Source organism: Helianthus annuus, chromosome 9 (assembly GCF_002127325.2).
Source record: "Helianthus annuus cultivar XRQ/B chromosome 9, HanXRQr2.0-SUNRISE, whole genome shotgun sequence".
NCBI classification, from domain to species: Eukaryota; Viridiplantae; Streptophyta; class Magnoliopsida; order Asterales; family Asteraceae; genus Helianthus; species Helianthus annuus.
Genome location: NC_035441.2, coordinates 33,819,739 through 33,891,827, shown reverse-complemented (window position 1 = coordinate 33,891,827; position 72,089 = coordinate 33,819,739). Strand labels below are relative to the sequence as shown.

General features: G+C 37.9%; 2 protein-coding genes across 2 annotated transcripts; both read left to right on the top strand.

The window, feature by feature from the left end:
* The first annotated feature begins 29,446 nt into the window (after nt 1-29,446).
* On the top strand, nt 29,447-37,398 carry LOC110875478 (toll/interleukin-1 receptor-like protein). Its single transcript, XM_022123676.2, has 2 exons — nt 29,447-30,002; nt 37,363-37,398. Exons 1-2 carry the CDS (start codon nt 29,509-29,511, stop codon nt 37,367-37,369), a joined length of 501 nt encoding a protein of 166 aa, XP_021979368.2. The 5' UTR covers nt 29,447-29,508; the 3' UTR covers nt 37,370-37,398.
* Nucleotides 37,399-37,752: 354 nt separating this feature from the next.
* On the top strand, nt 37,753-48,545 carry LOC110877396 (probable serine/threonine-protein kinase PBL18). Its single transcript, XM_022125532.2, has 9 exons — nt 37,753-38,499; nt 38,761-38,985; nt 39,070-39,658; nt 39,750-40,322; nt 40,423-40,523; nt 40,631-40,738; nt 40,823-40,884; nt 46,955-48,003; nt 48,147-48,545. Exons 4-9 carry the CDS (start codon nt 39,803-39,805, stop codon nt 48,206-48,208), a joined length of 1,902 nt encoding a protein of 633 aa, XP_021981224.1. The 5' UTR covers nt 37,753-38,499; nt 38,761-38,985; nt 39,070-39,658; nt 39,750-39,802; the 3' UTR covers nt 48,209-48,545.
* Nucleotides 48,546-72,089: the final 23,544 nt, after the last annotated feature.

Here is a 72,089-nt window from a genome sequence, read left to right as displayed (position 1 = left end):
TAAGTCGCCGGTCATGTGCCTAGATGCTCCACTATCAACAATCCAATGACTATTAATAGTTCCTCCTGGAACATCCTGCACATATCATCCCATGATCAGTTGAGGATGGGGACCCAAGCCTTAGTGGTCTTGGGTCGTCCCTGAGCATCACGAAAAGTGATCTCGATTTCTTGACGATTTTCGAAAACTGCTGCTCCCCCTGAACTTTCACCCATCCTAGGTTTCCAAGTTTGTTTTTGTTTACCAGATTGAGTTTTGTAAACATATTTTGAAACTTCTGGTTTTAATGGTTGTGAAGAACTTGGTTCCCTTTTGACCGTTTTGACTTCAGATTTTAAAGCCTTTTCAACAGCTTTGATGTTTTGACGTCGTTGTTTCGTTTCTTGTTCCTTAACAGTTCTTTTATCATGTTTTGGTGAAACATGACGACGTTGTGGGTGAACCTTTTTAGGTGGTGCTTTCTCAACAAATTTATCTTTTGGAGTGTTTGAGCAGTTCTTAATGATATGCCCAAACTCCCCACATTTAAAACACGTTCTCCTTTCCACAAACTTAGGAGAATCTGATCGACCAACAGATGTCGAACCCGTAGAACCTGGGATACTTGCTTTCTCATCACACCCGTTTGAATGTTGAGTGTAATTGTTTTAACTGTTACGTTTTAAAATCTTGACTTGTTGTACAAAAATCGGTGTTTGATTTGTTTTCAAAAGTCTCATTTTTATCCGTACCTTTTGATTCTACAAATCTGACATTACTGTTTTTCTTCTGATAACGAGCTCCTTTTGTTTCAAATTTTGATTGAGAAACGTTAGACTTTTGAGCTCGCCTTTCTGGTTGTTTACCCTTAGAAGCAATAGGTTGTTGCTTTGTTGGTGATTTTTGATTTCCAAATTGTTTCCTGATTTCAGCTTTTGGAATTGGGTCACATTGAGTTACAATGACTCCTGGTATTGTCTTTCCCAAAAACTTGTTTGTATTATCTTCAAAAACTTTATCAAATAGATTTCTTGTCATTTTTAATTGGAAAATCGTGATCTAAATAGATTTTAGAATCACCAACCAAAGTGTACAACACATTATTACTCTTAATGGTAGACACAGATTTCTTGTCATTCTTGATAGGATCTATCACTTGTTTGACAATTGGCAGAACAACAGGAGTAGGAGGATCACAAAGAATATGATTCTCAATTGGAATTTCTACTCCTTTCATCTTGTCAAGTGATTTATCCTGATCATTTATATCTGATTCTGATTCATCATCAGACGACTCATAGTCCTCAATGATTGGAGGACTTTGTTTAGTAGATGTTGAAGTTTCTGGTTGCTCAGATGATGTTCTTGAAGAACTGTCCGGTTTGAACCCTAGGCCAGTAGTAACTTCCTCATAATCAAGAGGCACACTGGGTTCATACCGAGGCATATCCTCTTCATCAGGCATATGAGTATAATTATGTCTTAAAGGAGGCATACACTTCTTATACCCTACGCCTGTCTTGTTTCCTTTCAGTTGTTGAACGTCAATGATGTGATCAAGCACAAATCGGGAGTTAGAATAACTCTCCAACTTGAGCTTAATTGCATCATGCTCACATTTGGCAATGGCTAGTTCCTTTTTGGTTTCCTCAACGATGTTAATGTAATCGTTAATACTAACTTGTTTATGATAAACAACTTTGTTCACTTCGGAAACACTTTTCTTTAAGGTTTCAATTACAGATTTAAATTCCTTTTCGTTTCTGACCAGAGCCATATTTGCCTTTTTGCACTTAGACATTTCAATAACCAAACTTTGATTATGACTATGAAGCTTTTCAGATTCAAGCTTCAACTCTGCACAAGAATTACAAAAACTAGGAGCAGGAGTTTCAGAATTTACCTGACTCGTAGAGGCTGAGACATTTGCCATAAAGGCAGTTTGAAAAGAAAAAGATCCGTCTTCAGAGAAGAACTTCTCCATTTCTTTAGATGCTACAGCAGCCTTCTTGATCATAACTGATTTATGACATTTCAACTCCTCTGCTTCATTTAATAAGTCATCAACATCAGAACTTGTTTCTTCCTTCACATCAGATTCAGAATGATAATCGCCCGAAATAGAACTTTCTTCATCAGAACTCCCGGTATAACCCGAACTGTCGTCACTTTCAGAAAATTCTTCCTTGTGAACGTGCTTGATGTGATTGATGATCTTTGCATAACACGTTGTTCCTCCTCCTTCTTGATCACCTTCCCCAAATTGTACAGACCAATTACACCCTTCGTCAGCTTGAACGGTCAATGCTCGATTGGTGTTTGATGGTCCAGACTGGTTCTGATTGTTGTTCACTGCTACCATCCTCCTTTCACGATTGTCTTGATTGACATTGACATTGGAAGTACTCGTCTGATTTCTGAATTGGTTCTGATTGCCTTGTTTGCTTGGTCGGGTGCACTCACGTTTGAAGTGACCCTTTTCGCCACAATTGAAACATGTAACCGCATCTTCATCAAACCCGTACTTCGTATCCTTCTTACTTTCCAACGAAGTTCTTCCAGTTCGACTCATGAAATCCCTTGCCCTTCTAACTACACTTGCAAACGCCCACTTTATATCCATCAACTCCATTTCATCACGGTCGATCTGTTGATAATCTTCATTAGTCATATTGATGTTTCCAATTTGACCCACGACCAAACCGCAGTAAGCACTGACCATTGTATTAGTGAGTTCCATATGCTCCTTTGCTACTATAATGCTAACTTGTGAGAGGTTTGAAGTATCGACTCTGACCGTGTTAGGGTTTAGGGGTGGAGGATTATTGGTATAATGAGCTTGCTGTTGTTGTGGTTGGGCTTGTTGTTGTGGTTGGACTTGTGGTTGTGATGGAACAGGAATATAAGCCCTCGGATCGAACTGAGGTTGAGTAGTGGTAGCTTGAGGTGGAGGTTGGGGTGTTTGAAAAGGAACATAAGCACTACCAAATTGAGGTCTAGAATAAGCCTTAGCTTGAGCACTCATATGCGCTGGCGGATGAAAGACACTCGGATCGAAAACCAGAGGTGGAGCTGATTGTGAAAACGGAAAAGAGCTTGTATTTGATATAAACGCCGTTTGTAACTTCAGTTGCTGAGCTGAACTGGAACTAGCTAACTGGTTAAAACCTGCAAGATACATTTCGGTATTTTGAGGAGCATGAATTCGTTTAGCTTTCCGAATTTCTTCATCATTTTTGTGTTCCAGCTTCTGAATGAATTCATAAATATTGACATTTGGAGCATCTAGAATGCCCGTATGCTTTAAAAGCTCAATGAATGGGCTCCACTTTGGAGGTAGAGCATCAGCAAAACGTGCAACCATTTCCGGTTGAGTTGAAGTAACACCATAAGCAAACATTTCACTAATCAAATGATAAAAAACGTGTAGTCATATCATTTAGGGTTTCATTCTACAAGAACTGAAATGATTCAAACTCTTTCTACAATAGATCATGGCGTGTCTTTCTAGTAGCTGCATTTCCTTCTCCTCTCGCTACCAAGGCATCCCATAATGTTTTCGTGTCGACACAGTAAGAGAATTGATGATAGATTTCTTTGTGAAGTGCTTGTGTAAGAATCGCAAACGCCTTTTTCTCTAAGTCATAGGCTTTCTTGTCATTGATGTGTATAAAATGCAACATATAAATTACATCAAATGAGGCATAAAACTAACCCTTTTTAAGTACCAATGTTGGAAAAAGAGTGTTTTTGTCTTCCTTTTGTATTTTCAGGATGAAATGAGCTCAAATACACAAAAGAAGCAAAAAGACAGCTAATTCTAGCATAAATACAAGAAAAGGAACAAAAGTAGATTGCCCGAACCCTCAACGGCATACTCCCAAGCAAAGAAGAGAAAACAGAAGACTGAACACGCCCCGTGCTAAGCCAGCACGGGGTCGTGCCCAAGAAGCAGCAGAAAAGACAAACCTGTAGAAGCTTCTATTGCCCACCACGGGGCCGTGTCCAGTGAGCACGGGGGCGTGGTTAAAGTACAGCAGGCGCATTAATTGTAATTGCGAATTACAATTAATGAAGAGAGAGAGTGTCAGACGGGCACGGGGGCGTGTCCAGCGGACACGGGGCCGTGCCCAGCCTTCTGTTCAGCCTATAAATAGGAGTGCTTGGTTTCATTCCAACTCATCCCTTGGCACACCACCTCTCTCACACTTCATCCACCACCCACCACCACCATAACACCATCATCCACCACCATCATCCATTGTCCATCGTAGAGTGTGTGAGTCGTCTCGGGATCCAAGATTGATAGTAAGAGTTCTTGACAATCAAGGCTTTGTTTGCCTAAGTCTCTTACATCACTTGGTGAAGACAAGTGTTTAGTATAATACTTTTTATTTTTAATCTTTTGCACTTTTTATTTGGTTTTGTATTAATGACTTTAATAACTAGTTACTTATGTTGAAGGTGATCTTTCCTTATCGTTTGTCCGTGGTGTCTTGGCATTATTTTACTGTCTATATAAAATAAAGGATTTTCACCATTCATATCTCCACGGTCTATATGGAGGTATGTTGGCTACCTGGTCGGGGGTTAAGGGGACGGTTTGGTAAAGGTCTTGCCTTTGTTCAGCGTTTAGAGGTCCTGCAAGGGACCTGGGTCAAATTTAGTAGGATCTCCTTCAATGACCATAGGTATTGGATGGCGGGGATCCAAACTCTTTGACCCCCTCATAAGTTAACTACTATTAATACTATAACCCGGCTATTTAGGACTGTATCCCTGCTGACTCAGACTACTTAGCCGAGGGTAACGTCACCGCCAAAAGCGGGGCCTACCATAATTTGCATTAATAACTTAATTCATTATCTTCCAATAATCCAACCCTTTAGGATTGTATCCTTGCTGACTCAAACTACTGGGTTGAGGGTAACCTCGCCTTCAAAAGAGGGGCCTACTACAATAACTAAGATAATCTCTTAAACAAGTGCAAAAGTGCGAAAATAATCAAAGGTTATACTAATACACGAGTCGGATCCAAGTGATTCATCTTGTCTATCTGTTTTTATTTTATTTTATTTTTCAGCATTTAGTTAGTTTTTATTTTCTTAGTTTAAAAATCTTTTTCTAACTTTTTGATTTGATTAGACGTTGAGGATAAACCGGTACTAAAAGCTCTTGTGTCCTTGGACGACCTCGGTATCTTACCAACACTATACTACGTCCACGATGGGTGCACTTGCCCATATGTGTGTTTAGTGTTAGTGAATATCGTGTTTTATAAATTTAAAACTTGGCTAAAAGTGTAAAAAGGGCTTAAATATACATTAAAAATATATTACACTACACGCACATCAAGTTTTTGGCGCCGTTGCAGGGGACACAAGGATTTTAAGAAAGCTTAAAATCGACGGCCTAATCAGTTTTTCAAAACCTATTTAAAACGCGCGCACATTTTTCTGCATTTTAGTTTAGTTTGCATTTACAGTAGCCTGAACATGGGGCCGTGCTCACTGAACACGCCCCCGTGTTGCATATTTTTTAGTTAGATACCCAGATACAGAGTCTGAACACAGGGCCGTGCTCACTGAACACGCCCCCGCGCTCAACGTGACCAGTAACTTTAATTAAAACGCCCAGATACAGACCCTGAACACTGGGCCGTGTTCACCAGAAACGGGGCCGTGTCCAGCCTCTGTTTCCGTCTTTGTTTTTGTTTTCTGGTCCCGAGACTCAGTTGTGGTCTGCTGAGTGATTCTTATGGATCAATACTCAGGAGATTACAACTACACCTATGATGAGGATGATTATAGGGGTAATTATTGCACTAATTGTCGTAACACACGCTCGGTTCAATATAATAACTCATATCAACCATCCAATTCATACAACTACTATGAGGAGCCCAAGTACGAGCCATCAACTTCATACACATCCTATGAAGACCAAAGGTATGAACTTCCTTCCTCATACTCATATTTTGATGAACCAAGGCATGAACCTTCATATTCATACTTTGAAGATTCAAGATATGAGCCACCACCTTCATACACTTATTATGAGGAACCATGGCGTGAACAACCCACCTCATATGAGTACTATGAAGAACAAATTTTCGACCCTTATCCATCATATACTTACAATGAAGAACAATGGTGTGAACCATCTACTTCATATGAGTACTATGAGGAGCCAAGGATCGAACTACCGGATTCAAGCTTTGAGGATCCAAATTCTTTTTCTCTCACCGAAGTGACCAATAGGATATTAGAACACATTATAACTATCGAACGTTACATGAAAGAATCTCGCGCAAGGGAAGAGGAGTCCCGCGCAAGAGAAGAATTAAATTGTAATAATAACGTAGAGATAGTTGAAAATGTAAAAATGGAAGAACAAGAAAGTGAAAAACCGACACATGAGTTAAACAACGAAAAAAGTGAGTCCGATAACGTTAAATTACAAGAAGAGTCTAATTTTGAAGAAATTAATCTCTTGTCACCTACTTTCGAAAATCATTGTTTAGTAACCCCTCATGCCAAGTTTTTAAAAGAGTTTAACACTAGTGCTAAAATCAAAGAAATAGTAAGTGTTAAGTTAACTAATGATCAAACCTCGCTAATAAAAGAAGATCCTTTTGAAATTAACATTACACCGGTTCCATGTTTCTTTCAAAATTCATTTATTAGTAATATCACCATTGATAAAGATCTTTGTGTTAACATAATGCCTAACTACATTTTTGTAAAATTAAGTATTAGTGACTTTACTCCACTTCAAATACCCATTTTTCTATCCGATCGAAAAGTGATAAAATCAATCGGTGTAGTTGAAGATTTTTTGGTTCAAACAAATCAAATGGTAATCCCAACCGACTTTGTCATCCTCAATGACGCTCCTTTAGTCTTGGGAAAACCTTTTGCACAAACTCATAAAGCTTTGAAAAACCGGAAATTCAACAATCTACCTCTTCAGTTAGGGGCATTCAAAAGGAGCATAGATCTTGAACGTTCAATGAAATATCCTTTTGGTAATAATGACCCCCTAATTGAAGATGAGCCAGAACCACCCGATAAGGAGGGTCTAGCCAAGGACCCTTATAAACGTGGCGCACCCCGGAGGCATTCCGCGGAACTATCCTTAGTTTAGTTTAATCTTTTAGTTTTAATTTGCAGGAATAAAACACACTCGCAGTGGTAAAGGATGAAAAAGGGAACGAGAAAAATGGCCCCATGCACAAGAACGAGGCAACCCGACACAAATCTCCATTACAGAAGGCTCAACACGGGCTGTGCCCAACCAACACGGCCCCGTGCTGAACCACCTGCAGAAAAATGCCCAGTTCAGGTAACTGGACACGGGCCGTGTTCACCAGACACGCCCCCGTGTCCAGGCTTCTGTCTCATTTCTTTAATTTCTGTTACTGGCACCTGAACACGGGGCCGTGCCCGGTCCCCACGGGGCTGTGTCCAGACTGCCAGTAACATAAATCTTTGCTTTTTAACACTACATTACACATCCAATCAACCTAAAAATTTATTTTTGGGACACATTGAGGACAATGTGTAATTTAAGTGTGGGGGGGAAGCTAACACCTTGAAATTTTGCAAGTCCTAACAACAAGCCTTACACAAAACTCTATTGGAACCGCTAAACACCCCAATTTTTTTTCAAAATTTTTCATTTTTTTTACTTGTCTAAAGTTTAAGTTAGGAATCCTAAGATTAATAAGGTTATATTTTTACAAATTTTACAACCGAGAGCGTCGTGATAACAAGAACCAACATAAGAAAATTATGAAATGGCATAACAAGTCTAGTTAAAATTTGATTATATATACTTGATCACATTAAAAAAAAAAACCCCATTCCCACAAAAGTGAGTTTTGAGCCTTTATTAAGCATACAAATTTACATCCTTAGACTAAATGCTCATTTTTCGTTTCTTGTGTGAATAGCCGCTTGGTTCCTACAACTCTAGAACTTGCCACGACGATTCATTCCCGGTCCTTACCAACTTAAACACAAGTAAGTAAATGATGGAGGCATTAGGACTAACCATTTTTCTTTCCACACTATTATTTTTCATTTTTTTACCACCTACCCAAAATCCCCCTAGTTAACCCCTTTGAGCCTAAACCTTTCATTTCTTTACCCTTTTTCACCCACCAAAAACCCTTTTTATTTTTCACCCTTTATTTTAGTAACAAGCTCGGTTTTTCGTAAACTCGTTCTTTTTCGTGTGACAAAAAAAAAATTGATGAAGTTGAAAAAAACCAAACAAAGCTATGCAAACAAAAGCTTGTTTGGAGAAATACTTCAAGGAAAAAAATCACCAAAAACAAAGTGTTTTACGAAAACCGACGCTTTTTACGCTTTTCGCCCTTTTACTAACCACTAACCTAACCACCCACCTTTAGCCCAAGCCTAACCCTTCACCCAAAAACTCCTCTTGATATCTACAAAGGTATAAAGTTAAAAAGGAGGAGGATTGATTGCTTGGCAAGCTTATTGTAGAAATAAGTTCCATGCCGCTCTCGAGTGATTCACTAAAAATACACCTTCGGCCGAGTGTTGAGTGATCCCCCGTGAGGTATGTGAACTTGTATATAAATGAAATTTAAAAACAAAAAAGACATGCTATGCCCTAATAAGTAATTTATCTTATGAAACGTTCTAAATAAATCATAACGAATAGGATTTTAAATAAATAAAAATAAAACCCAAAAAAAATCTTGGATTCCCGACACTCTATGACAAGCCAAAAACCTTCTCTTCTACCCATTCCATTTGGGAGTGTAAGCCACATATTTAAAGAGTTTTGCTTGAGGACAAGCAAAAGTTCAAGTGTGGGGGTATTTGATGTGTATAAAATGCAACATATAAATTACATCAAATGAGGCATAAAACTAACCATTTTTAAGTACTAATGTTGGAAAAAGAGTGTTTTTGTCTTCCTTTTGTATTTTCAGGATGAAATGAGCTCAAATACACAAAAGAAGCAAAAAGATAGCTAATTCTAGCATAAATACAAGAAAAGGAACAAAAGTAGATTGCCCGAACCCTCAACGGCATCCTCCCAAGCAAAGAAGAGAAAACAGAAGACTGACAGCACGGGGCCGTGCCCAAGAAGCAGCAGAAAAGACAAACCTGTAGAAGCTTCTATTGCCCACCACGGGGCTGTGTCCAGTGAGCACGGGGGCGTGGCGAAAGTACAGCAGGCGCATTAATTGTAATTGCGAATTACAATTAATGAAGAGAGAGAGTATGAGACGGGCACGGGGGCGTGTCCAGCGGACACGGGGCCGTGCCCAGCCTTCTGTTCAGCCTATAAATAGGAGTGCTTGGTTTCATTCCAACTCATCCCTTGGCACACCACCTCTCTCACACTTCATCCACCACCCACCACCACCATAACACCATCATCCACCACCATCATCCATTGTCCATCGTAGAGTGTGTGAGTCGTCTCGGGATCCAAGATTGATAGTAAGAGTTCTTGACAATCAAGGCCATGTTTGCCTAAGTCTCTTACATCACTTGGTGAAGACAGGTGTTTAGTATCATACTTTTTATTTTTAATCTTTTGCACTTTTTATTTGGTTTTGTATTAATGACTTTAATAACTAGTTACTTATGTTGAAGGTGATCTTTCCTTATCATTTGTCCGTGGTGTCTTGGCATTATTTTACTGTCTATATAAAATAAAAGATTTTTCACCATTCATATCTCCACGGTCTATATGGAGGTATGTTGGCTACCTGGTCGGGGGTTAAGGGAACGGTTTGGTAAAGGTCTTGCCCTTGTTCAGCGTTTAGAGGTCCTGCAAGGGACCTGGGTCAAATTTAGAAGGATCTCCTTCAATGCCCATAGGTATTGGATGGCGGAGATCCAAACTCTTTGACCCCCTCATAAGTTAACTACTATTAATACTATAACCCGGCTATTTAGGACTGTATCCCTGCTGACTCAGACTACTTAGCCGAGGGTAACGTCACCGCCAAAAGCGGGGCCTACCATAATTTGCATTAATAACTTAATTCATTATCTTCCAATAATCCAACCCTTTAGGATTGTATCCTTGCTGACTCAAACTACTGGGTTGAGGGTAACGTCGCCTTCAAAAGAGGGGCCTACTACAATAACTAAGATAATCTCTTAAACAAGTGCAAAAGTGCGAAAATAATCAAAGGTTATACTAATACACGAGTCGGATCCAAGTGATTCATCTTGTCTATCTGTTTTTATTTTATTTTATTTTATTTTTCAGCATTTAGTTAGTTTTTATTTTCTTAGTTTAAAAATCTTTTTCTAACTTTTTGATTTGATTAGACGTTGAGGATAAACCGGTACTAAAAGCTCTTGTGTCCTTGGACGACCTCGGTATCTTACCAACACTATACTACGTCCACGATGGGTGCACTTGCCCATATGTGTGTTTATTGTTAGTGAATATCGTGTTTTATAAATTTAAAACTTGGCTAAAAGTGTAAAAAGGGCTTAAATATACATTAAAAATATATTACACTACACGCACATCATCATCTTCAAGCATATTAGTAAAACCCGCTGCAGTTGATACTGCTACTTCGAGGGCAGGGTTGCATGCAGTAGTGAAACACGTCCAAATTTCGGTGCTTTGCCCTTGAACGTATGTGTGGAAACGACCCTTCCATGATGGAAAGTTTTTCATGTGATTCAGCTTTGGTGGGCGATTGTTGCTACCCGTTTCACTCTCGCTAAGCAAAAGATTCTGAATGCTTTGATTTTGATTTGATACCAAGACCTATTGACTTGCACTTATGGATGGTTGAGGAAATATATTTCTTGCCCACGCGGCTGCTGAAGTTTGATCTTGACCTGGTTGTGGGTCCATACTCCAATCCCACGGATTTGTGCAGCTCATATTTGATGTATGAAGTAGAATACCTGATCAAATACTTGAAAACACAATGTTATCACACTTTTACAAACCTTCTGTTTAAAATTGACAACAATCTCGACGAAACACTTTCCACGAAACACACTCTGTTTCGTCGAAATGGCTTATGACGAAACGCTTTGTGTTTCGTCGAAGATGCTTTTGGCGAAACGCTTGTGTTTCGTCGCTTGTTCGTTTCGTTGTCGATAAGGTTTCAGACAGTCGGTGAAATAGTTGGTGAGATTTTACAAACACAAATCTTATCTTTTACTAACACAGTACAACTCACAACATGTCCGACTTACCAACCCAGGCATGGTCACATATATTTTAATCACTTTTTATTCTTTTCAATTTTTCCTTTTAATTCTAAATTCAAAGAAAACTCAAGAACTTTTTGAAGGCTCCTATGAACTCCTTGAATATATGAAGAATACACCCAGAAAATATGATTTTTCCGGTCACCAAATAATTTTCCGAAACATGAAATTGCACAAGACTTTCACTAAAAACCCGGTTTATCACTTGAACAATCAATCTAACAAGGTTTTTGATGAAACTCTTTAGCAAAGAACAATATTCAAGCAGATTTTTAAGAAGATTTTTCCAAAAAAAAAAGAGTTTTTCAAGAACAATTTTCAGAAAATTAAGAACAACCAGTTTTAACACTTGATAAAAACCGAACTATGTTTGATTTTAAACAAGGATAAGAGCCAATGCTCTGATACCACTTGTAGGTCCCGAAATCTGAGGATCGATAACGAAAACCAAATCCTTGTTTATAACAAACAATGTCACGGGTGCGGAATCCCCGTAACTATGCCAAATCAAACACAGTATATAACACACACGGTATAACCAATAAAACGCAATCTATTGATTAAAAGGGATGAGAACCAAGATTAACTGATACACACACAGTTTGACAGAATAACTTCTCAGGGTATGCTCTCATCTGATTTCAAAGTGAAACCAGAAAGGTGTTTATATAGCAGCCTGGGCCATACATCGACGAAACCAAGAGTGGGCTCGACGAAACAACATTGGGCCAGTCATTGGGCCTGAAGAAGCCCAACAGTCGACGAAGCAAGTCAGTTTCGTCGCAGATCACGACGAAACGAGATGAAATGGTCATAGTTTGTTTCGTCGTTATGTGTTCGACGAAACACAAGGTGTTTCGTCGAAGGCTGCAAATGCTGAACTGTTTGCTGCAAACAGACAGTTGCAGCAAACCTCATATAAACACAAACATAATGATAGTTTTACCCTTATATGCAACATGCATTGTTCGTATACATTACATACCAAATAGAGACAAATAAGTCAGACACAAGCGGATAGGAGGATATCCGACTTGGTCGACGGCAAATACAGACTCGATAAACCTCAAAAGACCGTACAAAATACAACGATACTAAAGACGAGTTACAGACACAAAAAGGTGCACTAACAAACTTAACACTTATTGTGTTCTGTTACCACGTCGTTAACTAATCACTAACTTTTGATCTTGCTACTATACTTTTAGGGTGTCCTAAGATCCCTAAAACTTCCTAAGATCCCTATGACACCCCCAAAGGTATAGTAACAAGATCAAAAGTTAGTGATCAGATAACGACGTGGTGACAGAACACAGTAAGTGTTAAGTTAGGGGGTGACGGGCATCAAAGTGATAGTTGGGGGTGGCGGCGACAAATAGCCAATAGCTAGGGGTGATAAAATCTAATAACCCTATATACAAACACACAAACATGTACACACGTAGATGAGCCTGAGCTGGACAAAGCTTGAGCTCAATTAACTTGTGAGAGCTACAGCTCGGCTCGTTGGTAGTTTATCAAGCTCAATTAAATATTTATAAAGAACAAATATTACACTAAGGCTCAAGAACGGGCCTGGCGAGCTTCACCTGCCAGGCTCGATAAATAAATGAGCTTTACTTTAGGCTCAGGCTCGACAAGACTCGACTCGTTTCGAGCTTTATCTCGAGCTGATCCCGTGCAGCTCGCGAGTCGCACGACTCGTTTGTACCCCTAGCACAAACACACACACACAAACATACATACATACATACACACACGTACGTATATACATACACATACATGTACGTACCTACATACACACGTACACACATATATACACACATACTTCACATACACACCCACAACATCATACACACACTTACATACAAACACATACACACACATACATACACTAACACACACATACAAATATACACGAACAATTAACATATACACATATTAATAGAAAGACAAGCATTCACCGAATTCAGATTGCTCGTTTGATGAAATTAAATATCTTATTATGTTTGATATTACGTGTTTTTTATGTTTTAGTATGTAGGTCTTTTTATTTATTTAAAATTATATTTATGTAGTATTCATATATATATATATAGGCTAAAGCTAGGTAGAAAACCCTCCATTTTGAGAAAACCGTAGAAAACCCAACCTTCCGACTTTTTTTTTTTTGAAAAAAATAACACATGTAATATACATGTTTTTAAGATTTTGGAGCCAAAAAAAACAAAAAAGCACCGAAGGAATGTTTAAAAAAAACAAATTTCAGCAAGTTTCAGCCTTTTTTGCCTAACACATGTTAGTCACCCGGAGTTTGCTGAAATTTTTTTATTTTTTTAAAAAACATCCCTTTGGCGCTTTTTTGTTTTTTTTTGGCCCAAAACACTTAAAAACATATATATTACATGTGTTATTTTTTTCAAAAAAAAAAAAAAAAAGTCGGGAGGTTGGGTAAAAATGGGAGGAGTTTTGAGTTTCCAGAGTTTTCTAAAAACATAAGGGTTTTCTATATAGCCCTCCCATATATATATATATATATATATATATATATACATATATATATATATATATATATATATATATATATATGTATATATATATATATATATATATATATATATATAGAATTGAGCTAAAATAAGAACCACCTCGAGTTGTAAGAACCGCGAGAACCACACCATCCGGGTCGCCGTTTACCATGATTTCGTTTTTACAACTAGATGTGTGTATTATAAACACAGCCGTAAAAAAAAAATTTTAAACGCCGCGGCCGAGGGGGTAGTTTTTTACACCACAAGTTTGGTAAACTTGTGGTGTAAAAAACTACCCCCTCGGCCGCGGCGTTTAAATTTTTTTTTTTTACGGCTGTGTTTATAATACACACATCTAGTTGTAAAAAAGAAATCATGGTAAACGGCGACCCGGATGGTGTGGTTCTCGCGGTTCTTACAACTCGGGGTGGTTCTAATTCTAACAGCCCCTATATATATATATATATATATATATATATATATATATATATATATATATATATATAAAAGTTCGAATACATATAATAAACAAAATAAAATTAATTTTATTAAAGAACCTAATTCTTTATTACTTAATACAATGACAATTATGTAATTGACTATTATTTATTTGGTTAAAATCATGAATAAAATAAGAAATAGTTAATTTGGCTTATAGGGGTGTGTCGTCTCTATACGTGAATATTTTTTTTAAAATTTAATTATTTATTAATAAAAATTAAAAAATTAAAAAAAAATTATTTTTACTTATAGGAAGGACATGTCCTTTCTATAGGTTAGTTAATTTTTTTTTTCAAATTTTCATTGATTTGTGGAAAATTTTGCCTCCTAAATGAATTTTTTTAACTTTCAAACCTTTTAGAGACAATATGTTCTTTCTATAGTTTTATTTATTTATCATTTAAAATTTTTATTGCAAGCATTTTAGAGACGATATATTCTTTCTATAGGTTAGTTTATTTATTTTTTAAAAGTTTTATTTCAAACATTTTAGAGACGACATGTCGTCTCTATAGGTGTAAATATATATATTTTTAGTTAAAAATGAATAAATTAATAAACTTAATTGGGTTTATTGGGATGACATGTCGTCTCTATACGCGAATAACATATTTTGTATTTTTAATTATTTATTAACCAAAACTAAAAAACAAAACAAAATTATGTTTCCCTACAGAGACAATATGTCCTTTCTATAGGTTAGTTTGTTTATTTTTTAAAATTTTTATCTCAAACATTTTAGAGACAATATGTCCTTTCTATAGGTTTGTTTATTTATTTTTAAAATTTTTATTTCAAACATTTTATAGACGACATGTCGTCTCTGTAGGTTTAAATATATATTTTTTAGTTAAAAAACAAGAATACATTAAAAAACTTAATTGGGTTTATAGAGACGACATGTCGTCTCTATATACGGATAACTTTTTTTTCCAAAACAAATTTGGAATGGTCGGAAATTTTGCTGTCTAAATTAAAATTCTTTTGACTAGTCAAACTTTTTTAGAGATGACACGTCGTCTCTATAAGTTAAACTTTATTTTTCAGTTTTATTTTAATTTTCACACATATTAATCATTTATAAAATTAAACTAAAAGAAAAATATTTAAAGTTATAGAGACAACATGTCGTCTATATAAGTGAATACGGTTTTTTTAAAGTCTCCAATTCAACAAACTAGAGAATAAAAAAAACAAAAAAAATTATTTTCACCTTATAGAGAGGATATGTCGTCCCTATAAGGTAACATATCTTAAAAGACACAAAAACGCTATAGAACGACATGTCATCTCTATAAGGTGATCTATAGAGAGGACCTGTGTTTTTCCTATATGTGTCGTCCCTATAGGGGTTTTTTCTTATAGTGATATATCATCATATGAAGTTGTCCACTTAAATGTATATATTTATCAACATAGTTTTATAAAATTTCAATTATATAATGTTTTTAAATTCTACATAGAGTGTCCTATAACCTTTCTTTATAAAAAAAAATATATATAACTTTTTTGAAAAAATAAAGATCCCGCGGGGACAATATGGCAACTTTTTATTTCTATCTTCTAGATGGAGTATGACAAGCAAGAAGGGAAGTTACATTTCGTCTATAAAATGATGATAAACAAAAAAAACCCCTATTACATGTATACCGTCGTCCGTAGTCCAGAATGAACATAAAATGATAATGAACAAGAAAATCAAATTTAAGTCAAAGTATCAAACCGGTGGAGTGGTGGTCCATTGGTAAAAACAAAGCCTAATCATTACAAAGTAGGTTGTTGAGCCCCGAGTACTCTCTATCTAGGCCGAGTACTCCTCATGTACTCTTTGCCTAGGTCGAGTTCATCCCAAGTATATTCAACTTTGACTAACGAACGCTTAACGACTAGAGGGATAAAATTTGTACCTTAACGTCTTTCTCAGTGATTATAATATTTTATTTGACTTGTCCATAGTTATTATTAGTCAAAACCTATCTAGTTATCTTTATACTTTGTTTGTACATGTTATTTATTAAACAACTAGTATTAAGCTTCTTGCGTTGCGACGGATGGCGTAAATCGTGACAAGTAGCATCAATGCTATATCCGACCAACAACACCGGAAAAATGGGTAAAAACAAAATAACAAAAAAAGAAAAATAACACCTAACGAAAAACATACGTAAAATCTTTGAACCATTCATGCATGTGTGTCGTGTTAATGCGAAAAAATTAGACTAAAACATAAAATATAGAAAAGAATAACTAAGTCGATCTAGGACCTACTCGTTGCGACGATTCTGTCAAACAGGAAAATAAAGACGCATTGTGACGAGCCTGTCAAATGGAAAAAATAGACGAAAAGACATTGAACCCACACGCACATTGCGGCGTATTCACTTGCAAAATTTCGAACAAACAAAGAAATTAAAAAAGATGAAAAGTATGGAGGATCAAATTTGAAAAAAAAAAAAATATTAGGTGTTAACTTGGAAAAGTTAAAAAGGTTTAGGTAAAAGTAGAAATAAAAAAAAATCAAAGCGGTTAAAATACAAAACAAAAATGAAAACCTTTAAATTAGAAATGAAAAAGGCAAAGTTTTTTTTTTTTTTCTTTTTTTCCTTTTGAAACCTCCCTATACTTAGATTACAACATTATGAAGCACAAACATGTTAGACTATGGGGTATGGGGCGGGGGTTGGGGCGGGGGTTGGGGGGTGGGTTGGAGAGAAACGTCCAAGTCACTACCTCGGGTAGACTTGGGTTTGGGCGTGGCCACTTAAGCGGGAGTTTAAGGCCGGGCGTGGGGCGGGGCTATCACACCACATGGCGGAACCTCATTGGCCAAGAGCACTAGCTCTTTGAAATTGGTGTTTTTTCCACGCCACCCAACCCACGCCCCACCATACCCCTTTGAAATTGGCTTTTAATCTTGGGTGTCCCATAGTACACGTGTCACACCATACCCCCAACACACACCCCACCATACTACACGATCTTAGTAATTTGTAATATGAAAATTATAGGTAATAAATAATGTTGTATGGAAAATGACAATTATATAAAACCACAGTTATTCAAATTAGGTAAACCAAGCTTACTTAAAGGTATTAAAGTCACTGTTTTGAATGTAGAAAGTAACCAAAGCTAAGGTGTTGGATGTGTTTTACCCGTTAGAAAAACTTTTGAAACTAAAATTGAGGGAACTGATTGGTATAACTTGTGTAACACATAATGTATAATTGTATATGTGTTTTCATCCCTGTAGTTTGTCGAAAATCACTATTTCAGTCCATTAATTTAAAAATTGCGATTTCACTCCCTGTGGTTTCACTTTCGTAACCATTTTAGTCCACCTCCGTTAACCTCATCCATTTCATCTGTAAAGTACATGTGAATTGACCATAATGCCCTTATTAATAAAAAACATAAAGATATCTCAATGAGTTAATTACTGTTTTCGTCCCTGTGATTTGTCAAAAATCACTATTTAGGTCCATTAGTTTAAAAATTGTCATTTCAGTCCAGTCTCCTAATGTCACACCCCGAAATATCAGAGCTTGGCGTGACTGGACTGGTATCTTTATTGCACAGCGGAAGTATTTAAGCTAAGACTTCTAAACAGTGAACGCCCGCTAAGTACTCGAATTCCCATGGGTGGTCCTATTCCAACAGTTCCGTAGTTTGAAAAATTTAACCTGAGAAAGAACATGCGAAAAAGTCAACATAAAGTTGAGTGAATTCATAGTTTGTTTTGAAAAGATTTAAAGTAAATCTTTTTGATAACCGGTTTAAAAGTTGTTGAGAAAATATAGTAAAATCATTTTCTCGGCATGATATGTGAAAGTTGTGAGTCTAGCCCACGAGATTCTTTGTAAGCAGGACAAACTCATCCTTTTACTTGTACATAAGTTGAAAACGTTACCAATGTTTGTAAATCCATGTATTTGTGAGTTTGTGTCAAATGAATCTTAAAGACATTTGAAAGTTTAGCTGTCGAAATCCGGTATGTAAAGAGTAAATGAATATGTTGATCATTAATGTGTAGCTAGGACATTAATATGTGTGCCGACAAAGGAAGCTACCAACCCGTAAGCGATTTAGTACCTGTCCACCCGGCGAGGGTAACAAAGGAAATTCCATGTGGCCACACAAGGACTCGTGAGTGGGGCTCACCCTGTACCCGATAGATCTACCCCCTTTGTTCCGTGGTCTTAAACAAGATTAATGGTGCTTTAAATATCAGCCTATTCGCACGTGATCTACTAATTCATTTTGTAGCTTAACCATACCATAGTAACATGCATTTTCCCCCGAGAGTTTTAAAACCGAAAACGTTTAAAAGAAAAGGGGAACATGAACTCACTGGGTGGTCTCGTTTTGCGTACGCAGACAAACCCAGTCTCGTTGCTGTAGCTAGGACATTCCCGTCTCTAGACATGAAAATCATGCACGTTTCGTAAATACGAGTGTGTTTTGTAAAACCGGTATGTTTAGTAGAAAGCGTTCTTAAACCGTTTAAGTTCCTTGAAATCCATTCACAAAACGATTTAAAAGTATGAGTTTTCGTTCACCGAAAAGTTGTTTGTTTTTGCAAAACTTACATGTCTTTCCACCCCCGAAAACATTTGTAAAAATGTTAAACTAGAAAAGGTGGGGGGTTATGAACTCACCTTAACATTCCTGTGCAAAGCTAGCTTAACGTAATTCCATGAGGTTGTTCCAAGAGCTTGAATTAGCTAGCGTGCTACTAAAGCATTCCTAATCAAGGAATAATTATAAGTTTCTAATTAAACGTGGCTAAACTACGTGTCCGAGCTCTACCAAGTCGTTAACTAAACGACTCTAAGGTAGTGTTTTCTTGACATAGATAAATATATCATAATATATTGGTTTTTAAGTTAATACGCACATCTGATGCTTTCGTTTTGTTGTCGCTGCGTTCTTACTATCGTGTTTTTAATTCACGTATGCGCTTTGTGATATTCAAAAGCATGATAATTTCGCAAAACGAAACTCCTAAGTATATGTTATATGTGTAAACTTTGTAATCGACGGCGTTGTCAGTATTTTGTACGGCGTCAATTCGTTATCGTTTAAAGCTCACAGTTTTCTTCACAAATCCACATACGCACACCGTAAGGTTAGATAGGTGTTCCTAGGTGTTCCAAGAGCCTAATTAAGTTAATTCGTGTCATAAAAACTACTTATTATCGTCGTAAACGTTCATTAATCATGTAATTAGAAGCCGTTAATTACCGGTTGTCATATTCTCCCCCTGTTACAGAAATTTCATCCTCAAAATTTAGACTATGTTATCTCCTCAGAGTTGTGTCGTTCGCAGGTAAGTCCGAACAATGCCAAAGTTAATAACCGTGTAATCAAAGCAAGAGTTATTCAGATTACGTGAATGTGAGGACATTTTGCATCAATAAGAACCCAATTGTTCAACAGAGTTTGTTCTAGAAATCGATGTCAAGTGAACAAAGCGTTGTGATACTATCACCAATGTGATTATGTTTACGAGAGCCCAACAAAAGAGGAATTTCGACCAATAGAATTCCAAGTGAACGTTCATGGCATGCAAATAAATTTTGAGACAATAGAATTCAATACCAACGAAAACTTGCGTTGGTTGTCGTTTAAATGAAGCTCGAATTCAACAAGCTCAAACAAATAGAATCATAAAAAAATGATTTGTCAACTATTGAACCATTTAATGAATAAAATCAACGTATTGACATTATTGAGTTGCAAGGATACATCGAAATGAAATACAACCGAACCTGGTGTATCATCGCCTTAATACAAAATTGCATTAAGGCTATTTAAATGATTAATCAAATGAAAAGCATATGTGGTGTTGCATGAAACAATCGATCACGATTAGCACAAGCTACAAGTTTATACCGACACCACAAGGTGTCGTATTGAATGAAATAATCCAATAATAGCGGTGACCGAACAAGCTCACCGGGTTTGGAATCAAATGAGGGCTCAACGAAATAAATTTGAACGTTTGTTTCAAACAAATCTCATAGAATTTTCAATTGAAAATGAAACCAATAAATATTGTTTTTCGATTGAAGAGGAATTAAGTAACGAATATCACAAAATGTTCGATCGATGCTGAAAGAACCGTTAAGAGGTACACCGAAATATGACATAAACTTGTGTACCATTATCTTAACACACGATTGTGTTAAGACTGTTGTAATATGATAAACGAACAAAGCGGATTTAATATCAATAAACAAAGAGATAAATAATTAAATCCGTATATAATGTGAGCAACGAGATTAGCGCAAGCTTCAAACTTGTGAAAAATGGCACCACAAGGTGATCGTGATTAAAGAAACGATTCAATGCGGTTAAAGACCAAACAAGCCTGTTATAGTTCAAAACAAATGAAGTGCTTGTTGGGATTATTTCGAATATGATGGCCACAATCCATCATATGGAATCTTGAATCGAATACATATTACGAGCAAGTTCAATCAATTGAACTTGGTTGAAAGTAGCGTACGAATTTGTCAAGAAATAAGCAAATGAGTATTCGCTATTATGAAAGAAAACTTTCATGATGCAATGATCATTAGGGGGAGTAGAGATATGAATTTTTACTCACTATATGCAAAAAGTCAAAATTTCAACAAAAGAAATGTAAGAACTTTACCTGGAAGTTCACGTGATGATTGTTTGTTATGTGATATTACCATAGAATGTCGTACATGGCATAATCACCATAAATGAAGTAGGGGGAATGCGGAGACATGTGACTTCTTTTGCGGCGCCAATAGTTGTGAGTCTCTTTAGACTAAGTAACGACCGTTGTGAAATCTTGTTCTAACGTACCTCAACGAGATTCGTGTTGTTTGCAGTGTCACGTGGCAAATTGCCGTTTTTCGATCAGTAGTTTTCTCACTGACAGGATTAGCATCGTTGTTGTTGTGCCCAATCATGTTTTCCAAAGGCCTTGCCTCGAAATTCGTGTGTGATATACTTCAACATCCGCTGACGTATAGTTTAGGTTTCATGTGCACTAGCGTTTCGTTCCACGTAGAATGTGATGTGCTCCGACATCCGTTGACGTATAATTTGAGTTTCGTGTATTCTTGTGCACTAGCGTTTCGTTTTACATAGGTTACCTGGTCGGGTAAGTAAGATACCATAGACGACATAATATAATGGCGCTTGCCCGAGTTGTTAGTCACGGTTTCTAAGTGAGGACCTTTAATGAGTTTTGACATAAGCTTTACAAAGGTCCTAAATGCATGTTATCCAAAACTCTCAAAGTTTTGCTTAATGTATGAATCTATTTCGTCAGGCGTGTATCAACACAACTCTTGTGCATGTTTAAAATCAAAACAGTTGACTCGTTGTTCTTGGCAACGGTTGGAACCCATATTCGAGTCCTGGGCATTCTGTATGTATTCAAGTCTTAATAATCTAAATCCCCAGAGGATATTGAGGTTAAAGCCTAGGTATCTCTACAGAAACCTAATTCGCTGAAACCTATAGCTCTGATACCAATCTTTCACACCACGAAATATCAGAGCTTGGCGTGACTGGACTGGTATCTTCATTGCACAGCGGAAGTATTTAAGCTAAGACTTCTAAACAGTGAACGCCCGCAAAGTACTCGAATTCCCATGGGTGCTCCTATTCAAACCGTTCCGTTGTTTGAAAAATTTAACCTGAGAAAGAACATGCGAAAAAGTCAACATAAAGTTGAGCGAGTTCATAGTTTGTTTTGAAAAGATTTAAACTAAATCTTTTTGATAACCGGTTTAAAAGTTGTTGAGAAAATACAGTAAAATCATTTTCTCGGCATGATATATGAAAGTTGTGAGTCTAGCCCACGAGAGTCTTTGTAACCAGGACAAACTCGTACTTTTACTTGTACATAAGTTGAAAACGTTACCAATGTATGTAAATCCATGTATTTGTGAGTTTGTGTCAAATGAATCTTAAAGACATTTGAAAGTTTAGCTGTCGAAATCCGATATGTAAAGCGTAAATGAATATGTTGATCATTAATGTGTAGCTAGGACATTAATATGTGTGCCGACATAGGAAGCCACCAACCCGTAAGCGATTTAGTACCGGTCCACCCGGCGAGGGTAACAAAGGAAACTCCATGTGGTCACACAAGGACTCGTGAGTGGGGCTCGCCCTGTACCCGATAGATCTACGCCCTTTGTTCGGTGGTCTTAAACAAGATTAATGGTGCTTTAAGTATCAGCCTATTCGCACGTGATCTACTAATTCATTTTGTAGCTTATCCATACCATAGAACATGTATTTCCCCCAGAGAGTTATAAAACCGAAAATGTTTAAAAGAAAAGGGGAACATGAACTCACTGGGTGGTCTCGTTTTGCGTACATAGACAAACCCAGTCTCGTTGTTGTAGCTAGGACATTCCCGTCTCTAGACACGAAAATCATGCACGTTTCGTAAATACGCGTGTGTTTTGTAAAACCGGTATGTTTAGTATAAAGCGTTCATAAACCGTTTAAGTTCCTTGAAATCCATTCGCAAAACGATTTAAAAGTATGAGTTTTCGTTCATCGAAAAGTTGTTTGTTTTTGCAAAACTTGCATGTCTTTCCACCCCCGAAAACATTTGTAAAAATGTAAAACTAGAAAAGGTGGGGGGGGTTATGAACTCACCTTAACATTCCTGTGCAAAGCTAACTTAACGTAATTCCATGAGTAGGGTTGTAAACGAACCGAACGAACATGAAAAAGGCAATGTTCGTGTTCGTTCGTTAAGGAAATTTGGATGTTCGTGAACTGTTCGCGAACACATGACGAACAAAAGTTTGTGTTCGTGTTCGTTTGTTAAGGAGTTTTGGTTGTTTGCGAATAGTTCGTGAACACTAACCACGAACGCAAACGAACATAAACGAACACAAATGAACTTTAATTTTGAAAATTAAAAAAGGCACCGTTAATCTTAAACACTGTACACAACGAAAGTAGTTAAATATAACCATTTAAAGATTGAAGGGATGGATAATATTGGGTTCAGTCGATTGGAGATAAGCAAGGAGCGTGATATCAAAAGAGGGAGAGAGCCAGAGAGAGGGAAATAATACATATGGGGAAAGTAAAAAATTAATAAAACTTTAAAAACTTTTAGAAAAATAAATATAAAAAACCAAACACGAACAGACATAAATGAACGAACACGAACTAACATATTACCGAATGTTCACGAACGAAGTCGAACGAACGAGACCTTTGTTCGTGTTCATTCGTTAAGCTTATCGAACGAAATATTTTGTTCGTGTTCGTTCGTTAAGCTTATCGAACGAACATAAACGAACTTCCCGCCGAACGGTTCACGAACTGTTCGCTGAACGTTCGATTCGTTTACAGCCCTATCCATGAGGTTGTTCCAAGAGCTTGAATTAGCTAGCGTGCTACTAAAGCATTCCTAATCAAGGAATAATTATAAGTTTCTAATTAAACGTGGCTAAACTACGTGTCCGAGCTCTACCGAGTCGTTAACTAAACGACTCTAAGGTAGTGTTATCTTGACTTAGAATAACCAATCTATGGTTATTTGATCCCGTTTATAATCGGGATAAAACTAAGTCTCGAAAACGACTTAGTTTTCCGAATGGTATATGATATATATATATATATATATAGGGGCTGGTTAACGTACAAATGCGCTTATCGTACATTACGTACGCTACAATCTCAGCCGTCAGATCATCTCCCCGCATTGAAAATCGCATGTTGTTTTTTTGTAACAATTTCGCATGTTGGTTTTTTAACATGCGATTTCTTCAAAAATTACCACATGCGAAATTGTTACAAAAACCAACATGCTATTTCATCAAAATTATCACATGCGAAATTGAATTACCACATGCGAAATTGTTACAAAAAAACAACCTGCTATTTCATCAGAATTATCACATGCGAAATTGAATTACCACATGCGAAATTGTTACAAAAAAACAACCTTCTATTTCATCAAAATTATCACATGCGAAATTGAATTAACACATGCGAAATTGTTACAAAAAACACACCTGTTATTTCATCAAATTTATCACATGCGAAATTATTACAAAAAAAAACAACATGCGATTTTCATTGCGGGAAGATGATCGGACGGCTGAGATTGTAGCGTACGTAATGTACGATAAGGGAATTTACTGTACAAATTCCCTTATCGTACATTACGTACGCTATAATCTCAGCCGTCCGATCATCTTCCCGCAATGAAAATCGCATGTTGTTTTTTTTTGTAATATTTTCGCATGTGATAAATTTGATGAAATAACAGGTGTTTTTTTCTTTGTAACAATTTCGCATGTGTTAATTCAATTTCGCATGTGATAATTTTGATGAAATAGAAGGTTGTTTTTTTGTAACAATTTCGCATGTGGTAATTCAATTTCGCATGTGATAATTTTGATGAAATAGAAGGTTGTTTTTTTGTAACAATTTCGCATGTGGTAATTCAATTTCGCATGTGATAATTTTGATGAAATAGCAGGTTGTTTTTTTGTAACAATTTCGCATGTGGTAATTCAATTTCGCATGTGATAATTTTGATGAAATAGCATGTTGTTTTTTGTAACAATTTCGCATGTGTTACAAAATAACAACATGCGAATTCAATTCGGGAAGATGATCGGACGACAGCCCCTATATATATATATATATATATATATATATATATATATATATATATATATATATATATATATATATATAGGGGTAGGTTAACGTACAAATGCGCTTATCGTACATTACGTACGCTACAATCTCAGCCGTCAGATCATCTTCCCACATTGAAAATCGCATGTTGGTTTTTTGTAACAATTTCGCATGTTGGTTTTTTAACATGCGATTTCATCAAAATTACCACATGCGAAATTGTTACAAAAAACAACATGCTATTTCATCAAAATTATCACATGCGAAATTGTTACAAAAAAGCAACCTGTTATTTCATCAAAATTATCACATGCGAAATTGAATTACCACATGCGAATTTGTTACAAAAATAAAACCTGCTATTTCATCAAAATTATCACATGCGAAATTGAATTCCTACATGCGAAATTGTTACAAAAAAACAACCTGCTATTTCATCAAAATTATCACATGCGAAATTATTACAAAAAAAAAACAACATGCGATTTTCAATGCAGGAAGATGATCTGACGGCTGAGATTATAGCGTACGTAATGTACGATAAGGGAAGTTGTACAATACCCTTTACCTATATATATATATATATATATATATATATATATATATATATATATATATATATATATATATATATAAACACATAACTATGTTTACGAAGTCGTGTTAGTTGTCGTGAATAGAAATACGTAGGTGGATAGCGGTTCGTGTCGCCGTAAGATGGAAATAAAAGTGTATATATAGCAATATACATATATTTTAAGTCGTGACGTTTGAAATATAACTTAGAATTCAGTCAATTGAACTAAATATAACAACTATATTTAGTTCATAAGAAAGTTTAAAATCGACGTTTAAAATAAATATAAACCATATATATTTTAAAAATGTGTTCAAGTATTTCGAAAAGCCGACGTTTAAAATACATAGAAACTTCATTTTTATTTTATGAAAAAGTTCTAGTATTTCGAATTATCGGTGTTTTGAAATAAATATATATAATCGTATTTATTTTGTATAAGTAATCGAGTTTTAAACGCGTTTTGAAATACTATAATAAGGGTCGAGTGTTAGTGGTTTGAAAGAAAGGTAAGCAGTATTCGTCGGATGTTATACTTCGTTTGTAATTTGTAAACGTCGCCCAAAATAAATAAATATTTATATTTATCTTATAAGAAGAACTCGAAATCCTATAAGTGTCGTTTTTAGATCATAAATGCGTGTCATGTTTCGGGTTTTTAACGAAAATTGGGCAGAGTTTCCCTTATTTTTAGGATACCCCGACAATCAAAGCCGTCGTTATTTGTCAAAAATCCAATAATAATCCAATCACAATTATATATATCTTTCGCAAAATATAACGAACACTAAAATAATTAAACTAGAATACAGTGGGTCAAGCTCGATTCGCGTAGAAAAAAAAATATCTAAACTAACGTAAGTTAATTCGCTACGCTTAAAACTTTACCGGGTCCTTGGTGTTGACCGGGCGTTGACTGCTGTTGACCCGAGTTGACCGGGTTTGACCGAGTCAACTGGGTTAGACTGAGTTGATCGAGAGTATTAAGGCTGACCCGGGCCGTCCTGTTGACTGCCTTTGACAACGTTTGACTGGCTTTGACTGTCGAAACAAAACCCGAATCTGACCGGAGTGAAACTGAAGCCGAACTGCTAGACTGTTGACCGCGATTGACCTGCTGTTGATATTGTTTTGACTTGTTGAACCAGACTCAAGACTGATCTGAACCGAGAGTGATGGTTGTCCGGCGTTGACCCGCACCCAGAGCCCGAACCTTTGTCGCTGGAGACGGCCACCATCGCCTTCATCGTTTGCTGTGGCCGATGTGGCTCCGGCCATCGTCAATATTATCATCATCGGAAAGAAAAACAAACATAAAACGTGGATTGAGTGCACAAGATCTAACGGATCTGAGTAACAAACAAAAATTATATACTCGATTCACTAACCGGAGCTCGTCGGAGACACACCACCACCGTCGGTTCTCCACTGCCGCCGCCGTGAGCGGCTCCATCGCCCGTTCTCTCTCTATATCTCTCTCTGATCTCGTTTTCGGCTGTGGGGGTGTGTGTAGCCAGAGAACGGTCGTCGCCGTTCAAAAGTCGCGGTGACCTTTTTCTAGTCGGAATGGCGTAGATCGAAGGGGGGCTGCGAGTGTGGTTGTCGATTGCTAGAAACAACCTCCGCTGCACCGCCGGTGGTCCTACGAGACCGGCTGCCGGCCTCCATCGCACAGAGAGGAGGGTCGTGTGAGTAGGGGTGGAATGAAGAGGGTTCTACAGGTGTATATGAGGTTTGTTTGGAGATGATGAAGTTCATCTCTTTGTGAATATATAGGGCATGTATGGCTAAGCTTTTTTAAACAACTTATTAACTTATTAGCTTTTTGGAAAAGTCAGTATGGAGTGACTTATTGATTTATTGGCTTTTTCCCCTCACATACACCCTCATTGCCAAACATCATTTTGGAGCTTATGACTTTTCAAAAAGCCAATAAGTCAATAAGTTGTTTCAAAAAGCTTAGCCAAACATGCCCATAGAAGTGCAGTCAAAAAGGAAAGAAATGAGAGGGATAAGGGTGAGCGGCTGTAACAAATGAGGGGGAACTAGGGTTTCAACTCTTATATAACTAGGTTAGACTTGTTGTAAGTGGGCTTGGGCCCAAGGCCCGTTAGCGTGTTTTGAGCGGCTCGATAATTCTCCGAAGCCCGTTTTCGCATCTCGAACTTTGTAAAACGTCGTAAAATAAAGTATTTGGAACCGAAGCGCTAAAAATTGTGTAGTATATCGTATTTAGACACGTATGATAGTCGTCGCGTTAAAACGCGTAAAATGTTCCATTTGTCGTTTCTAACTCGTTTTTCGATCCATTTTCAACTACGGGTAATAAAATTTAAAAACAAAGATAAATATATCATAATATATTGGTTTTTAAGTTATTACGCGCATCTGATGCTTTCGTTTTGTTGTCGGTGCGTTCTTACTATCGTGTTTTTAATTCACGTATGCGTTTTGTGATATTCAAAAGCATGATAATTTCGCAAAACGAAACTCCTAAGTATATGTTATATGTGTAAACTTCGTAATCGACGGCGTTGTCAGAATTTTGTACGGCGTCAGTTCGTTATCGTTTAAAGCTCACAGTTTTCTTCACAAATCCACATACGCGCACTGTAAGGTTAGATAGGCGTTGCTAGGCGTTCCAAGAGCCTAATTAAGTTAATTCGTGTCTTAAACACTACTTATTATCGTCGTAAACGTTCATTAATCACGTAATTAGAAGCGGTTAATTACCGGTTGTCACACCTAACACCGTCTATTTTATCGTTAAATTTTTAATGAAATACCTAAATTACCCTTGTGTTAATTAAATAAAAAACTATGGAAATTTAAAAGATTGTATTCTAGGACCCACTTGTTAAAACACAACCCCACGCTACCCCACCCCACTCCATCCCTGCTCTCATTTCCGGTCATCTTCTCCGGCATCACAACCCCACCCTCTTAATGTCCGGTGACCCATTACCCCACCCCAATTAATATCTTCCTAGCAGCATCAATTAACATAATAACTTTGAAAAATACTGCTTACCTAGACATTTTCTCATTCTAAAATCCAAAATTTAAATTTTGAAACCATATATGTAAAAATAGTGCCAGACTTCTACTTCAACTGAAACCATGGAGGGTCGAACCCTACAATCCAATTTAAGTCCATATGTCATACAACAATAAAATCATACAAATCCAATAATAAAATCATATAAGTCCATATTTAATTAACACAAGGGTAATTTAGGCATTTCATTAAAAACTTAACGGTAAAATAGACGGTGTTAGGAGACTGGACTGAAATGACATTTTTTAAACTAATGGACTGAAATAGTGATTTTTGACAAACCACAGGGACGAAAATAACAATTAACTCATTTAGATATCTTTTTGTTTTTTATTAATAAGGGCATTATGGCCAATTCACGTGTACTTAACAGAATAAATGGATGGGGTTATCGGAGGTGGACTGAAATGGTTATGAAAGTGAAACCACAGGGACTGAAATGACAATTTTTAAACTAATGGACTGAAATAGTGATTTTTGACAAACCACATGGACGAAAACATTAATTAACTCTTTATAATATGAAAATTATAGGTAATAAATAATGTTGTATGGAAAATGACAATTATATAAAACCACAGTTATTCAAATTAGGTAAACCAAGCAGGTAATAAAGTCACTGTTTTGAAAGTAGAATGTAACCAAAGCTAAGGTGTTGGATGTGTTGTACCCATTAGAAAAACTTTTGAAACTAAAATTGAGCGAACTGATTGAGATAACTTGTGTAACACATAATGTATAATTGTATATGTGGGTGCTTAGTCGTTATCAATCTAAACACCTCTAGTTTTTATATTCTCTTGGACCACTTCTATACTTTACATCTAACGTCACAATTTAGTATTTGAAAATTTCCAACACCTACCTAGTTCGTTGACTTTTTTTGGTAACATTAAAAGGCATAGACCATTCCTCTCTTCTTACCTCAAACCAACTTCAATTCTCTTTGATCTAATTCCAATGGCCTCCGGTTCCTCCTCTACTGATATAGCTTCTTCTGGTGCTGGTGATACAGCTTGCAGCTACGATGTCTTTTTAAGCTTTAGTGGTGAAGATACTCGAAATTCTTTTACAGATCATCTCTACCATAAATTAATTCAAGCGGGTATTCGTACCTTCAGAGACAATGAAGAAATCAACAGAGGTGAAGAACTGAAACCTGAAATTGAGAGATCAATCAAAGCATCCAAGGCATCAGTAGTTGTATTGTCAAAGAATTATGCAACTTCGGCTTGGTGTCTTGATGAACTTCTGCTCATCCTCCAGCAAAGATGGGAGTGTAATCATTTTGTTCTACCTGTTTTCTATGACGTTGACCCCACGGATGTTAGGAATCAAAAAGGAAGTTTCGCCATAAAAGTCAAACCTTCTCCAAAGTGGACAGATCAGAATGTAAACCAATGGAAGACAGCTCTTACAGAGGTTGCTAATTTGGCTGGCCATGTTGCTTCTGGGTATGGTTCTTTGCATCTTCTGTTGATTCAATCATTATTCATTCATATGATTTTTAGCATAGGCGTCAAGGCCATATCATTATTCATAGGCCTCAAGGCCAGCTCAAATAAATTTTAGGCCAAAATTGGGGATAATAAAATTAGAGCCCTTTTTGTAAAAAAATAAAAAAAATCCTTTAGAGCATTCTTATATCAACTCTATATATGCATGATCATAGGTCATAAAACTCAAGTAAAAGATCTTAAAGCCAAAATATTACCTACATGTAGTAGGTTTTTCTTTAGATTTTGAGGCGCTAGGGAAGTGAGGCTCAAAGCGCTTGCTTTATTTCACTCCCACTTGAGGCGGCCCTTCGCCCAAATTAATCTTGAGTTTTTGAACCGCGAACTTCATTAAACATGACACTAGCAGTGGCGGACCCAGGAATTTTTCAATGGGGGCGCGGAACATTTTTAAAAATTTTAGGCCCCTAGGTATACAAGTAAAAAAATCGGTTCGTAAAGGATCGGTTCGGGTCGTGTCGGGTCGGGTCATGTAAAACAAAAGAAATCGCGCCATAACGTCCCTACTTGTGGTTCCTATCACAAACAAATTGATCCATAAGTTTATCGCTCTCTAACATAATGTTTCAATTTTAATTTTAAACCTTAGAAATCGTGTGTAATCACCCTAAAAATCATCTAAACAACATAATCACCCTACAAAAATTATCTAAACAACCATAAACAACGTCAAAACACATGAAATTTCAAACCTATTTAAGAATTTTATTACTCTTTGGTGTCGGACGGCGGTGGTTCGCGGCTGCTGATGACGTGCTGTTGTGCCAGCATCGGTAGTCACCATCATCTCATGTCACGACAAACCGCCACGACACATACCCGCTCCAATCAAGTTTCCCCTCCTCAAGCCCTGCATGACAAACAACACAATTGAGGTCCTTTGTTAAATGATTAACTGATAAAAGATTGCAAGTAAAATTTGGCATACGGACAACCCTTGTTAATTTTTATTCCTCCCTTTAGAACAATAACACATTTCCCTTTTACGGGAATGGCTTCTTCGTTGGGTATCTGTTGATACATGATATGTGGACGCGACTCGACTTGACGCGACTCGGCTTAGCAACGACATTCCTCCGTCGTGTGCTTCAAGATTACAAGCAGGCCAAGAGATCAAAAGACTTGAACCTTAGTCCTTGGGCTGGAGAGCAAGTCGGCGAAACAAGCATTGGGCCTTCAACCATTTGGGCCAAAGCCCACTTCGGTGAAACGTAAAGGATGTCGACGCAACACATCAGTTTCGTCGACCAAGTTCCTGTTTCGTCGTTTGATTTGTTGTTTCGTCGAGCTAGAAGTGATTCGCCGAGTTCAATTCCGTTTCGTGGTGGGTGTGATGTCTGTGTCTATATATAGTCAGTATCTAGATAGAAAACACAGAAGAGAGAACAGAGAGAACACACACACGAGAGAGAGAGTTTACAGAATACATTTGTAAACCTTGTGCTGTAACCGACTTTCATAGTATTAATACATAGGTGTTAATCGTTGAGTCTTGTGTGTCGTTTATTTACGTGTTCTATCTCGGTTTGCTATCTCGGTTGGATTCCGCACAACCGGGGTGGTTTGTATACAAGGATTAGGCGACTAGATCCTCCCCTAGCCGGACCTACAAGTGGTATCAGAGCCTTGGCTCTTCTCCTTGTTAAAACCGAGTGTTTTCGGGTGTTTTCCGGGTTTTTGAAGTTTATGCTCTTCTTGAAATATTTGTTTGAATCTTCAAAAATTATCGTATTTTGCTGAAAGTTCTTATAAAAACCTTGTTATTTCACATTTTCACATGTTAAAATTGGGTTTTTAGTGAAGTTTTAAGCAAAAACTTGTGTTCGGAAAGTTACGGTTCACCGGAAAACTCACTGTGTCCTTCATATCTTCAAACTATTCTTCATAAAATTAACCTTTTGATCCTTTGAAGATTAATTGTTAAAGTGTTTGATGAGCCGAAAGCATACTATTTGTCAGTAAAAGGATAAGGCAGGCCAAAAAGTCACACCAACTTTTCACCAACTCACTGACTTACTTTTCGACGAAACGAACTTTGGCGAAATAGAATTTTCTTTCGACGAAACAGAATCAAAAGAAATAACCTTTGACGAAACAAAGGTGTTTGACGAAACAAAAGTGTTTCGTCAACAAGCAATTCGTTCCGTTTCGTCATTGTGGGCCTCCGTTTCGTCATTGGGCCTTGTTCTGTTTCGTCAACGATCATTCAAGTAGTCTTGTTTCATCAAGTTGAAAGCCCAAAAAGCCCAAAAGACCTTCTTGTTTCGTCGACTAGGATTGAGCTTTTGTTTCGTCACACATATAATTAAATATCTTGATTCGCCGAACATTGGGCCTCGAACTTGGGCCTGGGCCGTTTCGTCTTTTGAAAGCCCAAGACAGGATTGGTTTGTCTTGTTGTTTCGTCGAACAATTAGGTTCGTCGATCAGTGATTTGTTTCATTGACATCTATTAAACAATTGAGTTTCGTCAACAACCAGTTTCTGTTTCGTGGAAACTGTTTCGTCGACAAACTTTGTGATTTTAAACAGAAGGTTTTCATAGGTGTTTTAACAGTTTGTTTGAAGTGTGTTTATCCGGTATTCATTCATTTGTATCAAATATGAATCCAAGTTGGTGGGGTACTCCGTCTGTAGATGAAGGAAAATATAGAAGTACGGGTTTGTCGCCATCATGGGCCGAATCTCCCACACGATCTCAAATTACGGCAGAACAATGGGCATCGGTTACCAATCAAAAGCAAAGTGAACCGAAAATGACAACAGACATATACGGAAATCCAATACAATCAGTTCCCAAACCAGAAAGAACAACAGACTTGTATGGAAATCCATTACCACCAATTGCCTCACAACGCCCTCGTTCTACTGTAGAACCATCATCTCTTGATCCAAGGAACTGTAGTCAGACAAAAACGGCGTTGTATGCTGAAATTGTCAAAGATGCCAGCAATGGTGAATCCTCGGGAAATAATGACAGTTCTGAACATGACAGTAGTCCAGATGAAGATGTTTCAACTTCAATTGAGGATGATACAACTTCAAGTTCAAGCGAGGATGGATTTGAATGTGAATCATCAAGGGAGGTTATTGATTCTGATGTAGAAAGGCCAACATCTGAGAGTGATTCCAGTCAGGTATGTGTCGATGAACCCACTACTGTTAATTGTGATAATTGTGCTAGATTAAGCGTTAAATGTGCTGATTTGGATGAAAATATGTCTGAGTTGCAAGGGAAACATGATGCTTTACAAGCTAATTTGTTTGACTTGCAAAAAAAACATGTTGATTTAGATGCTAAGTGGTGTGACTTGCAAAGCAAACATGAGGCTTTGCAAAACAAGTATGATGTGACATTCATCCACAACCAAAAGTTGACCGTGGATCTTTCTAAGTGCACATAAGCCAACATGTTTTATGAAAACCATGAAAAGGAGTTTAAATCGGTAATCGAAACATTAAAAAAGGATAAGACTGAGCTAACGAAAATGGTTTCAAGAAAACAAACTGAAATAAACCTTTACATCAGTAGGCTCGAGTTAATGCAAAAGGAAATGGCATGTGTTAAAACTGAAAGTGAGGCGATCCGACTCAAGTTAGATAGTTATTTAAGCTCTAGCTATGTGTTGGATCACATCATTGATGTTCAGAAAGAGAAAAAGGATGTCACATGCATTGGATATAAGAAATGTCCACCACCTGTTAGACACAATTACGATGCACTACCTGATGATGAGAATAGAACTCACTTTGAGCCATCTGTTCCTTTAGACATTAAGGAATTTGCGACCGGACTTGGATACAAACCGGAAGTATCATCAGATTCGGATGTATCAGCAGATACCAGTGTGTCTTCTGCTGAACAGAGTCAGGATCCTCCAGTCATTGTAGAGGATGTTGATTCTTCAGATGACGAATCCGATGATGCTAACTCAGCCCTCGAAGAAGAAGACATACCTCTCGAAAATTACATTCTTTGTGATCCACCTGCAAAACCGTTTGTGACTGCTACAACAAAGTCTGTTGAATCCTCATCTGGAAGCTGTGAAAGCGTGAACTTGCTTTACACGTTGATTGGATCTGATAAAATATACTCAGACAATGATTTTCCAATCAACAATGTCAATCAATCTTTGATTGATAAAGTTTTCAAAGATTCTACCAGTAAGTTTTTGGGAAAGTCGAGCCAAGGAGTTGTAGTAACTCAGTGTGCTCCTATCCCAAAATCCGAAGTTAGAAAGAAATATGGGAATCAAAAATTGCAAAAACAAAACAATCAACGAAAGCAAAATCATGCTGCCAAAGGAAATGGAAAAGGCAAACAGAGCCAAAACAAGAAAAAGGTTCGGAAGATAAACTTCGTGATATCCAGAGGGACTGATAAAATTGAAACTTTCGAAAAAAATCCAACACGGATTTTGTTAAACAAAGTAAAATTTTGAAAAGAAACAGTCAAAACAACTATACACAACAAACAAACGGTTGTGATGTAGAACCAAGTACCTCAAGATCACGAAGTTCATCATCAAGCTCTTACAATTATGATACTCCGAGGTTTGTTGAGCGGAGATCATGCTTTGAATGTGGTGAGTATGGGCACATTGTTAGAAACTGTCCATATCTCACGAAAGGAAAGGCAAAGGTTGATGCCCCCCCCCCATGGTACCATAAAAGATTTGTTTCACGAAAACAGGACCCTCGTGTTGTTAAACAACGAAGAAACAACGAAAAGAAGTTGAAAAGGTTTTGAAACCAGAGGTTATCCAAACACAGTCTGTTAAGTTAGAAGTTAAAAATGAAAAACAAAAACAGATTTGGAAACCAAAATCGGTAACTGTTTCAGGGGGAGCTACAACAATTCCGAATCATCGGGAAATGGATGTTACAATTCTCGATGATGACGGACGACCCAAGTCTGTGAAGCCTTGGGTCCCCCTCTCCAACTAATCTCTGAATGAGTGTGCAGGATGTTCCGGGAGGAACTATTGATAGTCTTAGGATTGTTGATAGTGGAGCGTCCATGCACAAGATCGGCGACATAAGGCTCCAAAATATTGTTACATCTAGGAGAATATCGTCGCCATTGATGGAGAGAAAGGAAAGGGAAAAGAAGACAAAAATTCCGATGAAGGAATGTCTGGTGAAAAAGGAATGAAGTTGAAAAATTCGACCAGATGAAAAATGTGCCAAAATTTGGTTGTTATGGTTTTTGATCGGGTCCTCAGGAAAGATTCCAATGAAATGTACGCACCTGCAGCACGTCTGAAGTTCAAAATCAACAAGATGAACGTGGAGTGTACATTTCTTCGCGGTGTGATTGAAGAAAATGTGTTTGTTGAACAAACCAACCAGGTGTGCGGATGCCTTCGCGTGGATTGAACAACCACACACTACTTCTGAAAGAGAAAGACAAAGGCCTTCACTGGTGCAATGTGTAAGACCAGCCGGACCCAGAGGTTTATGATCTTGTTGCTGTGAAGAGTTTTCTCGGATTAAGTGAAGTAGCTACAAAAATCGACCTTGAAATCCACACCGGATGGATATCTAGTTGGGAGAGCGCTCAGATTCCTTGCAATGCATGAAACAGTTGCAGGATACGGTTTTGAATTTCTAATCTCTCCTATGCTTGTCGATATTTAAGCTACTTTATGAATTATTATCATCTCGTACAGCACTATTTGACCTGACACGTTGAACTCGAATATCACCTCACACGTGATCGTTTCAATATGAAATTCGTCAATGTTGTCATGGTCCGCACCACTTACCGACGTGCCAACTCATTTTCCCAAAATACAATCAAATCAATTCTGATTAAAATTAATTTTGATAAACGACATTGAGGTAAAACATGAGTTAACCAACATCGGAAAATCATTTTTGTAAATATCTTTGTATCTTTTAAATTTTATCTTAGTTTGTTGATTTTAGGGGGAGTAAATCCAAAATTTGAAAATCCAAAAACATCGAAAAATTTAAAAACACAAAAACAATAGAAAAGCAAAAATGAGTTTCCTGGCAAGCAAAAGAGAAAATGATAGTACATCAGCGGTCTATCCAAAACTCTTTAAACCTTAAATGAAAAACGATAAGCAGCTCTATATAAGATGTATCGGTAGGCTCACAATCATTTTAAAGTGTGCAGGGTGATATAAATCTTAAATCGACTGAAGACCAGGTGGGAACCATTCATTAGCATATGGTCTTGGTACCGAAATTTCGTTTGAGAGATTGCCGAGGTTCTGAGATATTCGGTCTTTATGCTGCTTATCATCTGGGTATCATGGTTGTATCTTTTACCGAAAAATAACGGGGACGCAAGTCTAGATCTTCCATGATACTATACATACGTGTACATACTGCATACGACCTCAATAAGTAATCAACAATCACATGTCCAAACAAATAAGTGATAAAATATCACATTTATCCGGGAGTCAAGTTCGTCTCTCTGCTGTACGAAAGTACTGACCTGTTCACGGACTTGCTCCTGTGCCCTCATGCATCGAAAATCAGGTTCCTCATCAATAAGTGATTCTATCACATAGGGCTTGTTTTCAAAACAAAATAAGTGAGAATCTCACATCATATACGGTCAAACAGATGATAATCGGGATACTCACTGGTAAGATGAACCCTCGTGCATACCTTGATACGGGAATGTGTCATGATGTGGATGAACACTGGTCGGTAAGTATAAATCAAACCTTAACGTATCCCCTCGCCATGATTACATTTGATAAGTTGAGCTTAAGTGGACAACAATACCGATAATCGTTATAGGATGCTTATCTTAATGTTAACTAATTGAACAACAAGAGCGCTTTGGCGTGACCGTACACTGATATGATTCTCTTACCCTCGAAACTCGCAAAAAGAATGTCGGTAAATATTTATTTAATGCTTTCAGTTTCTGCATCTTTGTATATATTTGCTTACTGCTTTCTGTCTTTACATTTCAAATATTCAAAATACCAAAAAGATTTTAGGTGTGTTTTAATATAAACTTTATAAAATCCAAAAAGATTTTATTTCTATCTTATTTTCGATTGTACGATGTTGGATCTCGAGTCTTCGTTACCTGAAAGCTGATTGAAAACCAAAGTGACTAAATCTTCATAAACGGTCGAAATTTGCAAGTTTTGAAAGCTAAAAACTAAAATTGATAAATTTGTTAAACTTTCAAAATGTCGGACGGTAGTTGATTGAAATGTGGTCAGACGTGTGTGGTTTGTTTATGCTAACTATATTCCAAGCAGTTGTTCTGATTACGCGTTTAGATTTCTTGCATGTGCAGATGCTAAAGGCAAGGAGAACATGGTCGATGACGAGCTTCGGAATGAAGACACGGCGTGAAGGCACTCAAAGATAAAGATGATCGAGTTGCCGCTACCATCATCAACACCACAAGGATCTCAAGTTATAAAGATCAAGTCTTTCACAAGCATAACTCAAGGGGGAGCTTATGTTAAGGGGGAGTTTGTCAACACACTTCCTACATGAAACGGGGAGTTTGTTGATACACTTTCTGCTTTCAAGACGTGAAGACTTTGAAGATCCTCCGACATAGAAGACATCAAAGGCGAATCTCGCGAGTAGCGTCCAAGGGGGAGTTTGTTGATACATATATGTGGACGCGACTCGACGCGACTCGGTTCGGTTCGACCTGGTTAGGTTCGGCTCAAGCCCGACGTCACGACATTCCTCCGTCGCGCGCCCCAGAGTTCGTCACGCGAAGCACGGAGAGCCGAGAACGCTTCCCGCTTGACACATCATCATGACATCATCATGATGATGTCATGATGATGTCAAGACTTTGACTAAACTTCACATATCTGAAACAATTTGGAATTCATGTACGTGCATGAGTATGTGAAACTTCACTTGGGCCAATCAGAACGCAGCATGGACTTCAACCATTTTGGGCCAAAGCCCAGTTCGACGAATCAGATGTGATGTCGACGAAACAAGTCTGTTTCGTCGACTATCTTTCATTTCGTCGATGTTTCATGCGTTTCGTCGGCTACAACCGTTTTGCCGAGTCCCTATTCAGTTTCGTCGATTGCTGTGTTGCTGCGTCTATATAAACAAACACAAGACAGATAGAACACAGCCCGGATAAGCTAGAGAGAGAGTGTAGAGAGAGAAAGTTCCGGTGTGCCTTGTATTTGTCGAATATTGTACCGAAACTTTGTCGAAATCAATACACGTAATTGTTAATCGTTGATATCTTTACGTCTTGTTCACTCTCTCGCTCGCTCGGTTTGTATCGTAACGTGGATTCCGCACTTGTTACGGTATTATAAACAAGATCTCGTAGTTGTCCGGCGATCCGCAAACGGACCTACAATGGTGTGACTTTTTGGCTTGCCTTATCCTTTACTGACAAACAGTATGCTTTCGGCTCACCATACTCATTTCACCAACCAAGGAGGTTATACAATATTTTAATCTTTGTACACTTTCCAACACACAAACATTTGAACAATTAATCTTCAAAGGATCAAAAGGTTAATTTTATGAAGAATAGTTTGAAGATATGAAGAACACAGTGAGTTTTCCGGTGAACCGTAACTTTCCGAACAAAATTCATGAAAAGGATTCGTTTTAAGAAGATAAATGTTCAAAAGTGGCACTTGACATGCCAATGTGACTCATACCTTACTAATTACTTATCTTCATGCTAAATTTGCAGGCATCATACCTTGAAACAGACGCATTTAAAAAAATGGTAAATCTAAAATTGCTCCAACTAAATTTTGTGGAACTCAAAGGATCATATAAGCATGTTTCTGAGGATTTAAGATGGCTTTGCTGGCATGGATTTCATTCAGAAATCCTACCCGCTGACTTATGCATTGAAAACTTGGTGGCTATAGATATGAGCTGTAGTAACTTGGAAGTGTTTGAACCCCCTACGGTAATGAATCCAATGTCTTCTTTGTATTGCTTCATTATTTTTTGTACATCTTTATGAAACGTTGATTCTTTGGAACTGTTACAGTTTGGTTAATATTTGTGAAAGCCTTGGAGCCCTTTCAAGTCTTACACTATTGCACATGTCAGGGTGTAAAAATCTATTCAGTTCTTGGGAGCATACAGAACCAACTTTTTCCTTCCCAGTTTCATTACATCGGCTATTCCTCAAAGACTGCTATCTTAAATGTGCTGATTTTTTGACTTTGAGTTTCAATCTCCAACTGGATTTGCAATATTTGAATCTAGGAAATAGTCGATTTAAGTCCTTGCCTTGCTATGATCATCTTAAAAATCTTCGGGTTCTTGACCTGAGTTTTTGCTCTAGACTCAAATATCTTCTACGCCTCCCTGGTACACTTGCAGAATTGTATATATATTACTGTGAGTCACTAGAGAAAATAACTTTCCAATCACATCGATTCCCTTTGCAAGAGCTTGGTTACGAAGGCTGTGTTAACTTGTATGAAATTGAAGACTATGTCAAATTGGTGCCCATAGCTAAATTAGATGAAACTGATTTGGGACACCTGGAGTGGCTAAAAGAATATCAGAATCATGAAGTGTGCCTTGTTGGTGATGATGAGCTCACAGTAGGCAGAAGTTGGCATATCCAGGTTTGTTGCTTCTCTCTGAAATAATTTGTCAATATTCTATCTGCTAACTAATCATAAAAAGTGATTGATCCCTTTTGTTTGCGTGGCACAGATGTTGTACGAATTTAATATTGCACATCGCTGCCAAATATAAATGACCCAAGGATGACACCTAAGTATACGTCAGAATCATCTTCTTTGTCGTTTGATGTACCTTCGTGTCTTAAAAATAAGAGGCTCAAAGGAATTAATGTAACTTTCAAGTATTCAGTATCAGGTGATGAGTGGGCATGGTTTTGTAAAGTCAGTACCACTAATGGTGTTGTTGATTTAATGTACAACCCTAAAGTGTTTGGCAAACCGGAATTTGGTGAAGTAGGTATATGGTTAAGCTATTGGCCAATTGGAAATACATTGGACTTTGGAAACACTGTTCATGTCTCTATTGATGTGATGAGTGGATTGGAGGTGCATGAATGTGGTGTGAGCCTTGTGTATTCCGACAAGGAAACCATGGAAAATAACATGGGAGGGGTAGAAATTCTGGGAGGTAATTTGTCTGGATTTGAACTAAGCACAGGAGCGTACTATCTATGTCGGCATGATTTCCTTAGGTTAATGGAGGTTGGCAGATTGACTCCTGACTGGTTTAGAATTTTAGTTGGTGATACGATTGACTACACCGGTATGTGTTCCCTGATGTCAAGATACTTATTTGTGTACGTATTAAAATCTAGCCTTCAAATATAGCAACTTACACATATCTTTTATTGTATATATTACAGAGGTAAGAGGATGGAGACAGACTGGTCGACCAAAACAGTTGAATGATCCATCATTTACAGAGTTAAAAACTGTTAGATGTATCATCTATGGTCCTCAAGTGGTAAGTTTGCTTAGTAACATTTGTTCATTATCGTCAAGTTGTTACAAGAATAACCTTTAAATATTACATGAGTTAATTTGGCTTTGGGTTTTGTGATAAACAAACAGGAGGATACTTACAAGATTGCAGAGATGTCCAAATCATCTTTGGGCGATGACACAGTGGCATTCACATCAAGTTTGCTTAAGGGAGAAACAATTGATGAGGCAGTGGAGGTAACTGAATATTAAGTTAAGTGTATTAAATAAAAGAGCTTAACGTTTATCTGTGTGGGAAATTGATTTTCTCTCTCAAATCAGGAAATTAATGTCAAGCAGTATAAGTCTGGCGATGAGACATCTGATCGTTACTCACATGCAAGGTATCACCCAGTTTCCTTTTCCATATTATCTTTTTTTTTTGAACGGCAAATTTGGATCACACCACTGGAGTATAATCGTGTCACCAGCGGAACCAACCGATCATATCCATCTCTACTAGGCATAATGCCTATACACCAATCCAGGAGGGAAACCAAATAAATATGAGAAAAATCCCCTTGTGGGGATCGAACCCAGAACCAATTAATCACAAAGTTTTATCCCACCCCAAGATGCCACTAGGCTTGATTGGTCCTATGTTATTACTACATTTCCAGTTCGAACATATACAACATATTTTCCCCTTTTTCATCGTAACTATCTAATCAATGTTTACACCTTAATATTACCTTGCAAGGTCATACAACCATTCCTTGTTACAAACAATATGTTTGGCTATGTAGACATATGGACGGTCAATACCGTGTCCACCTATACATGTCATTACATCCAAGGACTCTACACAAGCTCCCAATCCCAATCATTATACTTGGCAATCCAATGATGCCCACCTTCATATGTTGCTCATCTCGATCTACCATCTTAAAGGCTTCTTTACAACATGTTCAACAGTTGAAGGTACAACTACTCGTGATCTCTGGCTTGCCCTAGAACGGGCTTATGCACCTCATACAACTTCTGGAGAGCATTATCCCCCCCCCCCCCTCCTGCTTTCCTCTCCCACACCCCAACTTTACGACAACTTTACAAAAAAAAAAAAAAAAAAAAATAGGTGCCACATGGCACCCTAACGCCGGCCTGGCCACACCCCTTCCACACCCCACTTTTATGGTTGAGGACTGGTGGAGCCCACACCTTCCACGTGTCAAGCAATGCCCTCGACCCAAACCCTCCTCACCCCATAATCTAATCCACTCTTTGTTTCCGTGATACGTGCCTATCTTCTCATCCACATTTTCATGCATTAGTTTACCCATGTTCTCCATGTCTTTTAATTTAGTGCATCCATGTTTAGTTAATAGTGCATGCATGACTCCTATATTTTGGTTAAAGTAGTTTTCCTTTTGCATATTTAAGGTTGTGTACTTTCATTTGAAAGTTAATGAGAAAATAATTGAAAGAAACTTTAGTTTTATGTCTCTCTTCTTCTCTTATGTTCTTAGGAGTTTGTAGGTTTTCTCCGTAAACCTATCAATTGGTGCTTTCATTGAGCCTTAGCCTCCATGGCTTTGGAAGAACTCGAGGACGCCACTTATCTATCTCGCTTCACCGGTTACAATCCTGCCCGGTGGATTCGTGATGCTGAACGGTTCTTTTCCTTTTATGCAATTTATGAGGAAGAACGTTTTCCATATGTTGTTGAGTACTTCGATGATGAAACTTTTTCTTGGTTCAATTCATGGTATCGAGGACCCGAACGCCTCAAATGGAAATCTTTCACCACTGCAATGCTCCATCGATTCCGACCACCACCGCTTTCTTTTCCCGCTCGACCACCACCATTAAACCCCGTACTACCCCTGTCATCCCCTCTACAATCCACCGCGTCCTCACTACCACCACCTTCATTATCGCCCTGTTTTGTTTCGCCTTCCACCGGCTCCACCGACATTACCATGTCCTCATCCCCTGGCCCAACGTTGTTGTTCATGCCTCTATTCATTGCAAATGGAAGTTCATGGCTGTTCCCTTTTATAACTGTTTGTTGGCCCCATGAACTAATTTCTAAAGATGAAGACGTAACTGATAATATTTTACAAATTTTCAATATGGGCATGGGTACAAGAGCTAGGCATAGGACAACAAGCCATCCATTTCCGGAGCAAAGACGAGAATGGCGACCACTGTGGCAACTGCCGCTGTGGCGGCCCATTAAGACTAAAACCAAACACTTTCGGAAGGCGCGAGTGGCGACCGCCTTGGACCGAGCATTCCGTCCTTGAGGACAGGGACGTTTTTTAGGGCGGGAGTATTGATTCGTGCCTATCTTCTCATCCACATTTTCATGCATTAGTTTACCCATGTTCTCCATGTCTTTTAATTTAGTGCATCCATGTTTAGTTAATAGTGCATGCATGACTCCTATATTTTGGTTAAAGTAGTTTTCCTTTTGCATATTTAAGGTTGTGTACTTTCATTTGAAAGTTAATGAGAAAATTATTGAAAGAAACTTTAGTTTTATGTCTCTCTTCTTCTCTTATGTTCTTGGGAGTTTGTAGGTTTTCTCCGTAAACCTATCATTCCGCCACCCATCTCTTAATGATTTTCCGGCAAGATCCCAGACACGTCTCAGACTATAAATCAACAGAGACCTATACCTGCTGACCTAAATCCCTCTACTCCCTACACATCTCAGACTATGAATCAAAAGAGACCTAAATCCGCTAACCTGAATCTCTCTACAAAGTTTGGGCTTTTACAGACATTAGTCGCATCTTCGTCCACAGAGACTCTAGAGCCTCCTGTACAACCATCGTCACTCGTTTACAACCACGTGACGTAAAATGTAGGCAAAGACAAATGCAAACTTATACCTTAAGCTGTAATAAAACGTAGACAAACTCGAATCTACACCGAGAAGCTTTAACATAGACAAAAAAACGTAAAACTTTGTGGGCAAAAAATAAACCATGCAAACTTGAGTGACTGAAAGCTTAAACCACCTTAAAAGACAATAAAAGACTAAAAAACAAAAAACAAACACTATTCATCTATACTATATTAAAATGCATGAGGAAGGAACATTTTAAGATGCCCAAAAAAATAAGTTTTTTTTTTCTCTTAATTTATAAATACACCTGTAAAATTGGTGTAAATTGGTCTTTTAAACAATAATTATATTTTAGCCACATATCTTATTACACTTAAATCTCTGAGTTTTAACATAATTATAATTCTTTTACATATTCTTAACATATCTTATAAATTATAATGTTTTAAAGAATATAAAAGTACCATAACGACCTACTCATTTTTGTCGACGTTTTGATAGTTGTCTTGGTCAGTATTGACGTGTGAATTAAAAGGTACAAATAGATAATGCCTTAGTGTACAAGTGATTAAAGCCCAATGTACTTTAGTCATTATCCCAAAATATTTAATAGTTACGGAATATTAAGTGATTAAACTCTTATACTTAACAAAATTATAGATAATTAGATAGTAGTTACACTGTATCCCCTAACAAAAATAAAAAAATAAAAAAAAAATAACTCCCCCTCTCCCCCGATCTTTAACGGTCATAACGTTTTGGTATGTTAATATTTTTCTTTTTTAAATTACATCATATAAACGAGTATTTTATTCTATTTAACTCGAGTATAGTATCGTTATACTTTTCTTTAATTAAAAAAATTGATATGCTACGTGATTAACAGTGTCTAAGGGTAAGTAATAACTGAATCGTTAATTGAAACTAAACAGAAATCAACCAAAAATTGAGTTAACTGAAAACTGATTAATCGAAATCCGAATTAACCAATACGGCTATCGATTTTTTTGTACCCTCATTTAACTAAAATTAACCGAACCGAACTATTCATATTTTCATATATTTCTAGGTTTTTACATTCAGTTCATGTATTTCATATATATACCATCATTTTATGTATTTATACCTCTATTTCATGTACCTATACATCCATTTCATTTATTTATACCTAAATTTCATGTATTTTCTAATAAAAAGTTTTAGCCCAAGTTTGCTTTTGGCTATTAACCGAAATTAAAAGAATCAAACCTAAAACCGTCCATCTAACTGAATAATCACAACCGATAAACGGATTGCTTAATAATATAGACTAATCGATGACCTCGATTTTGGTTAAAAATGATAATCTAACCAACCGAACAATGCACACCGTGGCAATGTCTGTGTTTCCCGCCGCATCGTGCGCGCACACTAACCTAAATGATTATCGGTGAGCAATAACTAAATCGTTAACCTAAACCAAATAGGGCTGAGCAATTTACGGTTTCGAATCATCAGAACCGGGGAACCCAACCAGAACCGCTAGATCCGAACCGTATTGTTGCATTTCGGGTCCAGTTCCGGTTCTTAAATTTGGGAATAAACGGTTCCCGGTTTGGTTCTGGTTATGTTTAAAGAACCGCTAGAACAGGTTTGGGTTTAAACTTTAAATAACATATTCATAAACCCTATTACTTTATTTAAACTTTAAATATTATATTTAGAAAAAATGTTTCTAGGATTAAAGAATATAGAAATAGTTTTTATATAATGTTTGAATGAAGTTTTTTTGATGGTTAACTAAAAGTTTTTTTGGTTGAATTTTGTTTTTTTACATTGTATACTTACATTTCATGGTTTGAAACATTTTATTGTCGCTACTTTTATTTTATTTGGTTTGAATTTTGAATGTTGCAACTCTGAATTTATATATTTTAAACGGTTTGGTTGTTTTAATTGTTTTTGTTTTGTTGTTATTTTTTGGATTTAATTGAAAATCGGTTCCGGCGAGAACCCTCTACGCGAGAACTCTGAAAATCGGTTCCGGCGAGAACTCTGAATTTATATATTTTAAACGTTTAACCCAGTTGCGAACCGAACCAGAACCGTTAAAATACGATTCGGTTCCGGTTCTTATATTTAGCATGAAATATTGTTGTTCAAAAAAAATATTTAGCATTAAACGGATCCGGTTCGGTCCCGGTTCGGTTTGGTTCGATCCGGTTTTGAACCGTTGCAAACCCCTAAAACCAAACAGGAAACAGACGAAACCGAACTGAAATTAACCAAAAACTGAATTAACTGAAAACCGAAAACCGAATTAACCAAAAACCAGTTATCAATTTTTTTGTACTCTCGTTTGACCAAAATTAGTTGAACCGAACCGAATCATTTATATTTTCATATATTTCTAACTTTTATACCGACAGTTCATATATATCATATCTCCATTTCATATATTTATACTTTCATTTCATGTATTTATAACCCAATTTCATATATTTCTAAGTAAAAGTTTTAGCACGAGTTTGGTTATTGCTATTAACTGAAATTAAACGAACCAAACCCAAAACCGTCAATTTACCCGAATAACCGAAGTGATTTACCGAAAACTAGTTGGTTATAAAATAGACTAACTGATGACTTTGGTTTCGGCTTCGTTGAGGATAATAACCGAACCGATCGAACCATGCACAACACAATGAAATGGATTACCCGATTACTTCGCATTTGATTTATATCTATCACAATAAAGCTGCAATAAATATTATATGAATAAGAAAACTACAAAAAACAAGCATCGCAATGCGAAGTGTCGCTCCCGCCGCATCACACGGGCATCTTGCTAGTAACAACATACCCAAATTGTTATATATAGTAATGTGTAATATCTAATATTTATAAAAATATGTAAATTCACATGTTTGTAGGTGTTGGTTAGGATATCAAAATTGATTAAATTAAGTTGTGCAAAATAAAGTGTTTAACATGACTTTTTTTTTCATCAACAGAGAGTTTAATAATCTATTATAGAAGTAGTAACCGTAAATAATGAGTTATATCAGTTTGAAAAGAAAATGAGTTTTTATAATTATGGTGCCTCTTCTTATAAAATTTGAATTCATGTAGAAAATAAATGGTTTAGACCATGAATAACATTTATAATGCATTTGATGCATGTAAGTTGAGGTGGATGATGATTTGGAAGAGAGAGAAGTCAGAGAGCAAAATATTTGTGGCTAAGTGCTAGCAGTTAGCACTTAAAGGAGAGGAAAAAAATTGTGAGTCAGTAGATAATTAATTAAGAAAAATAGAATCTATTATATGATGATGCGGCAAAATTCTTTCAAAGAATCTGACATGTAGCATTGGATTTAGTCTATATCTTTTTATCAAAAAATGCAAATGATTGTGCTTATGTGGACAAATCAACAAATAAAACCAATTTCGAATTTTGAAAATCAATTAATGACGATTCTTAACTAAAGCTTAAATGTGTTAATGGGATAAAAAGTAATGAGGACGGACTTCTTTTACTTTTCATAATGTGAAGCTTTTCCTGAACCTACTTTCAAATAATTTAAAAATGGCTTTTGTTGTCACGCTTTAGTAAGTTGACAACAAGTTCTTTGTATAAGCAGGATAATGAAACCTGCAACTGGAGAGGGCGAAATTGTGTCTTCTTCAACTTCGGCGTATCCATGTCGCCGTTTTTCTCTTGCAAAAATTCAATCTGCAACCAATAACTTTTCTGATGAACTAGTCATTGGATGGGGTGGATTCGGAAAAGTGTACAAAGGTCAAATTTTTAGTGAAGAAGCTGGTCACATTGTAGCCATCAAAAGGAGGGATTCTGTGTCCAACTTTGGGGAACCTGAATTTAAGGCTGAGATCGATACACTTTGTACATTTCACCACGTTCACTTGGTGTCTCTTGTTGGCTATTGTGATGATAATGGAGAGAAAATCCTTGTTTATAAATTTATGCCAAACGGAAGCCTCTACCGTAAGCTGCACGATGTTCATACTCCTTTAAGTTGGGTGACACGGCTCAAGATAGCCATAGGTGCTGCACGTGGTTTGGAGTACCTTCATATAGGTGTCCGCACCCAACATGGAGTCATACATCGTAACGTCAAGAGTTCAAACATTCTTTTAGATGAGAACTGGGTGGCGGTGATTTCGGGTTTGGGGTTGTGCATAGCTGGTCCAACCGATCAGTCGATTCCTTATGTTGAAGACACTGTTAAAGGCACATTTGGGTATCTTGATCCAGAGTATGCTTTGACTGGAAAATTAACTTATAAAACAGATGTGTATGCGTTTGGGGTTGTATTATTTGAATTGCTATCTGGAAGGCGTGCAATAGACATGCACAATGGGGAAGATGATTCTAAGTTGGTAGTATGGGCTCGAAAATGTGTAAAAGAAAGGAAATTAGATCAGATGGTTGATTCTAATATTAAGGGAACAATCTCAACAAACTGTTTAAGACAGTTCGCTCAAATAGCAGATCGTTGTGTTCACCCTGTTCCCAAAGAACGGCCAACCATGAGTGAGCTAGTGGCCTCACTTGAGGCTTTACTGGAACTACAGGAGAAACCTGACACTTCTGCCAAGTCATCAAGCATAATGGGGTTCCCTTGGAAGATCAAGAAATATTTTGTTCCCGCGATTAAACCAAACTTTGGTAATCACGAACTATTCATTAATTTTGTACATGCACTATAAGATATGTGTATCCATAACTGTTTTACGTGTAATCTCTTTAAGTAACTTTTGTTTTCCTGATTCTTAAGCTTTAATTAATCTTCTTTTTGTTTACATTCTTAGAGGAAAGCGGGACAAGTTCACAAAAGAGCCATGACAAGAACAAGAAGCGGGATGATGAGTGAGTGGTCAGAGAAGTAAAAACGTACAGATATGAAAGGTTGAAGCTAGCTAAGATTGTTGGCGGAGCATAGCAAGTTCATACGATCGAGACTGAAGAACGGCCTGAGTGATGTTCACAAAGTTATTGGGTTTTGTTAATTTGTCAATTTTATTATCCATCCATTTATGTCATGTTAAATATAATAAATAACCTGTTTAAGCTTAGTGGGTCGTTCAATCTAAATGATACATACTTATCCGGATTTGAAAGCTACTGGTGTTAGCCAATTAAGCTAACTAGGTTGATCTGTTTATTTTGGTTAATTTGGTTTTCGCTTTTCAGTTTATTTAGTTTTTGGTTGATTTCGGTTCAGTTTCGTCTGTTTTCATTTTGATTTAGGTTAACGATTTAGTTATTGCTCTCCGACAAACGGTTATTTAATAACCGATAAGTGCGCACGCGATGCAGCGGGAAACCCAGATCTTGCCACAGTGTGCATTGTTCGGGTGGTTAGATTAATATCCTAAACCGTAATTGAGGTCATTGATTAGTCTATTTTATTAACGAATCTGTTATCAGTTAATTCGTTTGGTTTATTCAGTTAGATTGACGGTTTTTAGTTTGATTCATTTAATTTCGGTTAATAGCCAAAACCAAACTTTGGCTAAAGCTTTTTATTAGAAATACATGAAAATTAGGTATAAATACATGAAATGGATGTATAGGCAGTGGCAAGTGGCAGATCAAGAAGAAAAGTTGAGGGATAGCACATACTAAATTCTTTTTGTTCCTATTTACTGAAGGGCCCCAGCAGTCTTGAATCTGTGTACTAAACTGGATCTATTTCCTGAAAATTATCCATGTTTAGCATATAGTGATTCAAATATTCAACCAGAACTTTTTAAAAAAAAAGACATAATATTTTAGGTAGGAGCAAATCATTAGTCAAAACAGTCACACAAATAACAGTCTTTTAATTTAATAATTCTACTTTCCCAATTGAAAGTTCAATAACCACACCAGAACCACAAATCAAAAAAGATAAGAACCCAATGAGCATCAAGTTTGCATCTTTTTCAAACCCAGCAAACTTTCACAACAAACCCTTCTATATTTTCGAAATTTAACCAATCTCTAGACTAATTTGTGCTGACACTAGCACATGTTGGATCTTGAAAGGAGAAGAGAGAGGAGACAGATCGGTGGTGGTGGTGTTGGGGGTGGAAGGTGAAGTGATGGTGGTAGTAGGATAGTTTGAGAGAGAGAGAAGGAGAAGATGAGTTAATAATGTAGTGTCTGTATGTATTATAAGTATATATACATATATAATTTTAAAATTGTTTTACTTATTGTTTTTTAATTATAATATTTAAGATAAATGACCATAATACTCTTATGTGGGGATTGACTTAATTAAATAAAACCATGAAAACTAACTGTGTTATGACTAAAGAACATAACTTTCAGGGGTTTGCAAACATCGAGTACGTTTTTTTTATACTTATCAAAGACAAAGAACACAGTTTGCAATAAATAGCATACATAAAGGACGATTTTTGTAATTTACTCTTTAAAGAAATTAGGCCTTCATGGTGGAGCCAAACTTTGAACTTGAGACCTTTAGATTATCTTGAGATGGTTTTTTCCACTCCACCACCAACAATTTTATGTATAATAAATGATTACGCTGTTAAATACATAATTTACATAATTTATAAAAGATTATAAAAACTTTTCGGGCCCTTTACAAATTTGGGCTTCGAGCGACGGCACAGATTGGTCGGCCCAAAAGCTGGACATGGTTTTGTGTTTTCAAGCTTAAAACTTAACAAACTTCACGTTTCTGGTTAGCTCCAACAGTTTTTAACATGTTTTAATCAACGTCATCAACCGATAACATAGGAATTGCTTTTTAATTCGTGTTTTCAGTCAAGATATGTAGGTTTGAGTTTTAGTTCGAGAACAGTTTAAAAATCACCTAAAAACTACACCGACAACTCAGTTTTCAACAAGAAATCGTGCCTTACACTCTGATATCACTTATAGGTCTCGATACAGATCGTGGGACGAACGTGATTTCTTGTTTCGGATGCCGTAGAGAGTGCGGACTTCAAGCTACGACACAAACTGAGTGAGAGAATGTATATTCACTCATAATTGCATAATATTTCAATGAGAATTTGTGAGAACCCGAGCTTTCAAGGTCTTTTCTCGACACGTTGCTTGTTTTCACAACTGTGTTTTATAATTCGTTGCGTTGTAATGGATGCGCATTTGTTATATGATTATTATTTGGTCTTATGATTAATGAATTGGATTAAGACTTTGTAAACTCATTAACTGCTTGATAACTGTTCGATAGACTTAACCCTTGCACTCTCACACTTGACGAAACATTGGACCCCCGTTGCAACCCGAACTCGACGAAACATAGTTATGTTTCGTCATCACCTCCACTCAACGAAACTTAGGGAGTTTCATCGCCCCCTTTGATGTTTCGTCGTCGCCGTATGGGCTTGTGGCCCAGGTAAGGCCCAGTAATGACTCGTTATATTGTTCTGTATTCACACATTGTTATGCAAAGCAATAGTTATCAAACCCTACCTCTGTCTTTAACCATCGGCAGCATCTATATGTTTCTTTTTCCTCGAAGACTTCTTGCAATCCTCGTAATCACCCCATCGATCGGTTAGCCATCCAACACACTCTACATTGATTTCTGATTTGTTTTGATGATCATGATCGACTGTGAGTATAGGGTTTTACTAGAAACCATAATCTTATGTTGTGATTAATTAAGGCTTGGGTATTTTAATTGTAAATCAAACAGATTAGAACATACATGTTAAGGATCTGATGATTTGCATTTGTTCATGAACACTGCGTGGTTCGATAATTATGCTTGTTGAATCTATCTTACGTTACCGGTTGTATATAGTTAGTATAATCGGCATTGAGATCTTAAGCTTGATGATGTTTAGGGTAATTTGCGATTGATTTACGGAATTAAAACTATTGCTATGAAATTGGCATGATTATGATTGTTAACTGATTGAATGTTATGGTTGGTCAGTTTCGGAATATGAGAGGAGTTAAGGGAATTACGACAATTGGTTAAAGATAATATGTGACACTGTTAAAGGTCTCGACGAAACATCTTGGTGTTTTGTCACCCGCACTTCGACGAAATACCTTGGTATTTCGTCACATATACTCATGACGGAAGAGAGTCATTCGTCGAGCACATGTTTCGCCGAGAAACATTTCTTGAACAGTAGACTATGAGATGAACGTGGTTGATTAATTGTGTTGTAAAAACAATATAACACTAATGGGTAAAAACCTGATTTGTCTTGTGTGAACGGTAAATCAACTGTGTGTTACGTGTTCGAAGTGACTGTTATCTGTTATGCATTATGCACATTGTAATGATATGTGAACAACGTGAAAGTAAACTGACTTCGTGTACTTGAACACCCTAGGACTTGACTGATTAAGTGTGTGCTAGTAGCTAGTCATACCGAGCAAACCAAGGTGAGTTCACTTATCTCAAAACAAGCATGCGTCCGGTGGGGATAATCAAATTGATAAAACTTGTAAATGGATTTCGTAAACTCGTATCTTTGTAGGGGATGTGAGGCGGATTTCACATACGCATATCCTTGCAGGGGATATGCAACTGTTTTCAGTAAAACGTTAATGTGGATAATATATTCACTCTCTATCACTTAAGTCCCATCATACTACCGGGTTAGTTGCTTGTTGGGAAACGGGGTTATTAGTTGATAGCACTATTAGGTTTGGCACCCTCACGACGTACCTGGATAGGACGGGCGTGAACTAATAACTTTAAATGATGACCAATGTTTGATAGAGCATTGGAGAAGGGCAAAACGGGCCGTCTGCGGTGTCGAGTTGTTATCAACTTAACAAATCATAACACACTACTTGGTATTAAACGGTTAAAGCAAACTGTAAACTCACCAGCCTGTCTGATACACTTTCTCTGCATGCTTGCAGGTCCTTAGGTACATGAATTGGAACTTGCTATCTGGGAGTGCTGGAGTGGTCATGGGTCGTAGCTTTTGGATACACGTTTAATGATTATTGCACACTTGCCATGAAACACTTGAAATAACTATTTATCTTATGCTTCCGCTGAACGTATTTGTTTTGGATCGTGTTTGAAGTTACTTTATGAAATAAATGGAAACTTTTATTAATACTATGTATGGTTCAATGTGATTGGTGGCTAGATCCTGGTACGTCACACGCCTCGCGGGGGTTTCCGCTTGGGGTATTTTTGGGGGTTTGACACTTTGGTATCAGAGCCACTGGTTATAGTGAACTAGGCTTTAAAACGTTTTCATAAAACCAGACTATAACCAAACATTATCGAAAACAACCATGACACTCAGCTCCAGATCGCATGGTTCGTCCCCTGTTTACTTTATGCAATACTCATTTAACAGTCACACCCTCATGACTTGCATGAAACTACATACTAGATACCATGATATGATTACCTGTGCTGCATGTTTTAGTGAAGCTAGATAGTGTGGCACTACCCATCGACCCTTGTGATTCTTAATCTTGTAATGCCTTTCGTGTTGCTATTTGAATGTGTGTGGGGGGGGGGGACTTTTAGCACAAGTTAAGAGGCACTGAGAAAAGCATGCAAATTGCCTTATTATTATTGGTGCACACATAATAATAACATGGGGTGCATGTGAGTCCTAGTGTGGCTTAACGAGTGTGAGAAGGGTTCTGCCCTATTGTTTGGTGTAAACTTTGTAGTTGTAGATGTCAAAGTGAGATTTGACTCCTACCTTATCTAGATTCTTAAACTTGTTCCTTCTCCTTATATAGAATCATGAGTGGACGAGGTCATGGACGTGGTCACATTGCGATGACCCAAGCTGAGCTGAGAAATTTGATTAACACACGTGTGGCTTAGGCTTTCGCAGCCTACCAAGCTGGTACGATATGTGCCAATTACCCTTTATTCTTGTGTCGCATGCACAACTCTTACCCGTGTGCTGTGTTTATTTTCGCCTTTAGGTCAGCAAGCTAATCCGAATCAAAATAACCCGCCTGCGTGTACGTTCAAGACGTTCATGGACTGTAAGCCACAGACCTTCAGTGGGACTGAATGGGCTGTGGGACTCCTGCATTGGTTTGAGAAAGCCAAATCAGTATTTGCAATGTGTAACTGTCCTGTCGAGGACAGAGTGAAGTATGCTTCAGGCACGCTCCAGGATCGTGCCTTGACATGGTGGAATGCCCAGGTCCAGATTTTGGGTATCGACATGGAGAATGCCACTACTTGGGACGACTTTAAGGAATTGATGACGGAGGAGTATTGTCCTCGTGATGAGATTCAGAAACTTGAGAAAGAATACTATGATCTGAAGATGGTGGGGTCTGAGATTGAGGCTTACACGAAACGGTCCCATGAGTTAGCTATTATGTGCCCGAATTTATCACGACCTCCACACCGAAGAATTGAGCTATACATCAAGGGATTGGCCCCTCAGGTGAAGAGTTATGTCACTGCTGCAAATCTTAACAATCTACCTCAAATCATCCGTTTAGCACACAAGATCACTGACCAAGAGGTCGAACGTGGCTCATTGCCGCCACGTGTTTCTGCTACTACCTCTGCTGCTACAACTACCGCACCTGCTAGTGATAACAATCGTAAGTGGAACCATGCTCACAAAGCAACCAGTGCAAGTCAATCTCAAAAGAAGCCTGACAACAACAACACCCACAGTTTCAGGCAGTCGTCCTCTGTCAATCAGAATCAGAACCACAACCAGACTTCTGGTTATGCAGGGAAACAACCGAAGTGCAATAAGTGTGGTTATCATCACTATGGTCAGTGTAGTCGAGCATGTCAAAGGTGTGACAAGCTGGGTCACATGGCGAAAGATTGTAGAGCTCCACACCCCAAGCAGCAGCAACAACAAGCCCAGCAACAGCAGCAGAGACAGCAACCCCAGTAGAATCGAGGCAATAATAGGGGATGCTATCAGTGCGGTAGAGAAGGGCACTTCAAGAAGGATTGCCCGCAATTGAACCAGAATGCCAACAGCAATGGGGGTAACCGCCAGAACAACAACAACAATGCTGGGAATAACAACAATGGGAATAATGGTGGGAATGGCGCTCGCGGTAGGGCGTTCACTATTGGGGCAGGCGATGCAAGGAACGATGGCAATGTCGTGACCGGTACGTTCTATGTTAATATTATTATTGCTTCTGTGTTATTTGACTCTGGTGCCGACTGGAGTTATGTGTCTTTGGGGTTCAATCGTGAGCTAGAGTTGACTCCCGTGTCTCTCGTGAATAAGCATGTAGTGGAATTAGCTGATGGCAAGTCGATAGAAGCCACACGTGTATTCTTAGGGTGTAAACTCAATCTTCTAAGTCAAGTGTTTGACATTGACCTTCTTCCCATCACTCTTGGTAGTTTTAATTTAGTAATTGGTATGGACGGGTTGTCCAAACACGGAGCAGACATACTTTGCAAGGAGTAGATCGTGCGTGCACCTCTCCCTAGCGGGGAATCATTATCTGTCTAGGGTCATTGCAGCGGTGCAACCGTTGACATCATTTCATCCATGAAAGCCCAGAAATGTTTACGGAAGGGCTACCCTACTATTCTTGCGCTCGTTACTGACACTCGGCCTGAGGAGAAGAAAATCGATGATTTACTAGTCGTACAGGAGTTTCCTAATGTTTTTCCTGAGGAACTTCCAGGTTTACCTCCACATCATCAGGTGGAGTTCCACATTGATCTTACACCAGGAGCAGCTCCAATTGCTCGTGCACCATATCGTCCTGCACCTGGGGAGTTGCAAGAGTTGTCAAATCAGCTTCAGGAATTGTTGGATAAGGGCTTTATTCGACCCAGTTCTTCGCCTTGGGGAGCCCCAGTCTTGTTTGTGAAAAAGAAGGATGGATCCTTTCGCATGTGTATTGATTATCGCAAACTCAACGAGGTGACGGTCAAGATTGATCTAAGATCAGCCTATCATCAGATGAGAGTCCGAGAGGAGAATGTCCCAAAGACAGCTTTTCGCACGCGTTATGGCCACTACGAGTTTTTAGTCATGCCATTCGGGTTAACTAACGCACCAACGGTATTTATGGATCTCATGAACCGCGTATGTAAACCTTACCTCGACGATTTTGTTATCATGTTTATCGATGACATTCTAATATCTTCTAAGAGCAAGGAGGACCACGAGCGGTATTTGCGTCTTATCTTGGAGCTTCTGGGGAAGGAGCAGCTTTACGCCAAGTTTTCTAAGTGTGACTTCTGGATTCGAGAAGTGCACTTCCTCGACCACATCGTTACCAAAATGGGATACACGTGGATCCTGCTAAGATCGACTCATTCAGGAATTGGGCAGCACCAAAGAACCCTTCGGAGGTACGACAATTTCTTGGTCTAGCTGGGTACTATCAAAGATTCATAGAAGGTTTTTCAAAGATCACTCAACCTCTCACTGCTCTGACACGGAAGGGTGTAGTTTATACCTGGGGGACGAAACAGGAAGACGCTTTTCAACTTCTAAAGCAAAAACTCTGCACTGCACCGATTTTGTCTTTACCTGAGGGTAACGAAGATTTTGTAGTGTATTGTGACGCCTCTATTTAAGGTCTCGGTTATGTGTTGATGCAATGCGAGAAAGTTATAGCCTACACCTCTCGACAGTTGAAGGTCCATGAAAAGAGTTACACGACTCACGACTTGGAGTTGGGAGCCGTGGTGTTTGTGCTCAAAATCTGGAGGCATTACTTGTACGGTACTAAATGCACTATTTATACCGACCACAAGAGCCTTCAGCATATATTCGACCAGAAGGAATTGAACATGCGACAGCGTCGCTGGGTGGAACTCTTAAACGGCCACGACTGTGCAATCAAGTATCATCCAGGAAAGGCTAACGTTGTAGCTGATGCCCTTAGTCGAAAGGAAATGAAACCCAAACGTATTCGCGCCTTGTAGCTCACCATTCACTCAAACCTTCCTAATCCGATCCGTTCTGCTCAAACCGAAGCGTTGAAAGGGGAAAACATTGAAGCAGAGTACTTAAGGGGCATGGAAAAACGACTTGTAGAGAGATCGGATGGTATTCTCTATTTCATGGAGCGTATATGGATTCCTTTGTTTGGTAACCTTAGGGAGCTTGTGATGGATGAAGCGCATAAGTCTCAGTACTCTATTCATCTGGGTTCGAATAAAATGTATCAGGATCTCAAGGTTTTGTACTGGTGGCCGAAGATGAAGGCCCACATCGTGACTTATGTAAGCAAATGTTTGACTTGTTCAATGGTCATGGTAGAGTATCAGAAACCATCAGGCTTACTTCAGCAACCAGAGATACCCATGTGGAAATGGGAACAGATCGCCATGGATTTTGTCATTGGACTACCTAGAACGCAAAACGGAAATGATACCATCTGGGTGATCGTAGACTGTCTCACGAAATCCGCACACTTCCTCGCAATCAAAGAAACTGACAAGTTCTCGCAGTTGGCTGGTATATATCTAAAGGAAGTGGTTTCCAGGCATGGGGTGCCAACCTCCATTATCTGTGATCGAGATCCGCGCTTCGTATCCGATTTGTGGCAAGTGATGCACAAATCATTTGGCTCACGTCTCAATATGAGCACTGCCTACCACCCTCAAATGGATGGTCAGAGTGAGTGGACTATCCAGACATTAGAAGACATGCTGCGAGCATGTGTTTTCGACTTTGGTAAAGGTTGGGAGAGACATTTACCCTTGGTGGAGTTTTCTTACAATAACAGTTACCATACTAGTATTCAGCCTGCTCCATTCAAGGCTTTATACGGGCGGAAAGGTCGATCTCCTCTCTTCTGGGCTGAAGTGGGTGACAGCCAAATCATAGGCCTGGAGCTTGTGCTCGAAACTTCTGAGAAGATAGTTCAAATCAGAAATCCTATGGCAGCCTTGCGTGACCATCAGAAAAGCTACGCTGACAAGCGTAGGAAACCTTTGGAGTTTGCTGTGGGCGATCGCGTGATGTTAAATGTCTCACCCTGGAAGGGTGTGGTACGTTTTGGGAAACGCGGCAAGCTTAATCCGTGTTATGTTGGACCATTCAAGAATCTGGAACGAATCGGTAAGGTGGCATAGAAGCTCGAGTTGCCTGCTGAGTTGGGTAACGTTCATGATGTGTTACATGTTTCGCAGTTGAAGAAGTGTTTGTCCGATGAAACACTTGTAGTACCGTTTCAAGGGTTGAAAATTGACGACAAGTTGCAGTTTGTGTAAGAACCAATCGAAATTATGGACCGGGAAGTCAAGGTTCGTAAGCATAGCCGAATTCCGATCGTAAGAGTTCATTGGAACTCGTGACGTGGACCCGAGTTTACATGGAAACGCGAGGACCAGATGAAGCTCAAGTATCATCACCTTTTCCCAACTGAACAACCAAATCCTTGTGCAACTAATGAATTTCAGGACGAAATTCCCCTTCAAGTTGGGGATGATGTGGAACCTGGAGAAAATCCACAGTCCTCTTGATTTGACATTTCGGGCTTTTGGTGTACTTATCAAATTTCGGGATGAAATTTCTTTAAAGTTGGTGATGATGTGACAACCCGAGCTTTCAAGGTCTTTTCTCGACACGTTGCTTGTTTTCACAAATGTGTTTTATAATTCGTTGCGTTGTAACGGATGCGCGTTTGTTATATGATTATTATTTGGTCTTATGATTAATGAATTTGATTAAGACTTTGTAAACTCATTAACTGCTTGATAACTGTTAGATAGACTTAACCCTTGCACTCTCACACTTGACGAAACATTGGACCCCCGTTGCAACCCGAACTCGACGAAACATAGTTATGTTTCGTCATCACCTCCACTCAACGAAACTTAGGGAGTTTCGTCCCCCCCTTTGATGTCTCGTCGTCGCCGTATGGGCTTGTGGCCCAGGTGAGGCCCAGTAATGACTCGTTATATTGTTCTGTATTCACACATCGTTATGCAAAGCAATAATTATCAAACCCTACCTTTGTCTTTAACCATCGGCAGCATCTATATGTTTCTTTTTCCTCGAAGACTTCTTGCAATCCTCGTAATCACCCCATCGATCGGTTAGCCATCCAACACACTCTACATTGATTTCTGATTTGTTTTGATGATCATGATCGACTGTGAGTATAGGGTTTACTAGAAACCGTAATCTTATGTTATGATTAATTAAGGCTTGGGTATTTTAATTGTAAATCAAATAGACTAGAACATACATGTTAAGGATCTGATGATTTGCATTTGTTCATGAACACGCGTGGTTCGATAATTCTGCTTGTTGAATCTATCTTACGTTATCGGTTGTATATAGTTAGTATAATCGGCATTGAGATCTTAAGCTTGATGATGTTTAGGGTAGTTTGCGATTGATTTACGGAATTAAAACTATTGCTATGAAATTTGCATGATTATGATTGTTAACTGATTGAATGTTATGGTTGGTCGGTTTCGGAATATGAGAGGGGTTACGGGAATTACGACAATTGGTTAATGTAGGATCGTGTTTCGGGACCGAAACCATGATTCGTGTGGGATTAGTTCAAGACGGGAGAGATTAGAGAGATAAACAAACACTTCTTTGTATTAATCGGTAGTATAACATTACAAATCGGCCCGATTACTAGATAACCGAACTAATACCAAAGGAGTATACATCCGGGGAGAGACCAAGGGGTGATCTCTCCCCCATACAATGAAGCTCACTGTGAACTCTCAAATGAGCTCACCCACACTCTAACTCTCTCTAGTGCAAATGAAACACAAGGGTTGGTATTTATACCCACACCCACTTGTCTAGTAAACACACACGGTCAAACCCATAACCCTCTCGTTTGACCTCTTCAAACGAGCGGGTCAATACACATTTGTTTGACCGTTTCACTAACTATTACATAATCAGCATAAAATACAAACTAAACTATTCGACAAGCATCAGACACAAAATTTGCATCAACAAATTCCCCCTTGTCCGTTGCTGTCGAATGCTGAAAATGCAACTGCAATCGATCTTCAGTCAAGTATTCATCTTCTCTGTATTAACAAATTCCCCCTTGACCGATGATCCAGGTAACTAGTATCTTGACGCTCCTTGTATAATATTTCCCCCTTAAAGTACGCGTATCCGTGTTGGGTGTTGTGCAATTTCCTCACAAGGCTCAATTGACCGATCTTCTGATGATCTTCCAATACTCCAACCGGCATTTGATAAGGGTTCCAATCTTTAAGAACTGCATCAAGTCTTGATATGTCATAAGACCTTTATTTCATTCAAGCATACTACATTGGTAAAGATTTCTGGTGAGCTGTCTTCTGTAAACCGTCTTTGTGGAATTGACCAAGTAATGGACTTTAATCTTCTATGCAAAACATTCCACGCCGAACCGTTTGTATCACTAGAAAATCACAAACTCTACCACCTGTGATTGCATTTAGAAATTTACAGAAGAAATTCAACATATGAAAAATTTTTATCCCCCCATTTCTTTGGTAAGATCTCTAAACCTTAACAGATTCCCTCCACTTCAAAGAAACGGTCGTCAATTTCACAGAACAAATTCTTGTTGGTGCATACGCCTGTCGACTTCGTCTTGTATCGAGTCTTGCATTGTTTATGGCACAAAGTTCAAGAAAAGTATCAAGAAAGCTAATTCCGCTTGAAGAGCTAATTCCGCTTGAATAGGTCATCAGTAATTCCGCATGGAATTACAACGTAATTCCGCACGGAATTACAACGTAATTCCGTGTGAAGGTGTTAATTTTGTTTTAGTGTTTCTTTCGTTTCAATGTAATTCCGGTTGAGGATGTTTCAAACGGAATTAGGTCGTCTATAAATAGGAGTAGGTCCGTGTCATTTGAAAAGGAGATTAAAAAGGTTGTTTCTGACGGCGAAGCTCCGTCGAAGTGTCTCCATGCTGAAAATTGTTACGAGATCAATATACAAGACAGTTTAAGTGAATTTCTTGCTGAATCACACACGATATGTCTGTTTCCGCCTTTCATATTGTGTAGAACGCCTCTGAATTACTCGTTTCGGGTCCGTACACGATCCTACAAGTGGTATTAGACCACAGGAGGAGGAGTTCTGCAGATTTCAGCTTGATTTCATTTCGTTTTCTAACTTCTACACCCTCTTTTCTAAATTGAACATGTTTTAACGGTCAAAATGGTCTGAATTTCTAATATCATAAGCGGAATTGCGTTTTAAAAAATCCTTGAGAAAATTGGACCTTAATTCGACTTAAAATTGATAAAATTTGTAATTTCGCTTGAAAATCAAATCGGTTATAATGACATCAGCATAATTCCACGTGAAATTACACTTTAATTTCAAACGGAATTACATAAGTTGGTTAATTTCGTTTGAGATTGCACTTTAATTCCGCACGGAATTACAGATTATTGATAATTTCGTTTGAAATATTCAGCTAATTCCGCACGGAATTATAATCTCGTTTCAAAATTGTGATTTCGTTTGAATTGGTTCCTAATTCCGCACGGAAATAAATCTCATTTGTCCAGTTAAAACGAAATTAATTTCGTTTGAAGAGTCCAATTTCTCTTGAATTATTAATTCCGTTTGTAATTGATTGTGCAGGGTAATTCCGCTCGGAGTAATTTCGCTTGAAATCTAATCTCGTTTGAAAGTGTTTGTTTGTGAAACTTGTTACCAAATCATGGAAGAAGAGTTCTACATCGCATTTACTACATCTCCGACTAGTCCAGCTTCCATTGCTCTAAACATGAACATGGAAATGAAACCGGAACTTTGCAAAAACCCCTGAAACTCATGGGAATAGAGGAATATTATGGATGGAAAGATAGGTTTGAAAACTGGGTCCAAGCCAATCATTTGAGATCTTGGGAGTGCATTGAGAAGAAATATGTTAAACCACGTACACTGATTTGCAAGTTATCAAAACGATATCTGAACTGAATGGCAAAGAGAGAGATATGTACAAAGCTGAAAAAATGATGACCACTTTACTTCAGCAAGCAATTAAAGAAGACATTTTCATTCTTCTTCAACATGATGGTACATCACGATCGATATGGGATGCACTTAAGGTGAAGTTTGAAGGTAGTGAAAAGATGATCAGGAGCAAGAAAGCATTGCTAAAGAAAGAGTTTGATTTGTTTTCAAGTTTGGCGGGAGAATCGTCAAAGAAACTGACTGAAATATTTTGCCACTTAGTGCGATCTATGTCATTGCTAGGAATTGAAAAACCTCAAGATGAATGGGTTGACAAACTAGCTGATGCTTTGCCTCAGAAAGAGTGGGGTACATTTTTGATGATCTTAAAGAACACCAGAGATATAACAACCCTAACGTAAACCGATACCCTCATAATTTTTCCGATGCCCTAAAAATATTTAAAATATCCTAAAAAGTCTTTAAATATACCCCGTATGCGAAAACCGAGCCTAAAATATAACTTAACATTAAAAATAAATAAAAACAAGAAATATTAAGTTGAGGCGGGCCGCGTAGGATCCCACCTCAACCTTACGCGGGCGGTATCAAGGCTGAAACTTAGTCCGGTGAAATTTTAAGTTAAGGCGGGCCGCGTAAGCTCACCTTAAATCTTACGCGGGCCGCTAGAGATCATTAAACGCGGAGACACCCTGAGCCGAAACGTGTCGACATCGTGGCGGACCTATACGCTGACCCAGCTAAGCTACATGTTGACTGGGTGTTGACGCGGGCCGCGTAAGGCTTCGCCTTACCATACGCGGGCCGCCTGAAAGTCGAATTCAGCAAGTATAAATAGATGGCATCAGATTTCATTTCAGTTCGCTCACAATTTCAATCTCGAATCACAATTTCTGTAGGAAAGTCATAATACTCGGGTATTATACCCCCTAAATAGCGAGGTTCTGCTACGATGTAAGTATTATAACCCCTGGAGACATATTAGATACTCTGCCCGATTGATCTAGGGTTCCGTAACGGCTGTCGTGGTTCTGCCCGACGTAGTCGTTGGAATGCCGTCTCGGGGAGGGTATTACTAATGTTAAAATGGGTTATTATACTAACACACGTGCATTTGTGTAAATTATAGATTATTCCCAGGAAATCCTTACTGAAAACCCAAAGGCAGCAATGTGAGTTGATCCACTTTTTGTAAACCTTTTAATTGTTTTTACAAAACCTTACATACTTTTCCATGCAAATAACAGTTATTGAGTATTTGTAAGAATACAATTATCGTGGGTATGTTGGGGTTTTGTATACAAAATTTGTTACCACCTGGTCAAGGAGTAACATTTCCACAAGTCAGGTCTGACAGTACCGACGGGTGATAATTGATATAACTTGGAAACAAATGTAATTGCGGGATCGCCCTCAATACTGTACACCGTAACTGTTTATTTAAGCTTTATTAAACTGGGATTCACTCGCCAGTATTTCCCACTGAAAAAATATTTTTAAAATGCGTTTCAGGTAACAATATGTGAAAGCCAAATAGAAGCCAGCTGGATAGCACTGAAGGCTTGGAAAAGTGGCAATAAAGTTACCTAAGAATAAAATAGATGTTTTGTTAAATAAAATAGGATTTATTCCTATAAAAGTGTGTATACTGAAAACTTGGGTTTTACCCATGTGTTTAATATTGTAAAATATGGTGGTTTACTCTGATAAATATTTCCTAACTACGGTCCTGGTGAAAATTTCCGCTGCCAAATTGGTTAATAACGTGATACCACCGAACTGGCTCGCATCTGCCGTTCCCGAGGATTAGGGATCGGGGGCTGTGACAGGAGAGTATGATGGCCTAACAATTTCTCAGTTCATCGAAAAGATTGGAGGTCAAGATCTTGAACAACAAAAGATTGCGAGGATTAACAATCCGAGTAATCAACAAGATGTGAAAATGTATTACAAAGGCAATGTTCAAGAATTTGAAATGAGTCCGAAAATCCAAAATGCTTTTAGTGCTGGAAACTCCTCTGGAAATATTGATCAAAGTTCAAACAGCAGCAGTGGAGTTTCTTCATATCCGAGTGTTAATCCAAATAGTTCAACTTCAAGTTTTCATTCAAAAAGTTCAAAAAGTGGAAATGGTTGTGTGATACAGTGCAACATTGCATTGAATCTCCCAAATGGTCAAAGTTTTTCTGAAGAAGTTGCTAAAGATCACATGACGTTACTTGCTACCGTGCGGGAATCCTATGAGGGATTGGTTGCAGGAAGGATCGGAAATCCTATGCTGACAAAAGAGGATTACGATCAGATAGACGCTGAAGAGATGGAGCTCATGGACATCAAATGGTGCTTAGCTAGTGTCTTGAGGAGAGCAGAAAAGTTTAAAATGATTACAGGAAGAAATGACTTTTTGGATGCACATGTTTCTACTTTGGGTTTTGATAAATCTAAAGTTACGTGTTTTCGATGCAGGGAGAAAGGTCATTTCAAGAGAGAATGCAAAAATCAGGAAGCTAGTGGAGCAAAGAATCCGTTTGGAAAAGATTATTACTATCGGAAAGCTATATATCAACAAGTTGCTCATCAACCGCATCAATAAAAGGAACCACAAACTGCGCATGCAAGAATGATCGAAGATGCAAATAAGTGGCAGAAGGCTTCAGCTGGGATAAATATATTCCACCTGATTCAAAAGTTGTAGCACTTATAGCAAAAATTGTTAAAGAACCAGATTTGTTTATAGAATGGATGAAAATGGTTGGTGTTAATGTGAAGAATCAAGAAGAAGAGTCTGTTTCATCCGATGAAAGTTCAGAAAGAGCAACTGTTTTTGATAAAACACCATCTGATTCTGGTTCTTCAGATGATAGTTCTGAGAAGACAATAGATTTTGATCAATCACAAACTGATGATAGTAGTGATGATGAGGAAGAAATGCATATTAATATTAGAAAAACTCAACTATCTCCGGAAAGTTTTAAATTTTATTTTGCAGATTGCTTGGAGAAGTTGAAGATGAAACGAGCAGCAAAAGAGTTGAATAAGGAAAAAGTTGAAGATGTTGCTGAGACAAAGAAAGTTGAAACGGAGAAGGTGATTGAAGCTGAAAAAGTGATTGAAGTTGAGAAGGTCATCGAAGTTGAAAAGATTGTGGAAGTCATCAAGCCTTGCTTAAAGTGTTTATAATTTTGCAAGCAGTGTGCAGAAAAAGATGAGAAACTGAGTGAGCAAGAAAAGATGAAAGAGAAGTTATTGTTTGATCTCAACTACGTGAAAGAGTCTTACGATGTGTTGAACAGAACGGTAACTGGTCTACAAAAGACAAATTCTGAAAGAGAAGATGCACTGACAATGTTGAATGCTGTGTTGATGTCGAAGAAGAAAGCCATTAATTTCTACATTGAAGAAAGTGCGAAGTGGAAGCAAGAGTTGGAAACAGAAAACATAGAGAATGAGCGAATCAGACGATTATTACAGAGTTATTCTAGTTCTGATTATCTTATTGATCGAATTTATCCAACTGTTGCAGGTCTTGAAGCATTTCAAGATGAGAAGCCAAAGAAGAAGGATACTGGTAAGAAACAGAGTGTTAGTTATAACAAGTGTCCGCCTCTGATTTGGGAAGGGTATTCTCCTAGAAAACCGAACGAGGAGCAAGTCAATAAGGCTGTCAATAGAAAGTTAAAATCCGAAACAACTGATGAATTACCAGAAAACATTGATGTCACGTTCACATCGTCTGACACTGATCATGAGTCTGAGTTAATAAAAAAGGTGATCGATCATGTGTTGGATACAGATGAGGAGTCGGAGTCAAAGTCTGAGTCTGAAAATCAGGGATCATCATCAGTTGAGAATACAAAATCATTGGTCAAACGGGTTTACAATAAAGAATTCTTGTTATCAAAATCTAATTTGAATGACGAATTATTCAAAGTGGCTTATACTTTGAATGATTCAGACAAATTATATTATGATGAGGAATTTCCAATAAGAAGTGTTAATTTTGAAATGATCAAAAAGGTTTTCAAACTAATAGAAATTAATATTTCTGAAATTAAAAGATGTAAATCTTACTGCAAAACCTAAAAAGTACACTTCAAGAGTTCAACAACGATTAAACAAGAAAAAAGGTTCTGGTTCTGGTTTACAAAAGAAACCAAACCATAACGGTAATTTTAAAAGGAAAGGTTTAGGTTTTATTCCTACAGAAAACCATAAAATGAGAAAACTGGTAAATCAAAAACAAAATTTGTTGCAGGAACAAGATCGGAAGAAGAAGCAAAAAGCCCATTCTGGAAGCAATCGAATTGGGAATTCCTTGCAAAGAGGCAAGAAAGTATGAAGAAGGGAGCTTCTCAGAAAAAAGAGACAAGAACCTGTTACAAACGTAGTGAAGTTGGTCACATAGCATGGAATTGTCCTAAAGCTACTAACATCAAACAGGAAGTCTCTAAGAAACTCAAAGAAAAGGTTGTTGAGAAAAATGAACCACCAACCGAGAAATTCAAAATTTTTGAAAATTCAACATATGAAGTTGGTGAGTGTTCAAAGACACATTTTTATAAAAAGAGAGCTAAGAATGACAACCAAATCTGGGTTGTTAAGAATTTTCATGAAGTTGTTAAGAAGTTTGATGTGAAATCTGGCGATGAATCTGATTCCACAAAGTCAGAGGAGCCACAGGTTGAGGTTAAAAAGGAAAAATCAGTACCTCCAGTGGATGATGTTAATTTTCCACCATTGAAGGCTGAGAATTTTAAATCAAAAGGGAAGGTTGAGATCTCAAATCAATTCTATTATGAGAAGAAAGAATTTGATGTTGAGAAGGCTTTTAATGGAAATATGAAAAAGATATTTGGAAAATGGTCGAGGGAAAGGCCAAAGGGGTAAAGGACTTTTATGAAACAAAGAAAGCAACTTTTTACCCAAGTGAAGTTGTGGAGGAAACATCCAAGTTTAGTCAGGCTTGGATGGAAGTTTTTCACAAGTAAAATCCTGATTTGCCGGAGCTCCCAAGTTTGTAATCGCGTAGCAGGAATCGGCATCATTCTTAATAAAACTGATTTTGAGAAAGATTTTAAAATTGTTAAAATTTTTATAGGTTATGGACTATGCCGGAACTCCCAGGTTGGTAAGTGAGGAGTATGTATCGGCACCTTTCTTGAAAAATTCATTTATGAGAAATTTCGATCTTCAAGATTAATCAGGGACATTAAATTGTACTTGATTTATCTTTCCTACAAGTGGTTGATAGGTATTCATACAAGTGGTTAAAAAAGAACAATATGATGAACTCCTAACCTACAAATGGCTTAAAATCAACAAAACTTATTTTCCGGAAAAATCATTTTGATTAAAACAAACTTAAATGTTTTGAAATCAAAATGAAGAAAATAGTTTCTTGTCAGGGGGAGTTATGATTGTTTATGCCAAGTGGATGGAGATTTGAAGCTTGATATATCAGCTTCTCACTTTCTTGTATAGTTTGTTTTCAAGTTTCTTTAAATGTTTTTGAATTTTTAGGGGGAGTAAGAAATTTTAGAAAATCCAAAAACATTAGAAAATTTGAAAAATCCAAAAACATTAAAAAATTCAAAAATGAGTTTGGTTGTTTAAAAGAGGAAATGATAGTACATCAGTGAACTATCACAACAAGCTAAAGATTTGGAAAGTCAAAAAGTGATAAATGATCTCACTGATGATGTGTCAGTAGATTTTCACTCATTTAGTAGATTGTTTTCGAGATACAAACATAAATTCAAATGCTTACTTATCTCGTGGGAACATCTCTAGGATATATGAGTAACCCCCGAAATTTTGTTTGAAAGATTTTCTGTTTCTGACATACTAGGTCTTTGGGCGTGGTGATATCTGGGGTATTATACCAGGACTTCCGATTTTGCGGGAGCAATAGCCTAGTCCTCGTATAATACTTTGCATAAGCTTTAATCTTAAAGCCAACCCTCTGCTAAAAATTGAGAAAATATCGAAAGATATATATCAATGGCAGTTGAAGAAAAGATTCCCAAACGGGACACACCTAAAGTCGAATCGTCATCTCTCTGCTAAACGGAAGTTCTGACCTGAGCTCTCATGGTTTCGCATTTACCCGTTTACAGATATCACTAGTGTACATTCACCTGTAAGACTGAATATAGAAATCTGGATACGGGAGTATATTCTGAGGTGGGACACGCGAATAAGTTTAAGTGATTGAAACACCTAAATCGTATCTTGAAACAGTTGAACTTTGTGTAAAGATTTAACTGATAATCTACATGAATCATTTAGAACTTAAAATGCCTAAAGCTTAATGGTGTTGTTGATCTGTCTCATAAACTGATATGATCTTCTTACACAAACTCACAAAAGGATTGTCTGTAATTATTTCTTTAATGCATTTTTTTAATTCAAAAATCCAAAAAGATTTTCGGAGTGTTTTAGCATAATTTAAAAAAAAAAATTCAAAAAGACTTTCGACAACTGATGTTGAAAAGCTGAATTTCAAAATTCCGAGTGCTAAACATGATGATCATTTTGTGAGAGGGAATGTGTGTTCTTAAAAGATAGTATTTTGAACATTATTTACAAGTGGTTCATCAGAATTTATCATTGATATATCATTCTGGATAAAATTTGAGGGAGTTTGGATAGATAAATTTGTCAAATGTTAAATTTGTGAAATTTATTGTGAGGTAGAGGATGTGCAGGTTAGAGTATAAAGCCAGGTCACGATCCTGATCCTGTGAAAGCCAGGTCGCGATCTAGTATTTCGAAAGGGGGAGTCTGAATATACCTGAGTAGAATTTGAACCAGATTACGATCCTGAAACTGATGAACTTAAGCAATCAAGAGATCTGATCAAGAGAATTTGAGAGAAGATAGAGCCAATATCAGATCCTGGTAAAAGATAGAAAGAAGATGAGATTGTTCAAGGGGAGTCTGTTGATACTAATGAAAAAAGAAGAGAGAAGATTGAAGAAGTTTTTTTTCTGCCAGATACTTCAAAGAGAGCAGTCAGACTGATAAAGACTGAAGACGTTGAAGACTCGACACTTAAGATTCGTCAACATCCGAGGGGGAGTCTGTTAGTGCATACGTCTGTCGACTTCGTCTTGTATCGAGTCTTGCATTGTTTATGGAACAAAGTTCAAGAAAAGTATCAAGAAAGCTAATTCCGCTTGAGAGCTAATTCCGCTTAGATAGGTCATCAGTAATTCCACACGGAATTACAACGTAATTCCACACGGAATTACAACGTAATTCCGTGTGAAGGTGTTAATTTCGGTTTAGTGTTTAGTTTCGTTTCAATGTAATTCCGGTTGAGGATGTTTCAAATGGAATTAGGTTGTCTATAAGTAGGAGTTGGTCCGTATCATTTGAAAAGGAGATTAAAAGGGTTGTTTCCGACGGCGAAGCTCTATCGAAGTGTCTCCGTGCTGTAAATTGTTACGAGATCAATATACAAGACAGTTTAAGTGAATTTCTTGCTGAATCACACACGATATGTCTGTTTCCGCCTTTCATATTGTGTAGAATGCCTCTGAACGACTTGTTTCGGGTCCATACACGATCCTACAATTCTCTCCACTGAGTAGAATTTATCTTCAAATGTTCACCAATTCCCTCCACTGAGCGGAACTGTCGTCAATCTTCACTGAATGTTCTCGGTTGTTCGAAAAATCACGAAAACGAATTTCTTCTTTGCATATTCTAGTTGAATAAGAACATCCCCTAGTACCTCGGAGGATTCGACTTGTATCCCTCCAAAGACTTTGTGAACTCGTTAGGACCGGTATTGACATTCCAAGTTCATACGTTCGTTTTCAAATGCGAGAGTATGACAGTAAACAAAATGCTTTCGAACATTTACGAATAACCGATAACAATCATAAACATTGGCGTGCGGAAGTGAACCTACCGTTCTGGTTTTTGGCCCATAGTAGTCAAGTCACCAAATTTGACGTTTGCATCGGTAACCGTGTGTCACACCCCCAAAATCCCACACGTGGAGTACCACCGCTTGGAGACGTGACATGACCAGGATCAAGCCATCAATCATATCAAACATAGCATTTAATAATAAAAGTAGATAATGTAATTCATCACGACATGATTGATGTTCAAAACCAAACTTTGTTTAAGTAGCGGAAGCGTATAAATAAACCCAACATAGTTAATAGTTTGAAATGTCATAATGTTTAGCAATCAATCACTAATCCTTGTCCACAACGACCTGCTCCTTCCTTGTGCAAGCTCCGTATGTACCTAAGGTCCTGCAAGGCATGCAGCAGAGAGTCAACAACTAGTTGAGCGAGTTCACAGTTAATAGTTCAGTAATAGTATAGTGTGAGTAGTAAGTTCGTTCGTTATAGCATATATCGTATTTCCATCGCGGCCTCCCAGGCAGGTATGCGAAGATGCTAGGGGATGTTCATCCCAAGTATTTCTAGACTAGGTTTATTTGTATCGCGGCCTACCAGGCAGGTGTGCGAAGATTAGTATGTTTAGTTCGCGGCCTTCCAAAGGCAGGTGTGCGAAGACAGTCATAATATCGCGGCCAACCCTTGGCAGGTGTGCGAAGATCAGTTCAATAAGTGTTACTAGTCTAGTCGTGTCATATCGTTCGGTTCTATCAGCTGAGTATGTACAATAATCCAACAAATCCCATTCCCACCCGGGAACCCCATGCCTTGGCTGTGTGAACTCACCTTGGGTTTGCTCGGTATGCTAAGTATGTGCTTGTAATTAATCAATCGCGTCCTAAAGTACGCACGTATTCATAATCAGTTTGAATTCATACAGTTCACGTATAAGCATAGTCAATGATCACCAAGTAGTACACATCACTAATCAACATCACACAAGTCATGCATAGTGTTTAACATCAGTTAGTTAACTCAGTTACACTTAACAGAATTAAACCAGTTTACTGTGCAGGTTTTCCAGGTTGGCGAAACAGAGGTTGGCGAAACACAGGTTGACGAAACACAATGTGTTTCGTCAACTACCCTTTGAAGAATCTAATTCTATTTCGTTAAGGACCTTTGGCGAATCACACTTTCTATTTCGTCAAGCATCCTTTGGCGAAACACAACTTCTAATTCGCCAAACATCCTGTTTCATTGACAAGTCTGTTACTTCATTAGTCAGTTACGTCAATCACGCTAATCAGTTACAGTTTTGCAGGAAAACCCTAATCATTCTAGGACAGCCGTCACAGTTATGCAATCAACATCAGTCACCGAATCAACAAACCCTTGTACAAGAAACGTAACTCAGCAATCATAATCAATAACGTTTAACAACACCAAACCGACACGAGCATCGATAGTTCTAGTTCTACCAAATCACGTAATCACATCAACTCGATCAGTTTATCATAAGTCCCCAACCCATATCGTGTTTCGCATAAATCTATGCAACTGATCATTCATGTACATACGAAATCAAGATCACTGTATTCAATCATTCACAACCGTTTATGATCCTAAACATGCCTACACAAGACTCGGTCAAACAAGCAAATCATGGTATCAAACATAGCACGAATATGAATCGAAAATCATGAACACATAACAACTAACCGAGTAAGTGGAGAGATGAGTTAATCTCTAGCGGGTTTCGGGAACACACACACAATTGTCGTCTGCGCACAGGAGCTCTAGGGTTTCTGTTTTGCTAAAGTGTGGTGAAAGTGGTTGTTCCGTCTAACATATACGTGTTTTAATGGTCCTGGGCCCTTAATGGGCTTGACGAATCATATGGGCCGGCGGAATAGGCTGTTTCGTTAAGAGTGGGCTGGCGAAACAGGATTGGCGAAACAGGTTTCCTGTTTCGTTGAATGGTTCTTGGCGAATCAAAATTCTGATTCGTTGAGATGTTTGTTGGTGAAACGCTCTAAGTGTTTTACAATAATCCATGTTATTCTTATAACAATAAGCCACATATGTGCACAATCATAACACGTTTCAATAAAACATAGCATGTATGATTACCAGTCAATCAGTCAAACAACTACACAGTCAAAGTTAACGGTCAAGGTCAACGTGCATTAAATACAAAATGAAAGTCAAAAGTTCGAGTTGTCACATTATCCCCAACTTGAAAGAAATTTCGTCCCGAAATTTGGTACGTACTTACTGAGGAAGCTAGATAGGTTGCATCGTTCACTGGTTTTCCTGGGGTGTCACATCCTCCCCCCGTTGATCTGGAATTTCGTCCCGAAATTCCGTGGTAGTAGCTTCAACCTCAGCAGTGGTTGTATTGGTTCCGAATAACTGGGGATACTTTTCTGTCATCTGATCTTCGCATTCCCAGGTGTACTCTGGGCCACGACGGGAGTTCCAACGAACTCGAACAAGAGGGATTCTCTTGTTTTTGAGGACCTTAACATCCCGGTCCGTGATTTCAACTGGCTCCTCGACGAACTGCAACCGCTCGTCGATAGTGAGTTCCTTAAAAGGAACTATGAGGGTCTCATCTGACAGGCACTTCTTCAGATTCGACACGTGGAATACATTGTGAACTGCACCGAGTTCAGCTGGTAGGTTTAGCTTGTAGGCTACTTTGCCTATTTTCTCTATGATCTCGAATGGTCCGACATACCGCGGATTTAGTTTGCCCCGTTTGCCAAAACGAACCACACCCTTCCAGGGTGAGACTTTAAGTAAAACCCGGTCCCCGACCTGAAATTCCAAAGGCTTTCTACGCTTGTCCGCGTAGGCTTTCTGACGGTCTCGTGCTGCCGCCATGCGTTGTCGTATTTGTGCAATCTTTTCCGTGGCGTCCACTACAATCTCTGGACCCGTAATCTGACTATCCCCCACCTCTGCCCAACAGAGAGGTGACCGGCATTTACGTCCGTACAATGCCTCGAATGGAGCGGCTTGTATGCTG

Bases quoted from the DNA above. Each gene is read 5' to 3' on its own strand.
- LOC110877396 (XM_022125532.2), top strand. From the start codon at position 39,803: ATGACACCTAAGTATACGTCAGAATCATCTTCTTTGTCGTTTGATGTA. The intron at 40,323-40,422 runs GTATGTGTTCCC...TATATATTACAG, and splicing joins TGATACGATTGACTACACCG to AGGTAAGAGGATGGAGACAG. The intron at 40,524-40,630 runs GTAAGTTTGCTT...ATAAACAAACAG, and splicing joins TCATCTATGGTCCTCAAGTG to GAGGATACTTACAAGATTGC.
- LOC110875478 (XM_022123676.2), top strand. From the start codon at position 29,509: ATGGCCTCCGGTTCCTCCTCTACTGATATAGCTTCTTCTGGTGCTGGT.